Source organism: Triticum urartu, chromosome 5 (assembly GCF_003073215.2).
Source record: "Triticum urartu cultivar G1812 chromosome 5, Tu2.1, whole genome shotgun sequence".
Classification (NCBI taxonomy): domain Eukaryota; kingdom Viridiplantae; phylum Streptophyta; class Magnoliopsida; order Poales; family Poaceae; genus Triticum; species Triticum urartu.
This window is the reverse complement of record NC_053026.1, coordinates 55046119-55118207: the sequence shown is the minus strand read 5'-3', so window position 1 is coordinate 55118207 and position 72089 is coordinate 55046119. Positions and strand designations below refer to the sequence as shown.

Below are 72089 nucleotides of genomic sequence, written 5' to 3'. Positions count from 1 at the left end.
GGTATTGAGATACCGACGATCGAATCTCGGGCAAGTAACATACCGATGACAAAGGGAACAAAGTATGTTGTTATGCGGTCTGACCGATAAAGATCTTCGTAGAATATGTAGGAGCCAATATGAGCATCTAGGTTTCGCTATTGGTTATTGACCGGAGACGTGTCTCGGTCATGTCTACATTGTTCTCGAACCCGTAGGGTCCGCACGCTTAAGGTTTCGATGACAGTTATATTATGAGTTTATGCTTTTTGATGTACCAAAGTTTGTTCGGAGTCCCGGATGTGATCACGGACATGACGAGGAGTCTCGAAATGGTCGAGACATAAAGATTGATATATTGGAAGCCTATATTTGGATATCGGAAGTGTTCCGAGTGAAATCAGGATTTTACCGGAGTACCGGGAGGTTACCGGAACCCCCCGGGAGGTATATGGGCCTTAGTGGGCTTTAGTGGAAGAGAGGAGAGGTGGCCAGGGCTGGGCCGCGCGCCCCTCCCCCCCCCTAGTCCGAATAGGACAAGGAGAGGGGGGGGCGCCCCCCCCCTTCCTTCTCTCTCTCCTCTTTCCCCCTTCCCGAATCCTATTCCAACTAGGAAAAGGGGGGAATCCTACTCCCGGTGGGAGTAGGACTCCTCCTGGCGCGCCCTCCTCCTGGCCGGCCGCACCCCCCCTTGATCCTTTATATACGGGGGCAGGGGGCACCCCTAGACACACAAGTTGATCCACATGATCATATTCTTAGTCGTGTGCGGTGCCCCCTTCCACCATAATCCTCGATAATATTGTAGCGGTGCTTAGGCGAAGCCCTGCGACGGTAGTACATCAAGATCGTCACCACGCCGTCATGCTGACGGAACTCTTCCCCGACACTTTGCTGGATCGGAGTCCAGGGATCGTCATCGAGCTGAACGTGTGCTAGAACTCGGAGGTGTCGTAGTTTCGGTGCTTGATCGGTCGGGCCGTGAAGACGTACGACTACATCAACCGCGTTGTGCTAACGCTTCCGCTGTCGGTCTACAAGGGTATGTAGATCATGCTCTCCCCTCGTTGCTATGCATCACCATGATCATGCGTGTGCGTAGGAATTTTTTTGAAATTACTACGTTCCCCAATAGTAGGGGGCTATTTATAGCCTAGGGAGCAGCCCGACATGATAAGACATAAATGCCCTTCAACGATATGACCGTTAGGTGGGTAGATATTTTGGGACCGCTGGCGCATAGCACAGCAACGGTCGGAAATTTGAGCTCTCAAATTCCTCAGGGCTAGCATGTTCCTCACTTGTAGGCAATCCACACTGGCGAATTCCTAACTCCTCAGTTAGAACAAATTCCTCAGAGACCAGAAGATCTTCATCTCTGTCACTGAAGAAAATCGACTGAACTGTATGAGATTTCCAATGGCTTCACTCGAAAGGATTGGTAGGAGTAGGATTTTGAGATGAGCATCACTTGGAAACTTTTCCTTAGTTTTACCTCGACCCCCTTTAACAGTACGGTATTTCCTATGACCCAAGAAAGAGAAAACGAAACTACTAAAACAAAAGTCTTCACGCTTCATATTCCTCGCATGAATATCAATTCTTCAGGATCACACCAATTTCTTCACTATCAAAGTCTTCAGAGGGCCAAAGTCTTCAGTTGAAGACATTCAGTTTTAGGGGTCGACTTTCTGTGTAAATATCAAACTCCTCATAGACTTATAGACCTGTGTACACTCACAAACGCATTAGTCCCTTAACCTGTAGGTCTTCAATACACCCAAATCACTAAGGGGCACTAGATGCACTTACAATGACAATATAACTTCTATGTGAATATAAACAAACATAAAACATTAAGTTGTCTTCCTTGTCCAACGTCAACAATTTTGGCATATAATATTTTGATGAGGGCTCACAATCACAAAAGATTTCTAGGATAGTATATTTATATGTGAATCTTCTCTTCCCTTATTAGTTCTTTCATGAGTTGCATCATTGACTAATGCTATGTTTGTCAATCTCTAATAAAAATTTCTACTTATACTTTTCCTTATGTGGTTTCATCACCTACCATAAGATTAGTATATGATATTTTTCATAATTTCTTTCCTTTTATTTATTTCCTTTCTCTTTTTCTTCCTTATTTCTTTTCTTTTATTTGCAACATGAAAGCAAAGAAAGCAAAACCTCAAACTAAACTTTATTATATATCTTGCACACGATTACAAGGATACATCACTAAGCAAACTCTCGAAAAGAAAGGATCGAACTAAACTTTTATTCATCTAAAGCAAAAGATCAAACTAAAATAATTAAAGGCAAAATATAATTGGATGATACGATACCGGGGCACCTCCCCCAAGCTTGGCGGTAGCCAAGGGGAGTGCACATACCCGATACTCAGTTTTCCTTTGGTGATGAAGAAGAATGTGGTGGTGCAGTGGTAGTTTCCAGTATAACCATGAGTAGATCCTTCAAGCCTTGGATCTCCCAAAGGGCTTGATGAATTAGCTCACTGTTTTTCTTCACTTCAGTCATTATGTGTTTATTTTCTGGGCCCCAAGGGTTTATTCCTACACTGCTTTCCCTTGGGCAAGATATGTTCCAATTGGACGGTATGTGCCTACGAGGAGTATTCTCGAACCCATAGTTATGAATGAAATTGTGAAAATTGTTACGATGTAACCTATGTAAAGGCCTCCTTGGGGGTTTCTTCTTGCACTTCGAGGCTCTCTTGATTATTTGGTGACCTCATAGCTTGATGAGGATTCGGGTGAGTGGAGATGCTGGCCAAGGTGCCTCTCTCGGAAGCCGGAGAGTGAACCCCAAAAGTATTTTCCGCCTCTTCCTCCATAGCCACCTCTTCAGCTTCCTCTCTTCTTAGATCCTCCTGAACCGCCCATGCGTCTTCTTCTCCACTGTTGGAGGGTGAGGAAGACATGAGGCTAGCCTGGCTGAATCTGACAGGAAACAATAAGAAAAGAGAATGGAGGATTTCTCCGTGATATGGTGATCTACATGTTAGGGGAGTATATAAAGATTTTTTATCTTGGGGAACAAGCACACTATAGAAAAACGGAGTCCGGAAGGTACCCCAGGTGGGCACAACCCACCTGGGCGCACCTGGCTGCCCACCAAGGTACGCTTCCTAGAAGTTTCTTATTTTCCTATTTTTCTAAATATTCCAAAACTGACAAAAAATATTTTTGTGGATTTTTCGGAGTTCGTTTACTTACCGTATCATGTACCTCCTTATTTTCACAATTCTGGAGTGTTCTAGAAGGACTCTTTTATGTGTTCTTCCGGTATCAAAGTTTGTATAATATTGCTTTCAACATTAATGGGCGTACCTGAGATATAATGTTTTATTCGTTGCTCGTTAACAACCTTCGGGTTAGTACCTTCGGCATTATTTATTTTGATGGATCCAGATCGATAAACCTCCTTGATGACATAGGGGCCTTCCCATTTTGAGAGGAGTTTTCCTGCAAAGAATCTGAAACGAGAGTTGTACAAAAGAACATATTCTCCTACTTTAAACTCACGCTTTTGGATTCTCTTATCATGCCATCTTTTAACTTTTTTAAAACAACTTAGCATTTTCATAAGCTTGGGTTCTCCATTCATCTAAAGAGCTAATATCAAATAACCTCTTTTCACCAGCAAGTTTGAAATCATAATTGAGTTATTTGATGGCCCAATATGCTTTATGTTCTAACTCAAGAGGTAAATGACAAGCTTTTGCATAAACCATTTTATAAGGAGACATACCCATAGGATTTTTATATGTTGTTCTATAGGCCCAAAGTGCATCATCTAATTTCTTAGACCAATTCTTCCTGGACCTATTTATAGTCTTTTGCAAAATTAATTATATTTCTCTATTGCTAAGTTCAACTTGACCACTGGACTAAGGATGATAATGTGATGCAATTATATGGTTAACATCATACTTGGCAAGCATTTTACGGAAAGCACCATGAATAAAGTGTGAACCACCATCGGTCATTAAATATCCAGGGACTCCAAACCTTGGGAAAATAACTTCCTTAAGCATTTTAATAGAGGTGTTGTGATCAACACTACTGGTTGGAATAGCTTCTACCCATTTAGTAACATAATCAACAGCAACCAAATATGTGTATACCCATTAGAGGAAGAAAAAGGTCCCATGTAATCAAATCCCCAAACATCAAATGGTTCAACAGCAAGTGAATAGTTCATAGGAATTTATTGATGCTTACCGATATTACCTATTCTTTGGCATTCATCACAACATAAGATGAACTTACGGGCATCCTTGAAGAGATTAGGCCAATAAAATCCAGCTTGCAATACCTTGTGAGTAGTTCTATCTCTAGCATGATACCATCCACAAGCTTCGGAGTGACATTTCCGTAGGATTTGTCCCTTTCATGCTCAAGTACACTACGTCTAATAATACTATCTACTCCTTCTTTATAAAGATGTGGGTCATCCCAAAAGTAATGTCTTAAATCATAGAAGATTTTTTTCTTTTGTTGATATGTAAAGCTAGGTGGTAAATATTTAGCAACAATGTAATTAGCATAGTCAGCATACCAAGGAGTGTTGTGAGCAACATTTATTGGAGCTAACTGCTCATTAGGGAAACTATCATCAATAGGTAGTGGGTCATCAGACACATTTTCAAGCCTAGACATGTTATCAGCTGCGGGATTCTCAGCTCCTTTTCTATCAGTGATATGTAAGTCAAATTCTTGTAACAAGATAACCCATCGAATAAGTCTAGATTTAGCATATTTCTTTTCCATAAGATATTTAATAGCAGCATGGTCTATGTGAACAATTACTTTTGACTCAACAATATAAGGTCTAAATTTGTCACAAGCAAACATCACTGCTAAGAATTCTTTTTTAGTAGTTGCATAGTTTCTTTGAGCACTGTCTAGAGTTTTACTAGCATAATGAATAACATTCAGTTTCTTATCAACTCTTTGTCCTAGAACAACACCAACAACATAATCACTAGCATCACACATAATTTCAAAAGGCAAGTTCAAATCAGGTGGTTGAATAATAGGTGCCGAAATTAAGGCTTTCTTGAGTGTTTCAAAGGCTTCTAAACAATCATCATCAAAAACAAAAGGAATATCCTTTTGCAAAATATTCGTAAGAGGCCTAGAAATTTTAGAGAAGTCTTTGATAAATCTCCTATAGAAACCAGCATGACCTAAGAAACTACGGATACCTTTTATATCTTTAGGACATGCAATTTTCTCAATTGCACCAACCTTAGCTTTGTCCACTTCAATACCTCTTTCAGAAATTTTATGACCCAAGACAATGCCTTCATTAACCATAAAGTGGCACTTCTCCCAATTCAAGACAAGATTTGTTTGTTCACATCTCTGCAAAACTCGATCAAGATTGCTTAAACAATCATCAAAAGACTTCCCATAAACAGAGAAGTCGTCCATGAAAACCTCAACAATCTTTTCACAAGAAGTCAGAGAATCAGTCATGCATCTTTGAAAGGTAGCATGTGCATTACATAAACCGAAAGGCATACGTCTATAAGCATAGGTTCCAAAGGGACAAGTAAAAGTGGTCTTTTCTTGATCAAGTTGAGAGACAGGTATTTGTGAAAAACTAGAATATCCATCAAGGAAGCAAAAATGTGTGTGCTTAGATAATCTTTCAAGCATTTGATCAATAAAAGGTAGAGGGTAATGATCTTTTCTAGTTGCTTTGTTTAATTTTCTAAAATCAATTACCATTCTATAGCTTGTAACAATTCTTTGTGGAATAAGTTCCTTCTTATCATTAGGAACAACAGTTATACCTCCTTTCCTAGGGACACAATGAACAGGACTTACACATCTACTATCAGCTATTGGATAGATTATACCCGCTTCCAGAAGTTTTAAGATTTCCGTTCTTACCACTTCCTTCATCTTTGGATTTAACCGACGTTGGTGGTCAATAACGGGTTTAGCATCAGGTTCCATATTAATTTTGTACTGACGTGGAGTGGGACTAATGCCCTTTAAATCATCAAGAGTATATCCAATAGCAGCTTGGTGCTTCCTTAGAACTTTTAATAATCTTTCTTCTTCATGTTCTGAAAGGTTAGCACTAATAATAACAGAATATATCTTCTTTTCATCAAGATAAGCATAGTTCAAAGTGTCTCGCAATTGTTTTAATTCAAACATGGGATCAACTTTAGGTGGAGGAGGACCTCCTAGAGTTTCAATAGGCAAGTTGTGTTTAAGCAGAGGACGTTGTTCAAAGAAAATCTTATCTATTTCATTGCTTTCATGCATATGGAAATCATTTTCATGGTCTAGCAAATATTTTTCTAGTGGATCAGTAGGTGGTACAACAATAGAAGCAAGACAAATTATTTTCTCCTTACTAGGCAATTCTTTTTGATGAAGCTTTCTACTAAACTTGGAAAAATTAAACTCATGAGACTCATCATCAAAACTAACACCGACAGTTTGTTTCTCATAGTCTATTCTGGCATTAACAGTATTCAAGAAAGGTCTGCGAAAGATAATGGGACAAAAGTCATCTTGTGGGGAACCAAGAACAAGAAAATCAGTAGGGTATTTTATTTTCCCACACAAGACTTCAACATATCTAAGAATCTCAATTGGTGATATAGTGTCTCTATTAGCAAGTTTAATAGTAACATCTATGTCTTCTATCTCTGCAGGTGCAATGTCATTCATAATTTGTTGATATAAGGTGTAAGGAATAGCACTCACGCTAGCACCTATGTCACATAAACCATGATGACAGTGATCTCCTATTTTAACTGAGACAACAGGCATGCCAACAACAGGTCTATGATTATCCTTTTTATCAGGTTTGGCAATTCTAGCAGCTTCTTCACAGAAGTAAATAACATGCCCATCCATATCTTCTTCCAAGAGATCTTTAACCATAGCAATACTAGGTTCTACTTTGATTTGTTCATCAGGTTTAGGTGTTCTAATATAGCTTTTGTTAACCGCAGTTGAAACTTTAACATGTTCCTTTATCCTAATAGGGAAATGTGGTTTCTCAATATAAGCAAAAGGAAAACTGGCTAAACATTATAAATTATGGTTTCTTCCTTAATTGGTATCAGTTCTTTAATTTCTTCTTTAATAGGTGGGTGATATTTAAACCACTTCTCTTTAGGGAGATCAACATGAGTAGCAAATGATTCATAAAAGGAGACTACTATCTCAGAGTCAAGTCCATATTTAGTGCTAAACTTTTGAAAAGCATCGGTATTCATAAAAGATTTAACACAATCATACTTAAGTTTAATACCTGACTCTTTACCTTCGTCGAGTTCCCAATCTTCAGAGTTGCGTTTAATTCTTTCCAAAATATCCCACCGGAATTCAACAGTCTTCTTCATAAAAGAACCAGCACAAGAAGTATCAAGCATGGTTTGATTATTACGAGAAAGTCGAGCATAAAAATTCTCGATAATAATTTCTCTTGATTATTGTCTTGAATTTATTATCCATGCCCCAATGTTATACTCATGATTGGGGCATGAGTATAACACTGACTTAACCTCCCCCAAGCTAGAGTGGTACTTTCTCCTTCACGAGGCCAAAAGTTATATATATAATTCCGATCACAATGAACTAGATGCGTAGGATAATTTTTTTGGTGGAACTCCAATTTCAAACGATTCCAATTCCAAGATCCAATATCATCGCATAGCCTATACCATGTCAATGCTTTTCCCTTCAAAGATAAAGGGAAAACCTTTTTCATGACTTCATACCCTGGTAAACATGCAAGCTTGAACAATCCACAAATTTGTTCTACATATATCAAGTGCATATCAAAATGTTCGGTTCCATCTCCTGCATAAGGATTAGCTAGCAGTTGTTCTATCATACCCAAAGGAATTTCATATTCAATATTTTCAGTAGGCGTCGTAGGTTCAGTGGTAGCTAATTGTGGTTCCGGTCGAGGTGAAGATACCCCGAACAAACCCCTTAAAGGATTGTTTTCCATAGTAACAAGTGACAATAAATTTCAGCACACTATACAAATGTTTCCTTACCAAATTCCACTTACCAAAGGCGCTTCATTCCCCAGCAACGGAGCCAGAAAATAGCCTTGATGACCCACAAGTATAGGGGATCAATTATAGCTATTTTAGATAAGTAAGAGTGTCGAACCCAATGAGGAGCAGAAGGAAATGACAAGTAGTTTTCAGTAAGGTAATGCCTGCAAGTGCTGAAATTGTAAGTAAATGAGTAGTTTGATAGCAAGATAATTTGTAACGGGCAAGTAATGATAGTAGTAACAAAAGTGCAGCAAGATAGCCCAGTCCTTTTGAGGCAAAGGACAGGCCAAAACGGTCTCTTATGATAAGCAAAGCGTCCTTGAGGGTACATGAGATTTTCATCTAGTCACTTTCATCATGTTGGTTTAATTCGTGTTCGGTACTTTGATAATTTTATATGGGGGTGGACTAGTGCTTAGGTGTTATTCTTACTTGAACAAACCTCCCACTTATGATTAACCCTCCCGCAAGCATCGGCAACCACGAGAAAAGTATTAAGAATAAATTCTAACCATAGCATTAAACTTTTGGATCCAGTCGGTCCCTTATGGAATAGCGCATAAACTGGGGTTTAAGCTTCTGTCACTCTCGCAACCCATCATCTAATTGCTACTCCATAATGCATTCCCTTAGGCCCAAATATGGTGAAGTGTCATGTAGTCGACATTCACATGACACCACGAAGGGAATCACAACATACATACTATCAAAATATCGAACACATATCAAGTTCACATGATTACTTGCAACATGATTTCTCCCGTGACCTCAAGAACAAAAGTAACTACTCACAAATGATAATCATGCTCAAGACCAGAGGGGTATTAAATAGCATATTGAATATGAACATATAATCTTCCACCAAATAAACCATATAGTAATCAACTACAAGATGTAATCAACACTACTAGACACCCACAAGCACCAATCTATAGTTTCGGTAACAAGATTGAACACAAGAGGTGAACTAGGGTTTGATATGAGATGGTGCTGTTGAATATGTTGATGGAGATTTCCCTCCCCAAGATGGGAAAGTTGTTGGTGATGATGATGACGATGATTTCTTCCTCCGGGAGGGAAGTTCCCCTGGCGGAATCGCTTCGCCGGAGGGAAAAAGTGCTCCTGCCCAAGTTCCGCCTCGAGATGGTGGCGCTCCATCCCGAAAGTACTCTCCTTATTTTTTCTAGGTCAAAATGACTTATATACCAGAAGATGGGCACCGAAGGTGGGCCTGGGTGAGCACAACCCACCAGTGCACGCCTGGGCTCCCTGGCACGCCTAGGTGGGTTGTCCCCACTTGGTGGGCCCCCTCTGGTAGTTATTTGCTCCAATATTCATCATATATTTGATAAAAAATCGCTGTGAAATTTTAGCTTGTTTGAGGTTGTGCAACATAGGTGGACTGACATAGCTTTTCTAGATACAGATTTCCAGCTGTCAGAATTTTCCCTCTTTGTGTATACCTTATATATTATGAAAGAAAAGGCATTAGAATTACTCCAAAAAGCATTATTATGGATAAAAATATCATAAATAACAGTAGGGAAACATGATGCAAAATTGACGTATCAAATAGAATATGATGGTTATGGAGAAGACAAAAGAAGGAGATAGTCTCACATCAACTAGGCGTATCAACGGGCTATGGAGATGCCCATCAATAGATATCAATGTGAGTGAGTAGGGATTGCCATCTAACGGATGCACTAGAGCTATAAGTTTATGAAAGCTCAAAAAGAAACTAAGTGGGTGTGCATCCAACTCGCTTGCTCACGAAGATCTATGGCAATTTGAGAAAGCCCATCATTGGAATATACAAGCCAAGTTCTGTAATGAAAATTTTTCACTAGTATATGAAAGTGACAACATAGGAGACTCTCTATCATGAAGATCATGGTGCTATAAGTTTGTGTCCAATGACCAGACCAAGACCGCTTTTGAATCCCCACTTTTATAAATACTTCATATATATTCGCAATATTCAGATTACATTATCATATTCTTGCTTGTTATTCGATTGCATGCAGGAATAGACCTTTGTGGTCAGGCTGATTGTGCTTCCGGCGTCGTCGATAACCTCAGGAGTTTAGCGATTGCTAAGGTACAACGTCGTGCGCGTTTGTAGTCGGATCGTCAAAGTCGACTCCATCAAATCGATAGTTATCATCTCATCGAAAGATTGGGACACCCTCGCCTTTACCATCTAGTTTTCCCGCGCCGTGGTGCAGGTATTTGGAGTAGAGTATCTGAGAGAACCAAATGCGCAAGACATAGAGAAGTTGTTGGTGATTGGAGAGGCTAGAGGATTTCCAGGAATGCTCAGATCAATTGATTGCATGCATTGGCAATAGAAGAACTGCCATAAAAATTTGCGGGGAATATATCATGTTAGAATAAATTCGAGGCATACTGTCGATCATCCGAGGACCAAGCAATCACACGAGGCATGGCACCGAGATTTGTTAATGAGGTTCACCGATATGGCTACATCCCTAGGGCCTGACTATGGGCGCTCCTCCCCATGACACCGCTGCAATACCGCACCCGGTCGCCCTGGACACCGGCACATGCCGCCGGCTTCCCCTGCGTTTCGGTGCTATTATGTTGGCATAGGTTACATCATGTGTCTACCCCCGCTATATATGAGAGGCCTAAAATACAAGTGCCCTACTTAGACACGACTCCGTATCCTATCTAAACACAATACAACTACAAGTCAACTGTAACCTACCTTGTACACTATATTCGACACAACTCCAACAAACTCCACCTTGGCGAATATTATCCACCACCCTGAATTTGTCAATGCGTCAAACTTCCATGTACATTGGACTTGAGCTTATCCCATGAGTACCGCTACTACTCCAAAGACTTTATGTGACTCCGCCTGTAACTTGTAGTCACTTCTTTTCTTGACCACAGTCAACACTCGAGCAAAATTAAGTTCTAAATTACTCTAGTTTGCGCTCCCAACTTCCAGAGCATCAGTCCAACGCCATCACACACTGATCACTGACCTGCGTGAAAGTGAACAATTCACATATTGGGTGTCACACATAAGAGTTACCTGAACTCAACATCACCGCTCCTTTCTTGACCGCTTGTCTGAAACTTGAAGGAATTTCACCATTGCTTGTAGTCACCCCGAATCAAATCCGCAGTTGTCTCATCACATGTATGACCACCAGAGCCCTGGCCTGTCTCCATGCCTCGTGCATACCGCACGCCTCGCCGCTATTACCGCGTCGAGCCTCCGCTGTCTCGGTCGAGTCTCAAGGGTCGCGAACCCACACCACTCAACCCCCACTGCAGAGTACCACCGACCATCACCGACCGATGACGAGTTTCACGCTTCCATCAGACCACTGGGCTCCAGTCCGAACTACGTGTCTCTCGCTTTTCCCCCTTGCTGAATAGGCTTCGATTCCCTGGATCCTTACACCGTAGCCCCTGAATCCAGCTCCACCTTCAACATGACTCCATGGTAGATGATCAGTCCACCCTTGCGCCCCGTCGACTTCAAGCTCCATGTGTACATCACCTTGAATCAACCCCGCGTCATAGCCTTGTCGAAACTACACAAGCCCTCGGGCCTGCGCCACGTGTTTCCACGCCCCAAAAGTCGGTCACTATCAGCATCACACACCTATGTTGACGTTGCCGATTCCGCACCGTCTTCTGTACCAACCGACTTGCGTCGATCCGTCAGACCATCTAGTCCAACCCAGCCAAACTTATTCGATTGCAGACACATTCCAGACTCCTCAAGCCGTCACCGTGATCATCGCCATCCGAACACAAATGTGTACCAACAAAGAAAAACAAAGTGAAGTCCACATAGCCTTCCCGTGTGAACACCAAATCAGATCAACAAAGCTAACTAGGTCGTACGCCTCGCTACGTGAGACCCGTTCCGATTCATGACACTTGTCCGTACCTATCTCAAAGCACTAGTCCCCGATTAGACCCAGCCGAGCCTTAATTCTGTTTTTCAACCGGCCATTATAAATCCCACAGTAAGTCTAGGGTTCTGCACGACCTCTGGTCGCCGCCGCCGGCCGCCGTGCGGCAAGACGGCGCGTTCTCCTTGCCGCCGCCGGCCGCCAGCCGCCGTGCGGCAAGATCGACGGTGTGTCCTCCTCGCGGCATGTGCGCGGGCTGCCCGTCCATATACTCCGTCACGCAGCGTAGTTAGTCATGACGAGGAACAGCACCAGCTCTTATCGACGGCGGCCGCGCGTCATCCTCGCAGCAGGCATGTCGGCTACCCGTCCAGCCTCTCCACGACGCCGCAAAGTTGTTCATGGCTACAAATTCCAGATCGTTCATCGGACTGTGTGAGGATTGATCTATTTTGTATCGAGGGATATGGATGTGAAGATGGATGTGTCTGATGTATAATTGCCGCAGTGATTTTGGTGGCAGTGCTGGTCACTGTAAACTCGATTGTGGTGTAAGAAGTTGTAATTTGTCACCATGTAATTAGTCAAGTTTACTTATGCTTTGTTGTTGTTTTCTGAAGTTTATTCTCCTGGAGAATGTGGAGCTTTTTGTTGTATAAATGAATTTTCTGTACACTTACTGAATAAAATCTGTGGTATTTACGGTATTATTCTCCCACTTGTGCCATTTCTAAGCAACAACTTACATGAACATAACATCTTGTGTTTGCCAACAAGAAAATTGTAAGATTTGAGAATATCACAATAATCCGCTTCAGTTTTAAGTTGGAGAAGAAATACATATCAACATTAGCTGACATGCCGAGCTAACTAGCATTATGGAACCAACTTGCTGGAACCTTCATGTACTGGCACCTTATCTAAAATCCAATTGACAAGAAATTATTGGTGAAACCTGACTACTTATTCGCACATAAGAAATTATAACATGGGAAATCTTTTGCTGCAGTACCTTTTTCTTGTCTCTCTTTGCTTCCTGTAGCGCATATTTTGATCTCTTTTCAATTGGACCTTTTGTTTGCTTAGGAGCTCTAAATCGCTCTGTTCTAATATCTTCAGTGGTTTATTGTTCAAATGATGAGTTCGAAAGTTGAAACTCCCAAAGATTGAAAGCACATTCCTCTCTGGAACAATTTTATCACATACTATACTAGTTATGAATTCAGATTATCAGCCTGCAATCATATGTTAACTTATTGTTCAGTCGTTGATGTATATACTGCAAGGACAGAAAATTGTAAAACTGACAACACTAAAGAGATCAATCCCCACATAGTGTGACCGATGTGCCTGCTGCGAGGATGAAGCGCCATCATGCCGCGCGGCCGCCGTCGACAAGAGTTCCTGATGCTCCTCGCAGTGACTAACTGCACCGCGTGTCGGATCATCTGAACAGGCAGCTCGCAAGGAGAACGCATCGTCGTGCCGCACGGCCGTCGGCCGTCGCCGCCGCCGTCCTCGCCGCCGCACGGCCGCCGCTGCTGTCGCAGCCGCTGCCGCCGTCTCCACCGCCGCCTCGCCGCTCCGTCGCAGCCACCGCTGCCGTCGCCGCTGCCGCAGAGGTCGTGCAGAACCTAGACAGCTTCGGGTGGGAGTGGGAATAAGGATTAAGGCTTGGCTCAGTCGTAATCGAGGACTGGTGCTTTGAGATCTGTATTAACACGTGTCGTGAATCGGAATGGGTCTCACGTAGCGAGGCGTACGACCTGGTCGTATAAGATTTTTTTCCTCAAACACCTGATTCATCATACGTGTGTAGCTGGCCTCTTCTTTTCTTTTCTTTTTCCACGACAGTATCACGATCTGACTAAGCCCTTGTGTCGTAAATTTTTTTCGCCAAACAAATCTCTAATCCCGACACAGTGCCAACTCTTCTGAAATTCAGCTCCGTGCACATGGCTTTCCTTGGGCCTTGCACAACCAGCTGCTGCTCCTGGGCCACTGCACACGTGTACCTCGTGGCTACACAAGGGCCTTGCCCACCAAGCACGCACACAACCAGCCCCACCCGGGCCAGCCAGCTACGCCATGCCCCACGAGCCGCCTCGGCTTTGCGCCTGCGTCCAACCCTTTGCCTGCAGCCCTGCACACGCACTTGGTGGCCACCGCCTGTACGTGTTCCGCTCGGATCAAGCCGCCACGAACCCAGCAAACGCGGATGCCGATCTCGTCGAGTTCCCGAACAAAACGCTGCTTCCGATTGCTCTTTCCATCAAACACGATGCCGTCTTCCACGGATCTTATCTCAGCAAACTCGATCCACCGACACGAAAACTACCGCTACCATGCCTCCAATCGTACACATTGCATCTTCCAAGATCTCGCTGACAACTTTCACGTGTTCTCCTCTAGATCAACGATCAACAGCCCGAACAACCTAGCTCTGATACCACTTGTTAGAATAAATTCGAGGCATACCGTCGATCATCCGAGGACCAAGCAATCACACGAGGCACGACACCGAGATTTGTTAACGAGGTTCACCGATATGGCTACATCCCCGGGGCCTGACTATGGGCGTTCCTCCCCATGACACCGCTGCAATACCGCACCCGGTCGCCCTGGACACCGGCACATGCCGTCGGCTTCCCCTGCGTTCCGGTGCTATTATGTTGGCATAGGTTACATCATGTGTCTACCCCCTCTATATATGAGAGGCCTAGAATACAAGTGCCCTACTTGGACATAACTCCATATCCTATCCAAACACAATACAACTACAAGTCCAACTGTAACCTACCTTGTACACTATATTCGACACAACTCCAACATATCAAGGTCACACCAAAGAGGGCACCATCATACTAAAGTGGTGGCATCACATGACTTATGGATTTCGCATGCTTTCGGAATGCCGGGATCTCACAACGACATCAATGTACTTGAACGATCTCCGGTGTTCAGGAGGCTTTGCAACGGGGAATCGCCACCGGGCAAGTACATTGTCAACAACCCAGAGTACAACATGAGATACTATATTGCTGACGACATCTATCCTCAGTGGGAGGCATGTTGGAAATATGCCCTAGAGGCAATAATAAAAGCATTATTATTATATTTCCTTGTTCATGATAATTGTCTTTATTCATGCTATAATTGTATTATCCGGAAATCGTAATACATGTGTGAATAATAGACACCAACATGTCCCTAGTAAGCCTCTAGTTGACTAGCTCATTGATCAACAGATAGTCATGGTTTCCTGACTATGCACATTGGATGTCATTGATAACGAGATCACATCATTAGGAGAATGATGTGATGAACAAGACCCAATCCTAAACATAGCATGAGATCGTATAGTTCGTTTGCTAGAGTTTTCCAATGTCAAGTATCTTTTCCTTAGACCATGAGATCGTGTAACTCCCGGATACCGTAGGAGTGCTTTGGGTATACCAAACGTCACAACGTAACTGGGTGACTATAAAGGTATACTACGGGTATCTCTGAAAGTGTCTGTTGGGTTGACATGGATCAAGACTGGGATTTGTCACTCCGCATGACGGAGAGGTATCACTGGGCCCACTCGGTAATGCATCATCATAATGAGCTCAGAGTGACCAAGTGTCTGGTCACGGGATCATGCATTACGGTACGAGTAAAGTGACTTGCCGGTAACGAGGTTGAACGAGGTATTGGGATACCGACGATCGGATCTCGGGCAAGTAACATACCGATTGACAAAGGGAATTGTATACGGGGTTGCTTGAATCCTCGACATCGTGGTTCATCCGATGAGATCATCGTGGAGCATGTGGGAGCCAACATGGGTATCCAGATCCCGCTGTTGGTTATTGACCGGAGAGCGATCTCGGTCATGTCTACATGTCTCCCGAACCCGTAGGGTCTACACACTTAAGGTTCGGTGACGCTAGGGTTGTAGGGATATGTATATGAAGTAACCCGAATGTTGTTTGGAGTCCCGGATGAGATCCCGGACGTCACGAGGAGTTCCGGAATGGTCCGGAGGTAAAGATTTATATATGGGAAGTCCTGTTTCGGGCATCGGGACAAGTTTCAGGGTTATCGGTATTGTACCGGGACCACCGGAAGGGTCCCGGGGGTCCACCGGGTGGGGCCACCTGTCCGGGGGGCCACATGGGCTGTAGGGGGTGCGCCTTGGCCTACATGGGCCAAGGGCACCAGCCCCAAGAGGCCCATGCGCCTAGGGTTTCAAGGGAGGAAGAGTCCTAGGAGGGGAAGGCACCTCCTAGGTGCCTTGGGGAGGAGGGATTCCTCCCCCTTGGCCGCACCCCCCTAGGAGATTGGATCTCCTAGGGCCGGCGCCCCCCCTTGGCCCTCCTATATATAATGGGGGAAGGAGGGCTTTTCATCCACGCCTTTGGTTGCCTCCTTCTCCCTCTCCAACACCTCCTCCTCCTCCATAGCGCTTGGTGAAGCCCTGCCGGAGTACTGCAGCTCCATCAACACCACGCCGTCGTGTTGCTGCTGGTGCCATCTCCTTCAACCTCTCCTCTCCCCTTGCTGGATCAAGAAGGAGGAGACGTGGCTGTTCCGTACGTGTGTTGAACGCGGAGGTGCCGTCCGTTCGGTGCTAGGATCTCCGGTGATTTGGATCACGTCGTGTACGACTACCTCATCCCCGTTCTTTGAACGCTTCCGCTCGCGATCTACAAAGGTATGTAGATGCATCCGATTACTCGTTGCTAGATGAACTCATAGATGGATCTTGGTGAAACCGTAGGAAAATTTTGTTTTCTGCAACGTTCCCCAACAGAGGCATCATGAACTAGGTCTATGCGTAGTTCTTCTTGCGCGAGTAGAACACAATTTGTTGTGGGCGTAGATGTTGTCAACTTTCTTGCCGTTACTAGTCTTATATTGCTTCAATGGTATTGTGGGATGAAGCGGCCCGGACCAACCTTACACGTACGCTTACGTGAGACCGGTTCCACCGACTAACATGCACTAGTTGCATAAGGTGGCTGGCGGGTGTCTGTCTCTCCTACTTTAGTTGGAGCGGATTCGATGAAAAGGGTCCTTATGAAGGGTAAATAGAAGTTGACAAATCACGTTGTGGCTTTCACGTAGGTAAGAAAACGTTCTTGCTAGAACCCTACTTCAGCCACGTAAAACATGCAACAACAATTAGAGGACGTCTAACTTGTTTTTGCAGCAAGTGCTTTGTGATATGATATGGCCAAAGTTGTGATGAATGATGAATGATCTATATGTGATGTATGAGATGTTCATGCTATTGTAATAGGAATCACGACTTGCATGTCGATGAGTATGACAACTGGCAGGAGCCATAGGAGTTGTCTTTATTTTTGTATGACCTGCGTGTCATTGAGAAACGCCATGTAAATTACTTTACTTTATTGCTAAACGCGTTAGCCATAGTAGTAGAAGTAATAGTTGGCGAGCAACTTCATGGAGACACAATGATGGAGATCATGATGATGGAGATCATGGTGTCATACCGGTGACAAGATGATCATGGAGCCCCAAGATGGAGATCAAAGGAGCTGTGTGATATTGGCCATATCATGTCACTATTATTATTTGATTGCATGTGATGTTTATCATTTTTTCATCTTGTTTGCTTAGAACGACGGTAGTAAATAAGATGATCCCTCACAACAATTTCAAGAAGTGTTCTCCCCTAACTGTGCACCGTTGCTAAAGTTCGTCGTTTCGAAGCACCACGTGATGATCGGGTGTGATAGATCCTTACGTTCACATACAACGGGTGTAAGATAGTTTTACACATGCAAAACACTTAGGGTTAACTTGACGAGCCTAGCATGTGTATAGACATGGCCTCAGAACACAGAAGACCAAAAGGTCGAGCATGAGTCGTATAGAAGATACGATCAACATGAAGATGTTCACCGACGTTGACTGGTCCGTCTCACGTGATGATCGGACACGGCCTAGTTGACTCGGATCATGTTATACTTAGATGACTAGAAGAGGGATGTCTATCTAAGTGGGAGTTCATTGAATAATTTGATTAGATGAACTTAATTATCATGAACTTAGTCTAAAATCTTTACAATATGTCTTGTAGATCAAATGGCCAACGTAGTCCTCAACTTCAACGCGTTCCTAGAGAAAACCAAGCTGAAAGACGATGGCAGCAACTATACGGACTGGGTCCGGAACCTGAGGATCATCCTCATAGCTGCCAAGAAAGATTATGTCCTACAAGCACCGCTGGGTGACGCACCTGTTCTCCCTGCAGAACAAGACGTTATGAACGCTTGGCAGGCACGTACCGATTACTACTCCCTCGTTCAGTGCGGCATGCTTTACAGCCTAGAGCCGGGGCTCCAAAAGCGTTTTGAGAGACATGGAGCATATGAGATGTTCGAAGAGCTGAAAATGGTTTTCCAAGCTCATGCCCGGGTCGAGAGATATGAAGTCTCCGACAAATTCTTCAGCTGTAAGATGGAGGAAAATAGTTCTGTCAGTGAGCACATACTCACTATGTCTGGGTTACATAACCGCTTGACTCAGCTGGGAGTTAATCTCCCGGATGATGCGGTCATTGACAGAATCCTCCAGTCGCTTCCACCGAGCTACAAGAGCTTTGTGATGAACTTCAATATGCAGGGGATGGAGAAGACCATTCCTGAAGTATTTGCTATGCTGAAATCAGCAGAGGTAGAAGTCAAGAAGGAACATCAAGTGTTGATGATCAATAAAACCACTAAGTTCAAGAAGGGCAAGGGTAAAAAGAACTCCAAGAAGGACGGCAAGGGAGTTGCCGCGCCCGGCAAGCAAGCTGCTGGGAAGAAGCCAAAGAATGGACCCAAGCCCGAGACTGAGTGCTTTTATTGCAAGGAAAGTGGTCACTAGAAGCGGAACTGCCCCAAATACTTAGCAGACAAGAAGGCCGGCAAAACAAAAGGCATATGTGATATACATGTAATTGATGTGTACCTTACCAGCACTCGTAGTAGCTCCTGGGTATTTGATACCGGTGCAGTTGCTCACATTTGTAACTCAAAGCAGGAGCTGCGGAATAAGCGGAGACTGGCGAAGGACGAGGTGACAATGCGCGTCGGGAATGGTTCCAAGGTCGATGTGATCGCCGTCGGCACGCTGCCTCTACATTTACCTACGGGATTAGTTTTAAACCTCAATAATTGTTATTTAGTGCCAGCTTTGAGCATGAACATTGTATCGGGATCTCGTTTAATTCGAGATGGCTACTCATTTAAATCTGAGAATAATGGTTGTTCCATTTATATGAGAGATATGTTTTATGGTCATGCTCCTATGGTAAATGGTTTATTCTTAATGAATCTCGAGCGTATTGCTACACATATTCATAGTGTGAGTACCAAAAGATGTAAGGTTGACAATGATAGTCCCACATACTTGTGGCACTGCCGCCTTGGTCACATAGGTGTCAAACGCATGAAGAAGCTCCATGCAGATGGACTTTTAGAGTCTCTTGATTATGAATCATTTGACACGTGCGAACCATGCCTCATGGGTAAAATGACCAAGACTCCGTTCTCAGGAACAATGGAGCGAGCAACCAACTTATTGGAAATCATACATACTGATGTGTGCGGTCCAATGAGTGTTGAGGCTCGCGGTGGCTATCGTTATGTTCTCACCCTCACTGATGACTTGAGTAGATATGGGTATGTCTACTTAATGAAACACAAGTCTGAAACCTTTGAAAAGTTCAAGGAATTTCAGAGTGAGGTTGAGAATCAACGTGACAGGAAAATCAAGTTCCTACGATCAGATCGAGGAGGAGAATACTTGAGTCACGAGTTTGGCACACACTTAAGAAAATGTGGAATAGTTTCACAACTCACGCCGCCTGGAACACCTCAGCGTAATGGTGTGTCCGAACGTCGTAATCGCACTCTATTAGATATGGTGCGATCTATGATGTCTCTTGCCGATTTACCGCTATCCTTTTGGGGGTATGCTTTAGAGACTGCCGCATTCACTTTAAATAGGGCTCCGTCGAAATCCGTTGAGACGACACCGTTTGAATTATGCTTTGGTAAGAAACCTAAGTTGTCGTTTCTAAAAGTTTGGGGATGCGATGCTTATGTCAGGAAACTTCAACCTGAAAAGCTTGAACCCAAGTCGGAAAAATGCGTCTTCATAGGATACCCTAAAGAAACTACTGGGTATACCTTCTACCTCAGATCCGAAGGCAAGATCTTTGTTGCCAAGAATGGGTCCTTTCTAGAGAAAGAGTTTCTCTCGAAAGAAGTAAGTGGAAGGAAAGTAGAACTTGATGAAGTATTACCTCTTGAACCGGAAAATGGCGCAACTCAAGAAAATGTCCCTGAGGTGCCTGCACCGACTAGAGAGGAGATTAATGATGATGATCAAGATACTTCTGATCAAGCTCCTACTGAAATTCGAAGGTCCACAAGGACACGTTCCGCACCAGAGTGGTACGGCAACCCTGTCTTGGAAATCATGTTGTTAGACAACGGTGAACCTTCGAACTATGAAGAAGCGATGGCGGGCCCGGATTCCGAAAAATGGCTAGAAGCCATGAAATCCGAGATAGGATCCATGTATGAAAACGAAGTATGGACTTTGACTGACTTGCCCGTTGAGCGGCGAGCCATACAAAATAAATGGATCTTTAAGAAGAAGACAGACGCGGATGGTAATGTGACCATCTATAAAGCTCGGCTTGTCGCTAAGGGTTATCGACAAGTTCAAGGGGTTGACTACGATGAGACTTTCTCACCGGTAGCGAAGCTGAAGTCCGTCCGAATCATGTTAGCGATTGCCGCATTCTATGATTATAAAATATGGCAAATGGACGTCAAAACGACATTCCTTAATGGTTTCCTTAAGGAAGAATTGTATATGATGCAACCGGAAGGTTTTGTCGATCCTAAGAATGCTAACAAGGTGTGCAAGCTCCAACGCTCGATTTATGGGCTGGTGCAAGCATCTCGGAGTTGGAACATTCGCTTTGATGAGATGATCAAAGCGTTTGGGTTTACGCAGACTTATGGAGAAGTCTGCATTTACAAGAAAGTGAGTGGGAGCTCTGTAGCATTTCTCATATTATATGTAGATGACATACTTTTGATGGGAAATGATATAGAACTCTTGGACAGCATTAAGGCCTACTTGAATAAAAGTTTTTCAATGAAGGACCTTGGAGAAGCTGCTTATATATTAGGCATCAAGATCTATAGAGATAGATCGAGACGCCTCATAGGTCTTTCACAAAGCACATACCTTGATAAGATATTGAAGAAGTTCAATATGGATCATTCTAAGAAGGGGTTCTTACCTGTGTTACAAGGTGTGAAATTGAGCTCAGCTCAATGTCCGACCACGACAGAAGATATAGAGGAGATGAGTGTCATCCCCTATGCCTCGGCCATAGGGTCTATTATGTATGCCATGCTGTGTACCAGACCTGATGTAAACCTTGCCGTAAGTTTGGTAGGAAGGTACCAAAGTAATCCCGGCAAGGAACACTGGACAGCGGTCAAGAATATCCTGAAGTACCTGAAAAGGACTAAGGAAATGTTTCTCGTTTATGGAGGTGACGAAGAGCTCGTCGTAAAGGGTTACGTCGACGCTAGCTTCGACACAGATCTGGATGACTCTAAGTCACAAACCGGATACGTGTATATTTTGAATGGTGGGGCAGTAAGCTGGTGCAGTTGCAAGCAGAGCGTCGTGGCGGGATCTACATGTGAAGCGGAGTACATGGCAGCCTCGGAGGCAGCACATGAAGCAATATGGGTGAAGGAGTTCATCACCGACCTAGGAGTCATACCCAATGCGTCGGGGCCGATCAAGCTCTTCTGTGACAACACTGGAGCTATTGCTCTTGCCAAGGAGCCCAGGTTTCACAAGAAGACAAGGCACATCAAGCGTCGCTTCAACTCCATTCGTGAAAATGTTCAAGATGGAGACATAGAGATTTGTAAAGTACATACGGACCTGAATGTAGCGGATCCGTTGACTAAACCTCTCCCTAGAGCAAAACATGATCAACACCAGAATTCCATGGGTGTTCGATTCATCACAATGTAACTAGATTATTGACTCTAGTGCAAGTGGGAGACTGTTGGAAATATGCCCTAGAGGCAATAATAAAAGCATTATTATTATATTTCCTTGTTCATGATAATTGTCTTTATTCATGCTATAATTGTATTATCCGGAAATCGTAATACATGTGTGAATAATAGACACCAACATGTCCCTAGTAAGCCTCTAGTTGACTAGCTCGTTGATCAACAGATAGTCATGGTTTCCTGACTATGGACATTGGATGTCATTGATAACGAGATCACATCATTAGGAGAATGATGTGATGGACAAGACCCAATCCTAAACATAGCATGAGATCGTATAGTTCGTTTGCTAGAGTTTTCCAATGTCAAGTATCTTTTCCTTAGACCATGAAGATCGTGTAACTCCCGGATACCGTAGGAGTGCTTTGGGTATACCAAACGTCACAACGTAACTGGGTGACTATAAAGGTATACTACGGGTATCTCCGAAAGTGTCTGTTGGGTTGACACATGGATCAAGACTGGGATTTGTCACTCGTATGACGGAGAGGTATCACTGGGCCCACTCGGTAATGCATCATCATAATGAGCTCAGAGTGACCAAGTGTCTGGTCACGGGATCATGCATTACGGTACGAGTAAAGTGACTTGCCGGTAACGAGGTTGAACGAGGTATTGGGATACCGACGATCGGATCTCGGGCAAGTAACATACCGATTGACAAAGGGAATTGTATACGGGGTTGCTTGAATCCTCGACATCGTGGTTCATCCGATGAGATCATCGTGGAGCATGTGAGAGCCAACATGGGTATCCAGATCCTGCTGTTGGTTATTGACCGGAGAGCAATCTCGGTCATGTCTACATGTCTCCCGAACCCGTAGGGTCTACACACTTAAGGTTCGGTGACGCTAGGGTTGTAGGGATATGTATATGAAGTAACCCGAATGTTGTTCGGAGTCCCGGATGAGATCCCGGACGTCACGAGGAGTTCCGGAATGGTCCGGAGGTAAAGATTTATATATGGGAAGTCCTGTTTCGGGCATCGGGACAAGTTTCGGGGTTATCGGTATTATACCGGGACCACCGGAAGGGTTCCGGGGGTCCACCGGGTGGGGCCACCTGTCCCAGGGGGCCACATGGGCTGTAGGGGGTGCGCCTTGGCCTACATGGGCCAAGGGCACCAGCCCCAAGAGGCCCATGCGCCTAGGGTTTCAAGGGAGGAAGAGTCCTAGGAGGGGAAGGCACCTCCTAGGTGCCTTGGGGAGGAGGGATTCCTCCCCCTTGGCCGCACCCCCCTAGGAGATTGGATCTCCTAGGCCCGGCGCCCCCCCCCTTGGCCCTCCTATATATAGTGGGGGAAGGAGGGCTTTTCATCCACGCCTTTGGTTGCCTCCTTCTCCCTCTCCAACACCTCCTCCTCCTCCATAGCGCTTGGCGAAGCCCTGCCGGAGTACTGCAGCTCCATCAACACCACGCCGTCGTGTTGCTGCTGGTGCCATCTCCCTCAACCTCTCCTCTCCCCTTGCTGGATCAAGAAGGAGGAGACGTGGCTGTTCCGTACGTGTGTTGAACGCGGAGGTGCCGTCCGTTCGGTGCTAGGATCTCCGGTGATTTGGATCACGTCGTGTACGACTACCTCATCCCCGTTCTTTGAACGCTTCCGCTCGCGATCTACAAAGGTATGTAGATGCATCCGATTACTCGTTGCTAGATGAACTCATAGATGGATCTTGGTGAAACCATAGGAAAATTTTGTTTTCTGCAACGTTCCCCAACAAGGCATTTGTGAAGATCATATCTGAACTGCAGAGCAGCAAACAAAGTCACTTTGCAACAATGGAGGAAGCGCCTAAGAAGGATGTGGAGAGGGCATCCGAAGTGCTTCAATCTCGTTGGGGGGGGGGGAATTGTCTACGGAGCTGCAATGATGTGGGAATCAAAAACTTTGTGATAGCTCATGACATGTTGTGTTATTTTGCATAATATGATTGTCGAGGATGAGAGTGATGGTGTAGCCCAAATCAATAATTTTGAAGCACCCGGAGAACAAGTTCAAATCCCGGAAGATCAAGATGCAGTTTAGCTTATGAACTTTCTATAGATGCATCAGAATCTTCGAGATCACCAGATGCACGCACAACTACTCAATGATTTTGTGGAGCATATGTGAAATCGTAATGGAAACCAAAGAGCTAATGTTTGAGTTGTGCATTTAAATAAATTTTATGTAAGACCCATGCATTTTTGGTACCAACATTTGTTATTACGTGCAATATTTGCGTGTATGATGTGCATGCATTTGCATGGATTTAAAAGTTCGGATTTAAGATATATGGATGCCGGACACAAGATATAAGAGACCGACAAGCGCTGTTCGCGGACGCGCCCGTGGATGTTACTGGATTTGTCCAAGTCTGGCTGTAGATGCTCTAACAACACTTGTATCGTCGTTTGGTAGAAGTCTCCTTCTCAAGAAATTCCACTAGTATTGTATGAGAACGATATAATCCCCATGATTAAGCAATAACTTTTTTCCAAGAAAAAATCATATCGTTGACTTTTTTCTTCTTCAAAAGATCCTCGTTAGGCATATTTTGAAGTGCCAATTCACTTATTTTGTTCCGTACCTCATGTAGTCCATATTAATATCTCTGTAAAGAGACTTGTACTATTTAGGACAGACGAAATACAATATAAAATATGATACTCCCTCTGTTTCTAAATACAATCTTTTATATAGATTTTATTAATATAAATTACATACGAAGCAAAATAAGTGAATGCACACTCTAAAATCTGTCTTTACATATCCATATGTAACCCATATTAAAATCTCTGAAAAGACTTATTATTTAGAAATAGAGAGAGTAGTACTGAAATACTATACGTTAGCCATTCGAATCCGATCCTATTTCACCGATACTTAGATCACACCGTTACTTTTTCGACTTTTTTTTTTTAAAGATCCTCGTTAGCACGAGCAAAAGCGTCGGAGTCCGGGGAAGCAGGCTCACCGCGCAAGCCGTCCGTCCACCTGTACGTACGTGTAACGAAGAGTCGAAGATTCCGAGTAAAAAAAAAAACCCGAAGATTGTCGTATGTATAAATGTCTCCAAATCCGCGAGCAAATCTTCCCGACGAAGTTTTTACGCTTAATTAAGTTGCGGGGTAATACTAATAGCCGCGGCAACCTCCCGATTTCCCCCCAAGCCCAAAACCCAAACCCCAAATTTCCCTCTCCGCACAACGTCCCAATCCGCATTTCCTCCCCGCCGATCGGCGGCGCCGGCGCCGGCGCCGCGGATGACGATGGGGGCGTCGTCGTCGAATAGGATCCATATCGACTGGGTACAGATGTTCAGCCCCGCCTCCCCCGGCCGCGACGATGACGTCTGCTTCGACTCCCCTCCCTCGGCGGCCGGGAAGGGGAGGGCCAAGGGGAATGCGTCCGCCCGTTCCTCCCCCGGCGAGGGATTCGTCTCCCCTCCCCCGGCGCCGGCCAAGGGGAAGGGGAGGAGGGATGCGGAGGCGGAGGGGGAGTTCTCGGGGAGATCGGATGACGGGCTGCGGCGGGACATCGCGGATTTGTCGGGCGAGGAGCTGCGGCTTCAGATCACGTGCGTCCGCAGCACGCACCCCGCGTTCGGAGGCCTAATCGAGCAGGAGAAGAGGGAAGGCCGCAAACGCCTCCTCCGGCTGCTCGAGGAGGAGGCGCGGCGCCGGGGGATGGGTACGAACAGCGCCAAGGTTCGATCCTGCACTCGTGTCTGATTGGGCCCCCTCTCCCTCTCGCAACCTGTTTACATGGTCATGGTGTGTTTATTCGCAGGATGGCGGTGCTTCCTACCGGGATCCTCGTTCTGATGCTTACTTACTTGGTAAGGCTTTTTTTGCTTACTGCATGTTCAGTTATGAGCTTATACCTTAGCAATGTCCAGAGATCGGTTGGCAAAGTATGGGTACATGGGAGCTGTGAATGGAGTTGGTACAGGAAATGCATTGTATGCAGTTTGGTTTGAACATCTAATGAAAATATGACGACTGCCGAATCTGTTCCACCTAATTTGCTCACAACCATGCTATGCCCAACTTTAAGTGTAGTGTGCCCTTTTTGCAGATGTCGATGATTCGGAGGCGGAGCGTGCTCACAGATACCATCTGAAGTTATCTCCCATCCGCTCGACAAAGAAAAACTACGGAGGGGTATATACTCTATAGTATGATGTGCACGTCTTCTTGTTGTTGATAATCTGTAAAAATCTCTTCTAAATTAGGATGAGATCGTGGTGAATGCAGCTAGGTGTGGTTGCACGGAGAAGTTTGAAGCAACCTGGACGAATGAGACCTATACCAGAGGATAAGATGTACTCAAGCAAAACATCTCCATCTACTTTATCTGGGCATAAACAGAGAGTCCGTGCCGTTGATCCAAAGGAACATGATAGAGAAAAGCGTCGGCAGATTCAAAGCAACTTTTTCAGCAATCCTGCAAATAGGTATGTGTCAGATTTTCAGAAAATCAGGGCAACAACCTTTATGCATTTCTAACAGAAATGAAACATGCCATCCTGTGTTAAGCTTATTAGCACACCACATGAGTGCCCATTTTTAGTTTTGACTGTCCCTGTTCCCGGCATCCCTGCACAACCTGTTTTAGGATCTCCGTGTTACTAATTTACAATGTTTCTGTCAATGTGTATTGCACCTTACTAGTATTATTACTACTTGTGTTTGGCAATTACAAGAGACTCCATTTACAGCTCTTTTATGATTTAGTTTCAAATTCCAACGAATTTTTAAGCTGCACTTTTAATAGGAAGTCACTGTTTTGTAAGAAAGTATATTGACGGAATTATGTATGTATATGGCTACTTGGTTCTGCTGTGTTCTGGAATTGTGCAGACTTGGTAGTCGCAATGGAGTTCTGAGACAGGAATCTTGATCATTTTTAACAAATGATAATAGTATCACTTTACTTGATTCAGATTTCAAGCATATGCTGTTTTGCTTTCTGCAAAGCCATGATTGTGCCATTCTTTTAGGAAGAAAATGCCTTCTCTCTTGTTTTTTAGGTGCACTGTGCACTTATACATCAGCAGTATTAATATCAGTACTCCACTTTGTTAAGACCTGCTTGACATAAGTTATTGAAAATGTGTGGACTACATATTCTGGTGAAATGTTATATATCCAATTCTGTTATACTCCTCTGTTCCTAAATATAAGTCTTTTTAGGGATTTCAATATGGACTACATACGGATGTACATAGACGTAGTTTAGAGTGTAGATTCACTCATTTTGCTCTGTATGTAGTCCATATTGGAATATCTAAAAAGACTTATATTTAGGAACGGAGGGAGTAATAAGCATTGCGGATATTGTTCACATACGTCATACAGTCTCTCTCAGTACTTCATACAATACATCTCAGTATACTATTACATTTAATCAAAATATTAAGCTGAGATTCCTTTTCAATTCTTCGACACAGGTGGAATGTACAGCATGGAGATTCATCTGTTTCATATTCTCGAAAGGTGGGTACGCTGACAACGTGACAATCATCTAGATCAATGAAATTACTATTCTACTCCCTCCGTTCCAAATAAGTGTAATGGTTTTAGTTCAAAAGTTCAAATTTGAACTAAAACCAAACTAAAACTATGACACTTATTTTGGAACGGAGGGAGTAAAAGTTTCCTTACTTTTTGCCCCTGTACAAATGATCCTTATTTCCTATTGCTTGAGTGGTCAAGCTACAAAGCTGTCCTATTGCATGCAGTGTGAGTGCATTTGAGCTGTTTACGATTAATGACATTTCACTTGTTACATGATGCTGGCTTCTGCAGAAAACTGGCCTCCTCCATTTATGTACACTGCCACACTTCCCATTAATAGTTTGGCCGTGCTAATTAATTCTAGCACTGGGTCTGTCCTTTAAGTTAGGTCATCATCATGAAATAAAACCAGGATGTTTTTGGACAGTGTACTTGCAGTAGTAGATTGATCATCATGCCACTTTTAGATACAAATTTGACCTTACACAGCTACATTATTATATTGTGTACCTATACTAGGTTAATGATGTGGTTCTCGTGGATGACGAAGATGCGCAATCTGATGAACCAGTAGACTGTCGGGTGCCAGAGGAATGGTAAGTAAGGAGCTTCACCACCAACGTGTTTTCTGTTATGCATACTGAGCTAAAGTTTCAACTTACTATCTGATAAAACAATGGGTTTTTCAGGAACTACTCAAAAATTTACTATCCATCAAGGTGAACACTGCATTTTTTTTTGAAGACCTTCAGTTCATGGCAGTGAATTTTTCTTTAGTTCTGTCATTAACACTAAACATTTGAACAGAGATGATCCAGAAGCTGTAGAGCTCACCAGTTCGGATATCAAATGCCTTGATCCTGGAGTATATTTGTCGTCCCCTGTAATAAACTACTACATTCAGTAAGAATATATGTCCCTATCTTTCAAGTTTTGCTTTGTATCATTCTATGATCTTCTCCTTTTAGAGACTGCTTGAGCACATCATGTGTCTTTGAATAATACTCCCTCCATTCACCATTATAAGATGTTCTAACTTTTTTCTAAATCTGATGTATATAGACGCCTTTTATTGTGTTTGTTCACTCATTTCAGTCTGAATCTAGTCTATACTGAATTATCTAAAATGTCTTGTAATAGTGAACGGAGGGAGTAGGAAGCAATCAATTCTTTATGATTTGAGAACATTTAGGTGTTAATGCACCTAGTTGTGCTGCCTGTTGGTATTGAAATGTCCGGACATCATCAAGCTATCTATTTGAGCTGTTGAGCTTGACGAATTAGTAAAAATAGCATCATGTGAATTTTTAGTCATCCACTTACTCAGAGATGTTAGAATTGTTTAAAGTTAGGACTTGTGAATTCTGTTCATAACAACTTTGCTTCTAAATGGATGTTTCTGTTTAACTCTTTGTATGATATTCTTCTGGCAGATACATCAAAAGAGACAAATTTCAACGTGAAGCTGCCAGAAACAATTTCCACATGTTTAACACATATTTTTACAGCAAGCTTCAAGAAGCATTATTTGGGAAGGTAAGATTGTCTTTCTATTGAATGACTTGAATACTGCTGCAAAAAATATATGTTAGTCTTCTCCAAGTTCTATTATTCATGGTACATGAGAGTACTTTGGAGATGAGCTTTTTGTTGTTTGCTTGGTAAAATGTGATAGTGTAAGCTATTACTCCCTCCATACGGAATTACTTGACGCTCAAACGGATGTATCTAGCAATAAAATAGGTCTAGATACATCCGTTTGAGCGTCAAGTAATTCGGGACGAAGGAAATACTATACTGTGTTGTAGTTGTCCTTTCTTAGTATCTTGAGTTCTTGACTCTTGTATATCTAATAGCCTTTTTATGATTTATCTTTCTTTTTTATGTAGTGTTGTACTATTTTCATATGGTGTTTTCTCTGAATCTTATTCTTAGTGATACATGAGTACTCTGGACATCTGCTTTTATTGCTTCCATGTTAAGATGCGATAGTAACAGGCATATGTCCAGAGTACTCTGAATTTTTGGACAATGTGTTGTACTTGTCCTGTCTTAGTACTTCACTACTTGTTTCTTATAAAGTACTGTTTTTATAATTTTAGATTGTAATGCTCCACTTTTTCTAGGGCGAGTTCGTGAAGTTGAGAAGATGGTGGAAAGGTGTCAATATATTTCAGAGAGGATACATTATACTGCCAATCCATGGAACGTAAGTTAGTTACTGGAATAGGAATTCTAACATGTTTGTTATTTATATGCTTGCAAATATAATTGACGGCTCATGTTATTGATTATTTTATCCAAATGCACTCTTGGATAAGTTTTATAACTCCATGCTCCATCTGGATCTGCAGTTTCAGATGCCTAAGTATCAATCCTTTAGTAATCTGATGAATTATTTTACAAGCATTGGGTTGTGGCCTATGAGGTTTATAACATTATGTGTACTTCTTTTGGTATTTCTGCTAAATGCATTTTTGTCTTTGTTAATTAGGGCACACTGGAGCCTGGTGATTATCTGCATTCCTGCAAAAGAGAGTAATTCAGGACCAATCGTACTTCATCTGGACTCCTTAGGGATGCATCCTACTGATGACATTTATCGTACAGTTAGGAGGTAAGTGACATGACGACTATTATCTAACTTTGGGTGCTAGCTGGGAAATTTCTTGGAACTATTATGACTGATGCTTGATGGCTGGTTCACTTGTTGATGAGTTCTATGATTTTGATAGCGAATAAACTCTTCATAACGCTGATGTCGTCAACTGTATGTAGATTCCTTGAAGAGGAATGGAAGCATTTAAGGAAGAACCCTCCTTCTGACATTTCTATTTCAGACACAATATGGGAGGATCTTCCAAGGAATATACACAAGGAAAATGTTGAGGTAAGTGTTATGATGGGTGGATACTTTATAGAAGCAGACGATGCAGGTGTGTCTTAAAAGCAATGAGAGTTGATTATGGAGAAATACACCATAGTTCATAAGCAAGGAGGCATTTGATAACGAAAAGCGAGTTGTTTCTTCTTGCTTGACTTATCACCTAGGAGTCTAGTACTCAAAACTCTTTAGATCGCTAACTATCCAGGTCATTGAATCTTTTTTTTTTTGGTTTGGAATTGGTTCCTGGATTTCTACACTCAAAGTTGTTTAGATTGTGGTCTGCAATTAAATTACATTTTTATCTTGGTACATTCTTATAAATTGTTACAATGACCAGGTTCCAGGGCAGAACAACGCATATGATTGTGGCATCTTCATGCTTTACTATATTCAACGGTTTATAATTGAAGCACCAGAAAATTTCACAAGAGATAGACTTGTCATGGTTGGTGGTGCCAACTCCTTTCTGTATTTCTCAGTTCTTATAATGCTTTGTCTGTTTAGCTTAGCGAGTTTCTTTCTCAAGGGTTTAACACTGAGCTTGTATTGGCTTTACAGTTTAGTCGCAGTTGGTTTAGATCTGAAGAGGCTTCTAATTTAAGAAACAAGATAAGGAAACTACTGCTGAAAGAGTTTGAAAGTGCGAGGGTTGATGATGTTATGTCTGAGGCAGCTACAGCTGATGGCTCTGATGATGACTGTTTCATGAAGGAAGGAGAATCAGAGGCACCTACAGCTGATGGCTCTCATGAAGACTGTGTGATGATGGAGGGAGAATCAGAGGCGGTTATACCTGAGGCAGCTACAGCTGATGGCTCTGATGATGTTAAGACAGGGGCAGCAACATCTGATGGCTCTGATGAAATCTTATGGAAAGGAAAATCAGAAGCAGTTGCATCTCGTGACAGTGATTTAATGGTGGTAGGAGGTGGAGACACATTTGAGGGAACACCTTGGAGCACCCGCAAAAGTGATGGAAGGAACAGAGTATGTGTTCTTTCTGAAGAGGCTACATTGCCTGGTAGCGCGGTGAAGGACGATGAATATACCATGAAATCAGATCCTGACAGCTCAGAAAGTGAAGAAGTTGTTGAGTTCTTACCTTCTGACAATGACAATGACAATGACAATGAAGAGGTCATGCATAGAGGAACACGGCCGGATTTATTTTATTGTGATGACAGCTGTGACAGTGAAGCAGAAGAGGTCACAGGTGCTTGGAAGCGAAGATCAAGAACAATGAAGAGGCCAGACAGAGCCGGTGATGTGCAGATCATAGAAGATAGAAAGCCAAGAGCTAGATTGGAACTCTGCCGCATGACGTGACATGAAGGGCTCATCCACCCATTTCCAGGATGACCGAAAACCAATCCGTATGATAGTAGGTGATGAAAGGCATAATGTATTGCCGGACAATGCATGATCGATCAATCTTCCCCTAGCTCTTCTTGCCCTTGGTAAAGTTTTGGTAGTAAGGCCATGGGCGTGGGTTGGGAGGGGGATTTATAGTGTACAGGTTAAGCATATAGGGCATATCCAGACTGCAAGACTATTAAGTGGCGCACTCTTTTGCAAATATAGGCTATCGAAATGATTGTGTTATTATTACATACTATCTCTGTTCCAAAATATTTGTTTTTTTAGAGATTTCAAATGGACTATCACATATGGATGTATATATATATATATTTTAGAGTGTAGATTCACTTATTTTGCTACGTATGTGGTCACTTATTGAAATCTCTAGAAAGACAAATACTTCCTCCGTAAACTAATATAAAAGCGTTTAGATCACTAAAATAGTGATCTAAACGCTTTTATATTAATTTACAGAGGGAGTATTTAGGAACGGAGGGAGTAGTTAGTGGTATTATCATTTCACAACCAATCTTGTTTGGCACCAAGAACCGTGTTGGATACCATTCTTGCACTTCATTTCTTAGCCATCATGTTGCTGCAAGTCTTTTTGTTTGTTACTCCCTCCATCCGAAAATACTTGTCATCAAAATGGATAAAAGGAGATGTATCTAGATGTATTTAGTTCTAGACACATGTTCCTTTATCCATTTTGATGACAAGTATTTTTGGACGAAGGGAGTATTAGTTAAGTGCATCTAGTGCCACCCCTAGTTGGTTTTGGAGTATTGACGACAAATCTGGTTGACGGATTAATGTGTTTGTGAGAATTGCAGGATAACACAGGTAGTAGTCCATCATTGATTCGGTTTTTCTACCGGAGATGACCCCTAAAAATGTATGAAGACATTGAAGACAAAGATGGTATATGAAGATATTCACACTGAAGACTATGACAAGAGAAGACATTGAGTGACTATGGAGCGTGAAGACTTAGTTGTTTCGTTGTTTCCTTTTTTTCTTTGTTGAGTCATAGGAACCACTGTACTGTTAAGTGGGGTCCCAGTGAACCAGTCAGAATGACTGAAGTGATGCTTAACCAAAATCCTATGTCTTCGAGAGAAGACAATGAGAGCAAATCTTATCCAGAGTTGGATAAGTCAGCTTTGCTTGTAGCCCAAATAAAGTTATTGTGTGTGTTTGAAATTTGACCATTGGAACACGTGTCAGTTTTTTAGTGACCCAGAGTCATTTCGGACAAATCAGGTCGGGTTGCCTAATGGCTATAAATAGCCCACCCCTACACCATAAATTGGTTGGCTGCTCAGAGTTAGTGCACGACTTTTGTCGTTTGAGAGCAACCCACCTCGAAGCATTTAAGAGAGAAATCCTTGCGAGGACAAAGCCCTAAACACCCAAAGCCAAAGAGTGTTAGGCATCACTGAAATCTTCCTGTCTGTGTGATCTGAAGACTTATTACACTTGAGGACTGTGAATCCTCCAGCCGGTTAGGCGTCGCGTTCTGAGCATCCAAGAGTCATTGTGGATCGCTGGTGAACGAAGTCTGTGAAGGTTTGGAAGTCTACCTTGAAGACTTAACAGAGTGATTGAGCGAGGACCGGGTGTCCTTAGCTCAAGGGAAATAAGGTGAAGACACGGTCTTCTGAGTTAAATCTCAGCCTTCCTAACCAGACGTACAGTTGTCACATCAACTGGAACTGGTCTTCAACGAGTTACTGGTGCTGTCCTTCCCATCTCTTTATTACAGTTGGTCCTTGTGAAGTCATTGCCTGTTTGCATTATCTTTTTGTCTTCACTGTGTGATTGCTTGTTCTAATTGGCTTCATACTATTTTCCATCCTGATCCATACTGCCTAGCTGCTATTAGTCTTTGTGCTTTCACTTCATTCAATACTTGACTATGGCTTGCCTAGTGTAGTTTACCTTTCGCTGCATGGTAATAGGTTTATTTCTATCATTTGTCTTCGAAACTTCCATATTTTGAAGACTTCCATAAAAATCGCCTATTCACCCCCCTCTAGTCGACCACTAGCACTTTAAATTGGTATCAGAGCAAGGTACTCCCTTGTTCTGTATGATTCGGTTTAATCATCTGGAGTTTTTGCTATGTAGACTGCAGGGATAATCAAAGTCTCCGCTGCGTGCCCCGTCTTCGATGGAACTGAATATCCCTACTAGAAGAATAAGATGCGCATGCATCTTGAAGCCATTGATGTCGACCTCTGGTATGTCGTCAAGAATGGCGTCCTCAAGGCTGGTGAAGGTGTCACCGCTGCTGATGTCAAGAAGTTTGTTTAACTGGATTCCACTGTCAAGAATATCATCTGTGGTCATCTGACCAAAGGGCAATATGGCCGTGTGAGTGCTCTGGAAACATCTAAGCTAGTCTGGGACTGGCTCTCTAAGGTCAACGAAAGCGTCTCAACTCAGAGAGATTAAAGGATCAGTGTCCTTCGCAACCTCTTCAATCGCTTCAAGAGAAACGACAATGAGAATGTTCAGCTCACGTTTGATCGACTCACTGACATCACAAATGAGCTTCAAGCTCTCGGTGCTACTGAGATCACCAAGCATGAAATCGTCAAGACACTCCTGAGATCACTTGACAGCTCGTTTGACACCCTAGCCCTGATGATTCAAGAACGCCCTGACTTCAAGAGACTCGATCCGTCTGACATACTTGAAAGGCTCAACACACATGAGTTTCAGCTTTCTGAGAAAAGAGACATCTATGGTCCCAATTATGGCCGAACTCGTGCCTTGAAGGCAAAAGCTGTTTCCTCATCTGAAGAAGAATCTGACTGCAGTTCTGATGACCCTGAAGACATTGGAAAGGAGCTTGCTATGCTTGTGAAGAAGTTTCAGAAATTCACCAAGAAGAAAGGCTTCAAAAAGTCCTCACAATCCAGCTCAAGGAATGATGAGGTTTCTGCTCATGACTACAAGAAGAGAACATGCCACAAGTGCAAGAAACCTGGTCACTACATCTCTGAATGTCCGCAGTGGGATAATGAGAACAACAACAAGAAGAAGAGCAAGGAATATGATTCCGACGACAAGAAGAAGAAGAAGAAATACTCAAAGTCTTCTTCCAAGTCTCCCTCAAAGTCTTCATCACACAAGAAGAGCTCATCTGGCAAGACTCGTGCGTTTGTTGGCAAGGAAATGGATTCAGAGGAGGAGTCTGCTTCTGAGGAGGCAGAGGTGGAGTCTGAGGAGGAGTACGATTTTGGCGTTGCAAGTCTGGCTATAGCCTACGTTGCCAAGTCCATCTTCAACACTAAAGACAATGACTTCATCACCGACGCCGATGCTAATAACAAGGACAAGTCCGCTCCCACCTACTGCTTCATGGTACGTGGTGCCAAGGTAAACTCACACACTACTCACTATCAAACATCCAGTGAACATGACTCTGATTGTGGTTCCAAACCCAGCTACAAAGCACTTGCTTAAATTTCAACTGAACAACAGAAAGCTATGGAACATATTCAAAAACTGTTAGACAAAAGCGATGACCTGTTAGACGCTGAAATGACTCGATCTCAGTCCTTAATTGAAGACATAAAAAATCTTCATGTTAAGTATGAGGAACTTGAAAGTCGTCATGAAACGCTCTCAACAACTCATGAAAAGCTTTCTTATGATTATCTTCAAAGGAAGCAAGATCTTGAGAAATTGAGAGCGGCTCATGAAGATTTTCAAAAGGAAAACGAGTCACTTCGCGCCAAACAGATCAGTCCCGCTCAGGAAGGATTTGAACCACCATGTCTTAAATGCATTGAGCTTGACAACGCTACTTCTGTTGCTGGATGTTCCACTACTGCTACTGTTGCAATATCTTCAACTGTTGATGTGGTAACTAACCCCTCTGCTGAGGATGCCACTGCTATTGCTGATGAAAATGCTAGGTTGAAGACATTGCTTGAAATAGGGATGTACAAAAGTCTCAAAGGGCACCAGACACTATGTGATGTCCTCAAAAGGCAGATCCTGAACCGAAACCCTAGGAAAGAGGGTGTTGGGTTCGAAAGGAAAATGAATGCTGATGGCTCTTACTGGAAACCTGAGCAGTACCCCAAAACCACATGGGTTGCTGCAAAGGAACCTTCAGTGGATCCATCCACCCTATCTGGCTTCACTTGTGCTAATCCCATCATCATTGATGAATCCTTTGATGCAAACTATAAACTGTTTAAGAATCAGAATGGTGAAGTGTTTGCCAGGTATATTGGTACTAACTGTAGGAATGGGCCACCTATGAAGAAAGTCTGGGTGCCGAAAAAGTGTCTGGAGAATCTTCCTGTGAATGTCATCATGATACCACACGTGAAGAAGACAAACCTCAGACCACAGGCTTCATATGGTCCAAAGGCTTCATACAGGCAGAGGACTCACCCGAGTCGCACTAACGCAAATATTTTGCAGGGAAACCATACTCAGGCCTATGAATATGAGCGCGTTTCATCAAACCGCCATGTTCATAAGACCCAGAACTACTCTGCTTATTCTTATGAGTACTATTGTCCACCTGCAAGACTATTTGTTAGGGCTCCAAAGCCAAAGTTCTCAGATGATGCACTTAGACTCATTGCTTCGAAGCCACCCTTGAAGATGTGGGTGGCTAAGAAAGCTTAACTCTCTTTTGCAGGGAAAGGTCTCCAGCCGAAAATCAAATGCGTCTGAAGCTATTGCTGGGGACCTTAAACATCTTGTAGGGCGCAAGATCAAATGCCCAAATGGTCTTATTATGTATTTTGTTCCTGAGTCGCTTGCTACTTGCCCTATCAGTCCTAACCTCGATCTAAGCTTTAATAATCCTCTTGCTCGTCAAATGTTTATGCTTCACAATGCTCTTCATGAAGCCTATCCCCCTAACTGCACTGTAGGGTATGACACCAGTTGCTTCAGAATGGATTATTGATAGTGGATGTACTAATCACATGACTGGCAAGCGAAGTCTTCTCATGGACTCAACCTTACGTCCATCTGACAAAAGTCACATCACATTTGCTGATACTGGTAAAAGCAAGGTATTGGGTCTAGGTAGAGTTGCAATCTCAAAGGATCAGCACATGGATAAAGTGATGCTTGTTGAATCCCTTGGTTTCAACTTAATGTCTGTCTCAGTGCTTTGCGATTTGAACATGGTTGTGATATTTGGAAAATATCGTTGCCTAGTTCTAATGGAATCTAACAAGTCTCTAGTCTTTGAAGGGTATCGAAAAGATGATTTGTACATGGTAGATTTCTTAGCAGGACCACAGCTTGCCGTATATCTTCTTGCAAAAGCTTCAGAATGCTGGCTCTGGCATCGGAGGCTAGGGCATGCTGGCATGAGGAACTTGCACACTCTTGCAAAGAAGAAGCACGTCATAGGCATCGAGGGCGCCAAGTTCAAGAAGGATCACTTATGCGGTGCCTGTGAAGCTGGAAAGATGACGAGGGCCAAGCATCCCTCGAAGACAATCATGACAACGACTCAACCCTTCGAACTGCTACACATGGACCTCTTCGGCCCTACTCACTACTCAACCCTTACTACTACTGCTTGTCTCTATGGCTTTGTCATTGTTGATGATTATTCAAGATATACATGGGTGCATATAATTCTCTACAAGACTGAAGTGCAGGATGTCTTCAGACGCTTTGCCAATCGAGCCATGAACAACTATGGCGTCAAGATCAAGCACATCCGAAGTGACAATGGCACTGCATTCAAGAACACCGGCCTCGTACACTTATCTTGATACATTGGGCATCACTCATGAGTTCTCAGCTCCGTACACGCCGCAGCAGAATTGCATCGTGGAATGCAAGAACAGAACACTCATTGAGATGGCTCGGACGATGCTCGATGAATACAAGACTCCAAGGAAGTTCTGGCCTGAAGCTATTGATACTGCATGCCATGTCATCAACCGTGTCTATCTTCACAAGCTTCTGAAGAAAACATCATATGAATTCCTCATTGGTAAGAAGCCAAACGTGAGTTACTTTAGAGTATTTGGTGCCAGGTGCTGGATCAAGGATCCACATCACACTTCAAAATTTGCACCGAAAGCACATGAAGGTTTTATGCTTGGTTACAGAAAGGATTCGCACTCCTATAGAGTCTTCAACCTATTTCATTATAAAGTGGTTGAAACTATGGATGTGCGGTTCGATGAGACTAACGGCTCGCAAAGAGAGCACCTGCCAAAGGTGCTAGATGAAATTCCACCCAGTGAATCCATCAAGCTTATGGGAACTGGAGAAATCATACCGTCTGAAGAACAACCTGAAGAGGAACTTATCATCTCTGCACTTGATCAACCTGAAGACAATGCTCAGCCTGAAGACAATCCTTCAAACGATGACAATGATCAGCAAGAGCAAAATCTTCGTCCAGTTCATCCTCATGTTGCAAATGAAGTACAGATCGAGAAGATAATCGACAGCATCAATGCACCTGGTCCACTCACTCGTTCAAGGGCAACACAACTAGCAAATTTCTGTGGGCACTTTGCATTCGTCTCAATATCTGAACCCAAGAAAGTTGATGAAGCCTTCATGAAACCTGAATGGATTCAAGCTATGCAAGAAGAGCTTCAACAGTTTGAGCTGAATAATGTATGGGAACTGGTCAAGCGTCCTAACCCTCGTAAACACAATATCATAGGCACTAAATGGATATATCGTAATAAGCAATATGAGCATGGTCAAGTTGTCATAAACAAGGCTCGTCTCGTTGCTCAAGGATACACTCAAGTTGAAGGAATTGACTTCAATGAAACATTTGCTCCTGTGGCTAGGCTTGAAGCTATACGCATACTGCTATCCTATGCAAATCATCATAACATCCTTCTGTATCAAATGGATGTGAAGAGTGCTTTTCTCAATGGCAAGATTGAAGAAGAAGTGTATGTTGCACAACCGCCTGGCTTTGAAGATCCAAAACATCCTGACATGGTTTACAAGCTCAACAAGGCACTGTATGGCCTCAAACAAGCCCCTCGTGCTTGGTATGACACACTCAAAGACTTCCTAAAGAGCAAAGGCTTCAAACCTGGTTCCCTGGATCCCACTCTCTTCACGAAGACATATGATGGTGAACTATTTGTGTGTCAAATATGTGGATGACATTATCTTTGGCTGCACTAACTAGAAATATAGTGATGAGTTTGGATACATGATGCAAGAGCAATATCAGATGTCCATGATGGGTGAGCTGAAGTTCTTCCTTGGTCTTCAAATACGACAGCAACGCAACGACATTTTCATATCTCAAGAGAAATACCTCAAAGATTGCCTGAAGAAGTTTGGAATGCAAGACTGCAAGGGTTATACGACACCAATGCCTACCAAGAGCCATCTGGATTCTGACGCCAATGGTAAAGAGTTCGATCAAAAGGTATACCGCTCCATGATTGGTTCCTTGCTTTATTTATGTGCATCTAGGCCAGATATCATGTAACGCCCTCGATGCGGCTATATCTCCCACGTGTCGAAGCACGACTTAGAGGCATAACCGCATTGAAAGCAATGTCGCAAGTGAGGTAATCTTCACACAACCCATGTAATGTTGGAAATATGCCCTAGAGGCAATAATAAATTAGTTATTATTATATTTCCTTGTTCATGATAATCGTTTATTATCCATGCTAGAATTGTATTGATAGGAAACTCAGATACATGTGTGGATACATAGACAACACCATGTCCCTAGTAAGCCTCTAGTTGACTAGCTCGTCGATCAATAGATGGTTATGGTTTCCTGACCATGGACATTGGATGTCGTTGATAATGGGATCACATCATTAGGAGAATGATGTGATGGACAAGACCCAATCCTAAGCCTAGCACAAGATCGTGTAGTTCGTATGCTAAAGCTTTTCTAATGTCAAGTATCATTTCCTTAGACCATGAGATTGTGCAACTCCCGGATACCGTAGGAATGCTTTGGGTGTACCAAACGTCACAAAGTAACTGGGTGGCTATAAAGGTGCACTGCGGGTATCTCCGAAAGTGTCTGTTGGGTGGGCACGAAGACTGGGATTTGTCACTCCGTGTAACGGAGATGTATCTCTGGGCCCACTCGGTAGGACATCATCATAATGTGCACAATGTGACCAAGGAGTTGATCACGGGATGATGTGTTACGGAACGAGTAAAGAGACTTGCCGGTAACGAGATTGAACAAGGTATCGGGATACCGACGATCGAATCTCGGGCAAGTATCATACCGATAGACAAAGGGAATTGTATACGGGATTGATTGAATCCTTGACATCGTGGTTCATCCGATGAGATCATCGTGGAGCATGTGGGAGCCAACATGGGTATCCATATCCCGCTGTTGGTTATTGACCAGAGAGTTGTCTCGGCCATGTCTGCATGACTCCCGAACCCGTAGGGTCTACACACTTAAGGTTCGATGACGCTAGGGTTATAGGGAAAGTATGTACGCGGTTACCGAATGTTGTTCGGAGTCCCGGATGAGATCCTGGACGTCACGAGGAGTTCCGGAATGGTCCAGAGGTAAAGATTGATATATAGGAAGTATGGTTTTGGCCACCGGAAGTGTTTCGGGCATCACCGGTAGTGTACCGGGACCACCGGAGGGGTCCGGGGGTCCACCGGGAGGGGCCACGGGCCCCGGAGGCCTACATGGGCCAATAGTGGGAAGGGACCAGCCCCTAGGTGGGCTGGGGCGCCTCCCACCAAGGCCCAAGGCGCCTCCTAGAGGGGAGGGGGGCAAACCCTAGGGCAGATGGGCCCTAAGGCCCACCCCATGTGCGCCTCCCCCTCTCCCCCTTGTGGCAGCCACCCTAGATGGGATCTAGGGCTGCCGCACCCCTTGGGGTGGGAACCCTAGGTGGGGGCGCAGCCCTCCCTCTCCCCCTATATATAGTGGAGGCAAAGGGGCAGCCCAACACACGAAGTTCTTCCCCTGTTGGCGCAGCCCTACCCCTCTCCCTCCTCGTCTCTCGTAGTGCTTGGCGAAGCCCTACTGGAGTTCCATGCTCCTCCACCACCACCACGCCGTCGTGCTGCTGCTGGATGGAGTCTTCCCAACCTCTCCTTCTCCCCTTGCTGTATCAAGGCGTAGGAGACGTCACCGGGCTGCACGTGTGTTGAACGCGGAGGCGCCGTTGTTCGGCGCTTAGATCGGAATCGACCGCGATCTGAATCGCTGCGTGTACGACTCCACCAACCGCGTTCTTACAACGCTTCCGCTTAGTGATCTACAAGGGTATGTAGATGCACTCCCCTTCCCCTCGTTGCTAGATTACTCCATAGATTGATCTTGGTGATGCGTAGAAAATTTTAAATTTCTACTACGATCCCCTACAGTGGCATCATGAGCTAGGTCTATGCGTAGTTTCTATGCACGAGTAGAACACAAGTTGTTGTGGGCGTCGATTTTGTCAATTTACTTGCCGTTACTAGTCTTATCTTGATTCAGCGGCATCGTGGGATGAAGCGGCCCGAACCGACCTTACACGTATTCTTATGTGAGACTGGTTCCACCGACTGACATGCACTAGTTGCATAAGGTGGCTAGCGGGTGTCTGTCTCTCCCACTTTAGTCGGATCGGATTCGATGAAAAGGGTCCTTATGAAGGGTAAATAGAAATTGGCATATCACGTTGTGGTTTTGGCGTAGGTAAGAAACGTTCTTGCTAGAAACCTTTAACAACCACGTAAAAACTTGCAACAACAATTAGAGGACGTCTAACTTGTTTTTGTAGCATGTGCCGTGTGATGTGATATGGCCAAAAGGATGTGATGAATGATATATGTGATGTATGAGATTGATCATGTTCTTGTAATAGGAATCACGACTTGCATGTCGATGAGTATGACAACCGGCAGGAGCCATAGGAGTTGTCTTAATTTATTTATGACCTGCGTGTCAACATAAACGTCATGTAATTACTTTACTTTATTGCTAAAGAGTTAGCCATAGTAGTAGAAGTAATAGATGACAAGACAACTTCAAGAAGACACGATGATGGAGATCATGGTGTCATGCCGGTGACAACGATGATCATGGAGCCCCAAAGATGGAGATCATAAGGAGCAAAATTATATTGGCCATATCATGTCACTATTTGATTGCATGTGATGTTTATCATGTTTTACATCTTATTTGCTTAGAATGACGGTAGCTTAAATAAGATGATCCCTCATAATAATTTCAAGAAAGTGTTCCCCCTAACTGTGCACCATTGCGAAGGTTCGTTGTTTCGAAGCACCATGTGATGATCGGGTGTGATAGATTCTAACGTTCGAATACAACGGGTGTAAGCCAGATTTACACATGCAATACACTTAGGTTAGCTTGACGAGCCTAGCATGTACAGACATGGCCTCGGAACACGGAAGACCGAAAGGTCGAGTATGAGTCGTATAGAAGATACGATCAACATGAAGATGTTCACCGATGTTGACTAGTCCGTCTCACGTGATGATCGGACACGGCCTAGTTGACTCGGATCATGTTCACTTAGATGACTAGAGGGATGTCTATCTGAGTGGGAGTTCATTAAATAATTTGATTAGATGAACTTAATTATCATGAACATAGTCTAAATTGTCTTTGCAAATATGTTGTAGATAAACAGCTCACGTTGTAGCTCCCTGTTTCAATACGTTCCTAGAGAAAGACCAAGTTGAAAGATATTGTAAGCAATGATGCGGACTGGGTCCGTAGTCCGAGGAGTGTCCTCACTACTACACAGAAGGCTTACGTCTTTGAAGCACCGCTCGATGTGCAAACCCCTACAACGTCGTCTGTGGATGTTGTGAACACCTAACAGACACATCCTGATGACTACTTGATAGTTTAGTGCACCATACTTTACGGCTTAGAATCGGGATTCCAATGAGATTTTGAACGCCTAAGACATATGAGATGTTCCAAGAGCTGAAATTGGGATTTCAGGCTCATGCCCGTGTTGAGAGGTATGAGACCTCTGACAAGTTCTTTTGCCAACAAGATGGAGGAGAATGGCTCAGCTGGTGTGTCTGGGTACTACAATCACTTAAATCAAGTGGGAGTTAAACTTCCAGATAAGATAGTGATTGATAGAGTTCTCTAGCCACTATCATTAAGCTACTAGATCTTCGTGATGAACTATGACATGCAAGGGATGGAGTTGATCCCGGAGCTGTTCGCGGTGCTTAAGACCGCAAAAGGTAGAAATCAAGAAGGAGCATCAAGTGTTGATGGTTTAACAAGACCACTGGTTTCAAGAAGGTCAAGGGCTAGAAGGGAAACTTCATGGATGGAAAACCAGTTGCCGCTCCAGTGAAGGAACCCAAGGTTGAACCCAAACCCGAGACTAAGTGCTTCTATTGTAAGGGGAACGGTCACTGGTAGCGGAATTACCCCAAATGCATGGTAGATAAGAAGGCTGGCAACTTCAACAAAGTATATACGTGTTATTAATGTGTACCTCACTAGTACTCCTGGTAGCACCTGGGTATTGGATACCGGTTCAGTTGCTATTATTGGTGACTTGAAGCAGAAGCTACGGACTAAACAGAGACTGGCTAAGGGCGAGGTTACAATGTGTGTTGGAAGTGTTTCCAAAGTTGATGAGATCACCATTGCACGCTCCATCTGCCTTCGGGATTAGCATTGAACCTAGATAAATGTTATCAGGTGTCTGCGTTGAGCATGAATATGATTAGATCATGTTCATTGCAATACGGTTATTCATTTAAGTTAGAGAATAATGGTTATTATGTTTACATGAATAATACCTTTCATGGTCATGCACCCTATGTGAATGGTTCAGTGAATCTCGGTCGTGGTAATACACATGTTCACGCCAAAAGATGTAGATAGTACCACTTTCTTGTGGCATTGCCGCTTAGGTCATATTGGCGTAAGATGCATGAAGAAACTCCGTGTCGATGGATGTTTGGAGTCACTTGATTTTGAATCGCTTGACACATGCGAGCCATGCCTCATGGGCAGGATGACTAAGATCCCGTTTTTAGGTACAATGAAACGGGCAAGTGACTTGTTGGAAATCATACATGCTGATGCGTGTGATCCAATGAGAATTGAAGCGTGCGGTGGATATCGCTATCTTCACTGACGATTTGAGTAGATATAGGTATATTTACTTAATGAATCACAAGTCTGAAACATTTGAAAAGTTCAAGCGGTTTCAGAGTGAAGTTAAGAACCATCATAACAAGAAGATCAAATTCCTACGATCTGATCGATGAGAATTTCTGAGTTATGAGTTTGGCAATCACTTAAGACATTGTGGAATTGTTTCATAGTTGAAGCCACCTGGAACACCACAGGGTAATGGTGTGTCCGGACGTCATAATCGAACCTTGTGAGATATGGTGCGATCTATGATGTCTCTTACCGATCTACCATTTTCATTTTGAGGATATGCGTTAGAGACAGCTGCATTCACTTTAGATAGGACACCATCTAAGTCCGTTGAGACGACGTCGTATGAATATGGTTTGGTAAGAAACCAAAAATTGTAGTTTCTTAATGTTTGGGGCTGCGATGCTTAAGGCTTCAGCCGAAGAAGCTCGAACCCAAAAGCGGACAAACACATCTTCATAGGATACCCAAAGGTGACAGTTGGGTTTACCTTCTATCTCAGATCTGAGGCAAATTGTTTGTCGCTAAGAACGGGTCCTTTCTCGAGAAGGAGTTTCTCTCGAAAGGATTGAGTGAGAGGAAAATAGAACTTGATGAGGTTGTCGAACATTTACTTCAACCAGAGAGTGATGCAACACAGAAAGATGTTTTCTGTGGCGCCTACGTATGTTGAATAGGAAGTTAATGATAGTGATCATGAAGCTTCGGATCAAGTTGCTATCGAACCTTGTAGGTCGACAAGGATATGTACTACTCCTGAGTGGTACGGTAATCCTGTCTTAAATATCATGTTATTAGACAACAATGAACCTACGAGCTATGGAGAAGCGATGGTGGGCCCGTATTCCGACAAATGGTTAGAAGCCATGAAATCCGAGATAGGATCCATGTATCAGAACAAAGTATGGACTTTGGTGGACTTGCCCGTTGATCGGCGAGCCATTGAGATAAATGGATCTTTAAGAAGAAGACGAACATGGGCGGTAATGTTACGGTCTATGAAGCTCGACTTGTGGGAAAGAGTCTTTTCACAAGTTCAAGGAGTTGACTACGATGAGAATTTCTCACCCGTAGCGATGCTTAAGTCCGTCGGAATCATGTTAGCATTAGCTGTATTTTTCAATTATGAAATCTGACAGATGGATGTCAAAACAAGTTTTCTTACCAGTTTTCGTAAGAAAAAGTTGTATGTGATACAATAAAAGGTTTTGTCGATCCTAAGGATGCTAAAAGGCATGCTGGCTCCAGCAATCCTTCTATGGACTAGAGCAAGCATCTCGGAGTCGGAATATATGCTTTGATGGAGTGATCAAAGCTTTTAGGTTTATACAATGTTTGCTAGAAACTCGTATTTACAAGAAAGTGAGTGGGAGCACTACAACATTTCTGATAAGTATATGTGGATGACATATTGTTGATCCGAAATGATGTAGAATTTCTGGAAAGCATGCAGGGTTATTTGAAAAGTGTTTTTCGATGGAAAACCTGAATTAAGCTACTTGAACATTGAGCATCAAGATCTATAAGGATAGATCAAAAACGCTTAATAGTACTTTCAAATGAATACATACCATGACAAGATTTTGAAGGAGTTCGAAAATAGATCAGCAAAGAAGGAGTTCTTGGCTGTGTTACAAGGTGTGAGCATTGAGTAAGACTCAAGACCTGACCACGGCAGAAGAGAGAGAAAGGACGAAGGTTGTCCCCTATGCTTTAGACGTAGGCTCTGTAGTATGCTGTGCTGTGTACCGCACCTGAAGTGTGCCTTGCCATGAGTCAGTCAAGGGGTACAAGAGTGATCCAGGAATGGATCGCATGACAGCGGTCGAACTCATCCTTAGTAACTAGTGGACTAAGGAATTTTCTCGATTATGGAGGTGGTAAAAGAGTTCGTCGTAAAGGGTTACGCCGGTGCAATCTTTGACACTAATCTGGATGATTCTGAGTAGTAAACCGGATTCGTATAGTAGAACAGTTATTTGGAATAGCTCCAAGTAGCGCGTGGTAGCTGCATCTACAAGATGACATAGAGATTTGTAAAGCACACATGGATCTGAAAGGTTCAGACCCATTGACTAATAAACCTCTTTCACAAGCGAGATATGAACAAACCCCATGGGTGTTGGATTCATTACAATCACATAGTGATGTGAACTAGATTATTGACTCTAGTGCAAGTGGGAGACTGTTGGAAATATGCCCTAGAGGCAATAATAAATTAGTTATTATTATATTTCCTTGTTCATGATAATCGTTTATTATCCATGCTAGAATTGTATTGATAGGAAACTCAGATACATGTGCGGATACATAGACAACACCATGTCCCTAGTAAGCCTCAGATGGTTACGGTTTCCTGACCATGGACATTAGATGTCGTTGATAATGGGATCACATCATTAGGAGAATGATGTGATGGACAAGACCCAATCCTAAGCCTAGCACAAGATCGTGTAGTTCGTATGCTAAAGCTTTTCTAATGTCAAGTATCATTGTTGGGGAACGTAGCAGAATTTTAAAATTTTCTACGCATCACCAAGATCTATCTATGGAGTCATCTAGCAATGAGGGAGAGAGGAGTGCATCTACATACCCTTGTAGATCACGAGCGGAAGAGTTCAAGAGAACGAGGTTGATGGAGTCGTACTCGTCGTGATCCAAATCACCGAAGATCCTAGCGCCGAACGGACGATACCTCCGCGTTCAACACACGTACGGAGCGAGGACGTCTCCCGCGCCTTGATCCACCAAGGAGGAGGGACAGGTTGAGGAAGAGGGCTCCAACAGCAGCACGACGGCGTGGTGGTGGTGAAGCTGTAGTACTCCGGCAGGGCTTCGCCAAGCTCTTACGGAGGAGGAGAGCTGTTGGGGAGGGGAGGGGCTGCGCCTTGGATGTTGTGTGCAGCCCTCCCCTTGCCCCTCTATTTATAGGGGAAGGAGGAAGGGGGCCGGCCCCCTCTAGATGAGATCTAGAGGGGGGGAGGGGGCGACCAAGGGAAGGGGGCTTGCCCCCCAAGCAAGGGGGCGCCCCCTTTAGGGTTTCCCCCCAACCCTAGGCGCATGGGCCCAAGGGGGGGATGCGGCCAGCCCATGTAGGGCTGGTTCCCTTTCCTCTACAGCCCATTAGGCACTCCGAGAGAGGTGGCCCCTCTCGGTGGACCCCCGGAACCCCTCCGGTGGCCCCGGTACAATACCGATATGCCCCCGAACCTTTCCGGTGACCGTATGACAACTTCCTACATATAAATCTTCACCTCCGGACCATTCCGGAACTCCTCGTGACATCCGGGATCTCATCCGGGACTCCGAACAACATTCGGTAATCACATACAAGTCTTCCTAACAACCCTAGCGTCACCGAACCTTAAGTGTGTAGACCCTACGGGTTCGGGAGACATGCAGACATGACCGAGATGACTCTCCGATCAATAACCAACAGCGGTATCTGGATACCCATGTTGGCTCCCACATGCTCCTCGATGATCTCATCGGATGAACCACGATGTCAAGGATTCAATCAATCCGTATACAATTCCCTTTGTCAATCAGTACGTTACTTGCCCGAGACTCGATCGTCGGTATCCCAATACCTTGTTCAGTCTTGTTACCGGCAAGTCACTTTACTCGTACCGTAATGCATGATCCCGTGATCAACCACTTGATCACATTGAGCTCATTATGATGATGCATTACCGAGTGGGCCCAGAGATACCTCTCCGTCATACGGAGTGACAAATCCCAGTCTCGATTCGTGCCAACCCAACAGACACTTTCGGAGATACCTGTAATGTACCTTTATAGTCACCCAGTTACGTTGTGACATTTGGCACACCCAAGGCACTCCTACGGTGTCCGGGAGTTGCACAATCTCATGGTCTAAGGAAATGATACTTGACATTCAGAAAAGCTACATCAAACGAACTACACGATCTTTGAGCTATGCTTAGGATTGGGTCTTGTCCATCACATCATTCTCCTAATGATGTGATCCCGTTATCAATGACATCCAATGTCCATAGTCAGGAAACCATGACTATCTTTTGATCAACGAGCTAGTCAACTAGAGGCTCACTAGGGACGTGTTGTGGTCTATGTATTCAGACATGTATTACGATTTCCGGATAACACAATTATAGCATGAACAATAGACAATCATCATGAACAAAGAAATATAATAATAACCATTTTATTATTGCCTCTAGGGCATATTTCCAACAGTCTCCCACTTGCACTAGAGTCAATATTCTAGTTACATTGTGATGAATCGAACACCCATGCAGTTCTGGTGTTGATCATGCTTTGCTCTAGGGAGAGGTTTAGTCAAGGATCTGCTACATTCAGGTCCGTATTTACTTTACAAATCTCTATGTCTCCATTTTGAACACTTTCACGAATGGAGTTGAAGCGACACTTGATATGCCTGGTCTTCCTGTGAAACCTGGGCTCCTTGGCAAGGGCAATAGCTCCAGTGTTGTCACAGAAGAGAGTCATCGGGCCCGATGCATTGGGTATGACTCCTAGGTCGGTAATGAACTCCTTCACCCAGACTGCTTCTTGTGCTGCCTCCGAGGCTGCCATGTACTCCGCTTCACATGTAGATCCCGCCACAACGCTTTGCTTGAAACTGCACCAGCTTACTGCCCCACCATTCAAAATATACACGTATCCGGTTTGTGACTTAGAGTCATCCAGATCTGTGTCGAAGCTAGCATCGACGTAACCCTTTACGACGAGCTCTTCGTCACCTCCATAAACGAGAAACATTTCCTTAGTCCTTTTCAGGTACTTCAGGATATTCTTGACCGCTGTCCAGTGTTCCATGCCGGGATTACTTTGGTACCTTCCTACCAAACTTACGGCAAGGTTTACATCAGGTCTGGTACACAACATAGCATACATGATAGACCCTATGGCCAAGGCATAGGGGACGACACTCATCTTTTCTCTATCTTCTGCCGTGGTCAGGCATTGAGCCGTGCTCAATCTCGTACCTTGCAATACAGGCAAGAACCCCTTCTTTGACTGATCCATTTTGAACTTCTTCAATATCTTGTCAAGGTACGTACTCTGTGAAAGACCAATGCGGCATCTCGATCTATCTCTATAGATCTTGATGCCTAATATATAAGCAGCTTCTCCAAGGTCCTTCATTGAAAAACACTTGTTCAAGTAGGCCTTTATGCTTTCCAAGAATTCTATATCATTTCCCATCAACAGTATGTCATCCACATACAATATGAGAAATGCTACAGAGCTCCCACTCACTTTCTTGTAAATGCAGGCTTCTCCATAAGTCTGCATAAACCCAAACGCTTTGATCATCTCATCAAAACGAATGTTCCAACTCCGAGATGCTTGCGCCAGCCCATAAATCGAGCGTTGGAGCTTGCACACCTTGTCAACATTCTTAGGATCGACAAAACCTTCTAGCTGCATTATATACAATTCTTCCTTAAGGAAACCATTAAGGAATGCCGTTTTGACGTCCATTTGCCATATCTCATAATCATAGAATGCGGCAATTGCTAACATGATTCGGACGGACTTCAGCTTCGCTACGGGTGAGAAAGTCTCATCGTAGTCAACCCCTTGAACTTGTCGATAACCCTTAGCGACAAGCCGAGCTTTATAGATGGTCACATTACCATCCGCGTCTGTCTTCTTCTTAAAGATCCATTTATTTTCTATGGCTTGCCGATCAACGGGCTAGTCAGTCAAAGTCCATACTTTGTTTTCATACATGGATCCTATCTCGGATTTCATGGCTTCCAGCCATTTGTCGGAATCCGGGCCCGCCATCGCTTCTTCATAGTTCGAAGGTTCACCGTTGTCTAACAACATGATTTCCAACACAGGGTTGCCGTACCACTCTGGTGCGGAACGTGTCCTTGTGGACCTACGAAGTTCAGTAGCAATTTGATCTGAAGTTTCATGATCATCATCATCAACTTCTTCTCTAGTCGGTGCAGGCACCTCAGGAACATTTTCTTGAGCTGCGCCACTTTCCGGTTCAAGAGGTAATACTTCATCAAGTTCTACCTTCCTCCCACTTATTTCTTTCGAGAGAAACTCTTTCTCTAGAAAGGACCCATTCTTGGCAACAAAGATCTTGCCTTCGGATCTGAGGTAGAAGGTATACCCAACAGTTTCTTTAGGGTATCCTATGAAGACGCATTTTTCCGACTTGGGTTCGAGCTTTTCAGGTTGAAGTTTCTTGACATAAGCATCGCATCCCCAAACTTTTAGAAACGACAGCTTAGGTTTCTTCCCAAACCATAATTCATACGGTGTCATCTCAACGGATTTTGATGGAGCCCTATTTAAAGTGAATGCGGCAGTCTCTAAAGCATAGCCCCAAAATGACAACGGTAAATCGGTAAGAGACATCATAGATCGCACCATATCTAATAGAGTGCGATTACGACGTTCGGACACACCATTACGCTGAGGTGTTCCAGGCGGCGTGAGTTGTGAAACTATTCCACATTTTCTTAAGTGTGTGCCAAATTCGTGACTCAAGTATTCTCCCCCACGATCTGATCGCAAGAACTTGATTTTCCTGTCACGTTGATTCTCAACCTCACTCTGAAATTCCTTGAACTTTTCAAAGGTCTCAGACTTGTGTTTCATTAAGTAGACATACCCATATCTACTCAAGTCATTAGTGAGGGTGAGAACATAACAATAGCCACCGCGAGCGTCAACACTCATTGGACCGCACACATCAGTATGTATGATTTCCAATAAGTTGGTTGCTCGCTCCATTGTTCCTGAGAACGGAGTCTTGGTCATTTTACCCATGAGGCATGGTTCGCACGTGTCAAATGACTCGTAATCAAGAGACTCTAAAAGTCCATCTGCATGGAGCTTCTTCATGCGTTTGACACCTATGTGACCAAGGCGGCAGTGCCACAAGTATGTGTGACTATCATTATCAACCTTACATCTTTTGGTATTCACACTATGAATATGTGTAGCATTACGCTCGAGATTCATTAAGAATAAACCATTCACCATCGGAGCATGACCATAAAACATATCTCTCATATAAATAGAACAACCATTATTCTCGGATTTAAATGAGTAGCCATCTCGAATTAAACGAGATCCTGATACAATGTTCATGCTCAAAGCTGGCACTAAATAACAATTATTGAGGTTTAAAACTAATCCCGTAGGTAAATGTAGAGGTAGCGTGCCGACGGTGATCACATCGACCTTGGAACCATTCCCGACGCGCATCGTCACCTCGTCCTTCGCCAGTCTCCGCTTATTCCGCAGCTCCTGCTTTGAGTTACAAATGTGAGCAACCGCACCGGTATCAAATACCCAGGAGCTACTACGAGTACTGGTAAGGTACACATCAATTACATGTATATCACATATACCTTTCGTGTTGCCGACCTTCTTGTCCGCTAAGTATTTGGGACAGTTCCGCTTCCAGTGACCACTTCCCTTGCAATAAAAACACTCAGTCTCGGGCTTGGGTCCATTCTTTGGCTTCTTCCCGGTAGCTTGCTTACCGGGCGCGGCAACTCCCTTACCGTCCTTCTTTTCTTCTTACCCTTGCCTTTCTTGAACTTAGTGGTTTTATTCACCATCAACACTTGATGTTCCTTTTTGACTTCTACCTCTGCTGATTTCAGCATTGAATATACCTCAGGAATGGTCTTTTCCATCCCCTGCATATTGAAGTTCATCACAAAGCTCTTGTAGCTCGGTGGAAGCGACTGAAGGATTCTGTCAATGACCGCGTCATCCGGGAGATTAACTCCCAGTTAAGTCAAGTGGTTATGCAACCCAGACATTTTGAGTATGTGCTCACTGACAGAACTATTTTCCTCCATCTTACAGCCGAAGAACTTGTCAGAGACTTCATATCTCTCAACCCGGGCATGAGCTTGAAAAACCATTTTCAGCTCTTCGAACATCTCATATGCTACGTGTCTCTCAAAATGCTTTTGGAGCCCCGGTTCTAAGTTGTAAAGCATGCCGCACTGAACGAGGGAGTAATCATCAGCACGTGACTACCAAGCGTTCATAACGTCTTGGTTCTGTGGGACGGGTGCGTCACCTAGCGGTGCTTCTAGGACATAATCTTTCTTGGCAGCTATGAGGATGATCCTTAGGTTCCGGACCCAGTCCGTATAGTTGCTGCCATCGTCTTTCATCTTGGTTTTCTCTAGGAACGCGTTGAAGTTGAGGACAACGCGGGCCATTTGATCTACAAGACATATTGTAAAGATTTTAGACTAAGTTCATGATAATTAAGTTCATCTAATCAAATTATTCAATGAACTCCCACTCAGATAGACATCCCTCCAGTCATCTAAGTATAACATGATCCGAGTTAACTAGGTCGTGTACGATCATCATGTGAGACGGACTAGTCAAAATCGGTGAACATCTTCATGTTGATCGTATCTTCTATACGACTCATGCTCGACCTTTCGGTCTTCTGTGTTCCGAGACCATGTCTGTACATGCTAGGCTCGTCAAGTCAACCTAAGTATATTGTGTGTGTAAATCTGGCTTACACCCATTGCATTCGAACGTTAGAATCTATCACACCCGATCATCACGTGGTGCTTCGAAACAACGAACCTTCGCAACGGTGCACAATTAGGGGGAACACTTTCTTGAAATTATTACGAGAGATCATCTTATTTAAGCTACCGTCGTTCTAAGCAAATAAGATGTAAAACATGATAAACATCACATGCAATCAAACAGTGACATGATATGGCCAATATCATTTGCTCCTTTTGATCTCCATCTTCGGGGCTCCATGATCATCGTTGTTACCGGCATGACACCATGATATCCATCATCATGATCTCCATCATCGTGTCTTCTTGAAGTTGTCTCGTCATCTATTACTTCTACTACTATGGCTAACGCTTTAGCAATAAAGTAAAGTAATTACATGACGTTTATGTTGACACGAAGGTCATAAATAAATAAAGACAACTCCTATGGCTCCTGCCGGTTGTCATACTCATCGACATGCAAGTCGTGATTCCTATTACAAGAACATGATCATCTCATACATCACATATATCATTCATCACATCCTTTGGCCATATCACATCACAAAACACTTGCTGCAAAAACAAGTTAGACGTCCTCTAATTGTTGTTGCAAGTTTTTACGTGGCTGCTATAGGACTCTAGCAAGAACATTTCTTACCTACGCCAAAACCACAACGTGAATTGCCAATTTCTATTTACCCTTCATAAGGACCCTGTTCATCGAACCCGGTCCGACTAAAGTGGGAGAGACAGACACCCGCCAGCCAGCTTATGCAACTAGTGCATGTCAGTCAGTGAAACCAGTCTCACGTAAGCGTACGTGTAAGGTCGGTCTGGGCTGCTTCATCCCACGATGCCGCCGAATCAAGATAAGACTAGTAACGGCAAGAAAACTGACAATATCAACGCCCACAACTACTTTGTGTTCTACTCGTGCATAGAAACTACGCATAGACCTAGCTCTGATACCACTATTGGGGAACGTAGCAGAATTTTAAAATTTTCTACGCATCACCAAGATCTATCTATGGAGTCATCTAGCAACGAGGGAGAGAGGAGTGCATCTACATACCCTTGTAGATCACGAGCGGAAGCATTCAAGAGAACGAGGTTGATGGAGTCGTACTCGTCGTGATCCAAATCACCGAAGATCCTAGCACCGAACGGACGGCACCTCCGCGTTCAACACACGTATGGAGCGAGGACGTCTCCCGCGCCTTGATCCAGCAAGGAGGAGGGAGAGTTTGAGGAAGAGGGCTCCAACAGCAGCACGACGACGTGGTGGTGGTGAAGCTGCAGTACTCCGGCAGGGCTTCGCCAAGCTCTTACGGAGGAGGAGAGGTGTTGGGGAGGGGAGGGGCTGCGCCTTGGATGTTGTGTGCAGCCCTCCCCTTGCCCCTCTATTTATAGGGGAAGGAGGAAGGGGGCCGACCCCCTCTAGATGAGATCTAGAGGGGGGGGCAAGGGGAGGGGGCTTGCCCCCCAAGCAAGGGGGGCGCCCCCTTTAGGGTTCCCCCAACCCTAGGCGCATGGGCCCAAGGGGGGGGGGTGCGGCCAGCCCATGTAGGGCTGGTTCCCTTTCCTCTACAGCCCATTAGGCCCTCCGAGAGAGGTGGCCCCTCCCGATGGACCCCCAGAACCCCTCCGGTGGCCCCGGTACAATACCGATATGTCCCCAAACCTTTCCGGTGACCGTATGACAACTTCCTACATATAAATCTTCACCTCCGGACCATTTCGGAACTCCTCGTGATGTCCGGGATCTCATCCGGGACTCCGAACAACATTCAGTAATCACATACAAGTCTTCCTAACAACCCTAGCGTCACCGAACCTTAGAGCCGACCCTCACCGAAAGAGTTACATAGGTTGTGTGAAGATTACCTCACTTGCGACATTGCTTTCAATGCAGTTATGCCTCTAAGTCGTGCTTCAACACGTGGGAGATATAGCCTCATCGAGGGCATTACAAGTTGGTATCAGAGCCGACCCTCGCGGTTACACGGATGGTTGCGGACAGGTGCGTGGTCATGTTGTTCATGACGTTTGTGACCCGTCGTGGCACACGGCATGGCACATGTACTGGACTGGAAGCACGGACGTATGTGCCAAGAGGGAACGTTCCTGTGGCCCGACGAGGACATCGGTTCCTCTGAGTGGGGGTGTATGTGATGGCCTGGCTTATTAGGGATGATAGACTACTCATATCAATAAGGAATTCCTTCTTTTCCAGTAGCCCATTCGGACAGAACTCCAAAGTTAAGCGTGCTCAGCTTGGAGTAGTGTCAGGATGGGTGACCGATCGGGAAGTTGCTCCCGGGTGCGCATGAGTGAGGACAAAGTGCGTAGAAAATACTAGTATTGATCTGTGGGGCCAGTCTAGATCCCGCCAGGAGTAACGACCACCAACGGGTGTGTCCGGGGCGTTACATATCATGCTTAGTGTTTGCATGTGTGCCTGATTCCAAGCGGCACCAAAGGAATCGCATCACTTAGCTGTGAAGCGAATTCTTCGATATTTGGTTTACACCCCAACACTAGGATTATGGTATCCAAAGGGCTCAGAGTTTGATCTAGTTGGATTCTCGGATGCTGATTATGCGGGTGACAAGGTGGATCGCAAGTCTACATCAGGCACATGTCACTTTCTGGGACGATCACTTGTGTGTTGGTCTTCAAAGAAGCAGAACTGTGTATCTCTCTCCACTGCTGAATCTGAATACATTGCTGTTGGATCTTGCTGCGCTCAGCTCCTATGGATGAAGCAAACACTCATAGGCTATGGCATTCATCTGAAGCAAGTGCCACTCTACCGCGACAATGAAAGCGCCATCAAGATCGCCAACAACCCAGTTTAGCACTCGAAGGCAAAGCACATTCAGATCCGTCACCACTTTCTCAGAGATCATGTCATGAAGGAAGATATTGATATCATTCACGTCAGCACTGAAGAGCAACTGGCAGATACCTTCACAAAGCCCTTGGATGAGAAAAGGTTTTGCAAGTTACGATGTGAGCTAAATATCTTGGAATCCTCAAATGTCCTGTGATCATGCACACATCCTAACACTTATGCATGTTGATGACTTAGATGTGCAAACACACGAAGTAACGTATATCTTCAACTAATAAAGACTTACACTCTAAGTGTGAATACATTAACGCAGAATTTGACTTCGGAGCGCCATGATAATTGTGCGCCGTGTCTGGGTCTAATACTTCCTATACGGCGGGTAACTCCACCACCAATTTTTTGTTTAGAATACTTTCTGTTGGCGTTACATTTGCAAAGTCTTTGCATTTGGTTTGTCTTCAATGTTAACATGGCTTCATGTTTATCTTCAACATATTGATTTGGTTTCTGTCCTCTACAGCATTCACTTATAGCTATGTCTTCTAGTTGAATCTTTTGAACTAAGTGAATGTGATCGGACCCTAACCTTTCTATGCTCCCGTCTCAAATCTATCTATCTAAATCATATGCATTCTATTGAAACTGTCGAATGTCTTCTCTGCGTCCTTGTCAGCAGAAGATACAGAGACAAACATTAATTTGTTTTCAATGCTCAATCCTTTTTACCTGAAACCCGGAGAAGAGGGAACGACCACCCGACAATCCAGGCATACGTGGGAACATGGAACAACCTCCAATGTGTTGCATGATCGCCACGTGTCCTTCAGATGTGAACCGCCAGGGGCACCTGCGTAATAACGCTGTGCCGTCCATGTCCCTATAAATACACGCCTCACCCCAGTCATTATCTCTTCTTCCACTTCTATCTCTCGCACAAACCCTAGCGCCACCGCTAGCCCTCGATGACGCCGGCGACGAAGCGCTTAGTTGCCGCAACCTCACCGACGCCGTCCTCACGCCGGCCGCAGACATCGTCTTCTCCGTCGTCGCCGTAGGTGTCCTCCGTCGACAAGTTAGGGCATGGAAGATTGAACTGCTCGGCCTCATCTCCTACTCCGTCTAGCAGTTCATCGAGTGGTAAATAAACACTCTTTTTACAGTCTTTTTGATCCGATAGATTCATCCTTTTCAACCACAAGTGGTTTCTGTTGCTACGAAGTTGGATCTATCCTGTTCTGCATCTCATAGCATGCCTAGTATGTTCACTTATGCTTCACAAAGTAGTTAGATTCCTCACTTGTACTTATTCATGGATTCGTACAAATCTGGAACCAAGTCTCTACATATGAGTGAATGTCTTCGCACTATGAGGTCAATGTCTTCTAAACTGATTTATCTTCAAAATCTTCTAAGAATGCATATGACCTCTTCCCCTTCCCTCACATCTCTAATGTTGTCACAGGTACATGTCCGTGGGAGAATCCCTTGGTTCTCATAGTCTGCATTCATTTGCAGAGTTCTTACAACATCACACAAATTCTCCTGAAGCCAGTTCCTGTCTGGCCAGTAGACGGAAGACTTTGACAATATTGAAGCCTTTCAATCTAAACTTCATGGCAAAAGAGAAATCAGCAAGGAAGGGTGGCAGACAACGCCGTGGGGGTACATCAATGGACCTGCCCGAAGATCTCTATGAACTATACAAAACTGACCTCGAAGAAAGCTATGGTCAGCGCAAGACACGAATCCAATGGATTCGAAGATACTGGGCCGAGAAATGGTTCAAGTACAGATTCGTCACCAAGGAGTATGCTGAAAAGAATGCTCTCTCGCGTCCTTGGGGAGATATTCTCTATAAAAGTCTTCAACCCAAGACCAGAACTGAAGCCATTGCTCAAGGATTTTATCCTTGCATGGTCCTAGGGCCACAGCCTACTGATGCCGACCCATCGTCATTGCTATGGTGTCGAGATGACAATCTGTTCAAGCGCAACTATCAGTCTGCAAAGAACTCAGCCAAGGAAAACAGGAAGTCTTTGGGATTAGACTTCAACCCAGGCCCCTCTGTGCCACGTGCTGATGGCACACACGAAGCTGAACCCAATCTTGTTGGGCCCTTCTACAACCTAGAAGGTCTCATCACTCACATTCAGGTTCAAGGGGCAGCCGTGGACCACTCTGCAGATGACGCTGATTCTGACGAAGCGCCTGCACCACCGAAGCCTGTGAAGCAAAATGAACCAAAGGCTTCAAAGCCCTCCTCAGCACCAAAGGTCTCACGGGCGAAGCCTCTGGCCACTGCACCTCCTGAAGCCAGTGTGCAATCTGAAGATCTCTCTCGCATCTCCAAGTCTGACAAGTTGAAAAAGCCCATGCAACCAACTGGTCAAGCATTGACCCCTGCTGCTGTCTTGAGAAACGAGAATGACGCCATTGATCTGTCTAGCGATGACGATCTTGGCGATGACGCTCTTGAGCAATTGATAAAGAGCAAGCAAGAGGCGGAAATCTTCAATGATCTTCCCCTCTTTGATGTGGAGATTCTGTACAAGTTTATTGATGAGTGGTTTGACAACCCAGACCTCAGTTTTGATGATCTTCAGCTCCCAATTGGCCTCAACGTCTCCTTCCATGGAGCCATTGCTCTTGAGCTGACTCTTGCCCAGAAGATTGTTGAACTGAAGCACAAGATTGACTATGAAAAGGCTCAGTTCAAGAAGCACATGGCCACGCTCAATGTTGAAGACATTCAAAACTTCAAGGTCATGATGCATGAGCTCAAGGAGGCATTCCACAAGAAACGAGAAGAAGCAAAAGGTTCTCGTGAGCGCATGAAGAATCTTGCTGCCAAATGTGTTCAAGGATATGCTACCTCTTGAGCACTGCGTTGGATTTTCCCGAAGAGGAAGGGATGATGCAGCAAAGTAGCGTAAGTATTTCCCTCAGTTTTTGAGAACCAAGGTATCAATCCAGTAGGAGGCTACGCTCGAGTCCCTCGTACCTACATAAAAATAATAGCTCAACGCAACCAACGCGCTTAGGGGTTGTCAATACCTTCACGGTCACTTACGAAAGTGAGATCTGATAGAGATAATAAATAATATTTTTGGTATTTTTGGCATAGAGATGCAAAGTAAATAAAGTAAAAGTAAAGTAAAAGCAAAGCAATAATAAAGTGATGGAGATTGATATGATGAGAAGGAGACCCGGGGGCCATAGGTTTCACTAGTGGCTTCTCTCAAGAGCATAAGTATTCTACGGTGGGTGAACAAATTACTATTGAGCAATTGACAGAATTGAGCATAGTTTGGAGATATCTAGGTATGATCATGTATATAGGCATCACGTCCGAGACAAGTAGACCGAAACGATTCTACATCTACTACTATTACTCCACTCATCGACCGCTATCCAGCATGCATCTAGAGTATTAACTTAAAAACAGAGTAATGCCTTAAGCAAGATGACATGATGTAGAGGGATAGTTTCATGCAATATGATAAAAACCCCATCTTGTTATCCTTGATGGCAACGATACAATACGTGCCTTGCTGCCCCTTCTGTCACTAGGAAAGGACACCGCAAGATCGAACCCAAAGCTAAGCACTTCTCCCATGGCAAGAACAACCAATCTAGTAGGCCAAACCAAACTGATAATTCGAAGAGACTTGCAAAGATAACCAATCATACATAAAAGAATTCAGAGAAGATTCAAATATTATTCATAGATAGACTTGATCATAAACCCACAATTCATCGGTCTCAACAAACACACCACAAAAAGAAGATTACATCGAATAGATCTCCACGAGAGAGGGGGAGAACATTGTATTGAGATCCAAAAAGAGAGAAGAAGCCATCTAGCTACTAGCTATGGACCCGTAGGTCTAAAGTAAACTACTCACACTTCATCGGAGAGGCTTGGATGATGATGTAGAAGCCCTCCGTGATCAATGCCCCCTCCGGTGGAGCTCCGGAACAGGCCCCAAGATGGGATCTCGTGGATACAGAAAGTTGCGGCGGTGGAATTAGGTTTTTGGCTCCGTATCTGATCGTTTGGGGGTACGTGGGTATATATAGGAGGAAGAAGTACGTCGGTGGAGCTTCGAGGGGCCCACGAGGCAGGGGGGCGCGCCCTAGGGGGGGGCGCCCTCCACCCTCGTGACCACCTCGTGGCTTTCTTGACGGAGGGTCCAAGTCTCTGGATCTTATCTGATGAGAAAATCACGTTTCCGAAGGTTTCATTCCATTTGGACTCCGTTTGATATTCCTTTTCTTCGAAACCCTAAAATAGGCAAAAAACAGCAATTCTGGGCTGGGCCTCCGGTGAATAGGTTAGTCCCAAAAATATTATAAAAGTGGATAATAAAGCCCAATATAGTCCAAAACAGTAGATAATATAGCATGGAGAAATCAAAAATTATAGATACGTTGGAGACGTATCAAGCATCCCCAAGCTTAATTCCAGCTCGTCCTCGAGTAGGTAAATGATAAAAACAGAATTTTTGATGCGGAGTGCTACTTGGCATAATTTCAATGTAAATCATCTTAATTGTGGTACGAATATTCAGATTCAAAAGATTCAAGACAAGAGTTCATGTTGACATAAAAATAATAATACTTCAAGCATACTAACAAAGCAATTATGTCTTCTCAAAATATCATGGCCAAAGAAAGCTATCCCTACAAAATCATATAGTCTGGCTATGCTCTATCTTCACCACACAAAGTATTTAAATCATGCACAACCCCGATGACAAGCCAAGCAATTGTTTCATACTTTTGACATTTTCAAAACTTTTTCGATCTTCACACAATAAACGAGCGTGAGCCATGGATATAGCACTATAGGTGGAATAGAATGGTGGTTGTGGAGAAGACAAAAAGGGAGAAGATAGTCTCACATCAACTAGGCGTATCAACGGGCTATGGAGATGCCCATCAATATATATCAATGTGAGTGAGTAGGGATTGCCATGCAACGGATGCACTAGAGCTATAAGTATATGTGAAAGCTCAAAATAAACTAAGTGGGTGTGCATCCAACTCGCTTGATCACGAAGACCTAGGGCATTTTGAGGAAGCCCATTATTGGAATATACAAGCCGAGTTCTATAATGAAAAATTCCCACTAGTATATGAAAGTGACATAATGAGAGACTCTCTATCATGAAGATCATGGTGCTACTTTGAAGCACAAGTGTGGTAAAAGGATAGTAACATTGTACCTTCTCTCTTTTTCTCTCATTTTTTTATTTGGGCCTTTCTCTTTTTTTATGGCCTCTTTTTATATTTTTTTTCGTCCAGAGTCTCATCCCGACTTGTGGGGGAATCATAGTCTCCATCATCCTTTCCTCACTTGGGAAAATGCTCTAAAAATGATGATCATCACACTTTTATTTTTCTTACAACTCAACAATTACAACTCGATACTTAGAACAAAATATGAATCTATATGAATGCCTCCGGCGGTGTACCGGGATATGCAATGAATCAAGAGTGACATGTATGAAAGAATTATGAATGGTGGCTTTGCCACAAATACAGTGTCAACTACATGATCATGCTAGCAATATGACAATGATGGAGCATGTCATAATGAACGGAACGGTGGAAAGTTGCATGGTAATATATCTCGGAATGGCTATGGAAATGCCATGATAGGTAGGTATGGTGGCTGTTTTGAGGAAGGTATTTGGTGGGTGTATGATACCGGCGAAAAGTGCGCGGTATTAGAGAGGCTAGCAATGGTGGAAGGAAGGAAAGTGCGTATAATCCATGGACTCAACATTAGTCATAAAGAACTCATATACTTATTGCAAAAATCTAGAAGTTATCAAAGCAAAGTATTACGCGCATGCTCCTAGGGGGATAGATTGGTAGGAAAAGACCATCGCTCATCCCCGACCGCCACTCATAAGGAAGACAATCAATAAATAAATCATTCTCCGACTTCATCACATAACGGTTCACCATACGTGCATGCTACGGGAATCACAAACTTTAACACAAGCATTTCTCAAATTCACAACTACTCAACTAGCATGACTCTAATATCACCATCCTCATATCTCAAAACAATTATCAAGCATCAATTTCTTCTTAGTATTCAACGCACTCAAAAGAAAGTTTTACAAATCTTGAATACCAAGCATATTATTATTAAGAAAATTACCATGTTATTAAGACTCTCAAAATAATCTAAGTGAATTATGAGAGATCAATATTTTCTATAAAACAAATCCACCACCGTGCTCTAAAAGATATAAGTGAAGCACTAGAGCAAAATTATATAACTCAAAAGATAGAAGTGAAGCACAAAGAGTATTCTATCAAATTCCAAATTATGTGTGGCTCTCTGAAAAGGTTTGTACAGCAAGGATGATTGTGGTAAACTAAAAAGCAAAGACTCAAATCATAAAAGACGCTCCAAGCAAAACACATATCATGTGGTGAATAAAAATATAGCTCCAAGTAAAGTTACCGATAGAAGTAGACGAAAGAGGGGATGCCTTCCGGGGCATTCCCAAGCTTTGGCTTTTAGGTGTCCTTAGATTATCTTGGGGGTTCCATGGGCATCCCCAATCTTAGGCTCTTGCCACTCCTTGTTCCATAATCCATCAAATCTTTACCCAAAACATGAAAACTTCACAACACAAAACTTAAAGAAGAAAATCTCGTGAGCTCCGTTAGCGAAAGAAAACAAAAGAACACTTCAAGGTACTGTAATTAACTCATTATTTATTTATATTGGTTTTAAACCTACTGTATTCCAACTTCTCTATGGTTTATAAACTATTTTACTAGCCATAGATTCATCAAAATAAGCAAACAACACACGAAAAACAGAATCTGTCAAAAACAGAACAGTCTGTAGTAATCTGTAGCTAGCGCAAGATCTGGAACCCCAAAAATTCTAAAATAAATTGCTGGACATGAGGAATTTATCTATTAGTCATCTTCAAAAATAATTAACTAAATATCACTCTCCAAATAAAAATGACAGTAGTTCTCGTGAGTGCTAAAGTTTCTGTTTTTTACAGCAAGTTCAACAAGACTTTCCCCAAGTCTTCCCAACGGTTCTACTTGGCACAAACACTAACTAAACACAAAAAACACAACCAAAACAGAGGCTAAATAATTTATTTATTACTAAACAGGAGAAAAAAATTAATGAATAAAAATAAAATTGGGTTGCATCCCAACAAGCGCTATCGTTTAACGCCCCTAGCTAGGCATAACAAGCAAAAATAGATCTAGGTATTGCCATCTTTGGTAGGCAATCCATAAGTGGTTCTCATGATAGATTCATATGGTAATTTTATTTTCTTTCTAGGAAAGTGTTCCATGCCCTTTTTAATGGAAATTGGAATCTAATATTCCCTTCCTTCATATCAATAATTGCACCAACCGTTCTAAGGAAAGGTCTACCAAGAATAATAGGGCAAGAAGGATTGCAATCTATATCAAGAACGATAAAATCTACTGGCACATAATTCCTATTTGCAACAATAAGAACATCATTAATTCTTCCCATAGGTTTCTTAATAGTGTAATCCGCAAGATGCAAGTTTAGAGAGCAATCATCAAAATCACGGAAATCTAGTAAATCACACAAAGTTTTGGGAATAGTAGAGACACTAGCACCCAAATCACACAAAGCATAAAACTCATAATTTTTTAATTTTAATTTTAGTAGTTGGTTACCACTCATCATAAAGTTTTCTAGGGATAGAAACTTCAAATTCAAGTTTTTCTTCATAAGATTGCATCAAGGCATCAACGATATGTTTAGTAAACGCTTTATTTTTACTATAAGCGTGAGGAGATTTTAGCACGGATTGCAACAAGGAAATACAATAAACCAAAGAGCAATTTTCATAGTTAAATTCCTTGAAATCCATAATAGTGGGTTTAGCAACATCTAGGGTTTTAATTTCTTCAATCCCACTTTTATCAAATTTAGCATCAAGATCAACAAATTCCGAATTCTTAGAACGCCTTCTAGGTAAAGGTGGATCATATTCAGTCCCATCATTATCAAGATTAATATTGCAAAACAAAGATTTAATAGGGGACACATCAATAACTTTTAGATCTTCATCATTATTTTCATAGGAACTAGAAGAACACGCTTTAATAAAGGCACTTTCTTAGCACGCATCCTAGCGGTTATTTCTTTGCACTCGTCAGTGGAAATTCTCATGGCTTTGAGAGACTCATTGATATCATGCTTAGGTGGAATAAATCTAAGTTTCAAAGAATCAACATCAAGAGCAATTCTATCAACGTTCCTAGCCAAATCATCAATCTTAAGCAATTTTTCTTCAATCCTAGCATTAAAATTCTTTTGTGAAGAAATAAATTCTTTAATATTAGATTCAAATCAGAGGACATCTTATTATAATTTCCATAAGAATTGTTGTAGGAATTACCATAATTATTAGAGGGATTACTAGGATAAGGCCTAGGATTGAAATTTCCTCTATACGCGTTGTTACCAAAATTGTTCCTACCAACAAAATTCACATCCATAGATTCATTATTATTCTCAATCAAAGTAGACAAGGGCACATCATTAGGATCAGAAGAAACACTCTTATTAGCAAATAATTTCATAAGTTCATCCATCTTTCCACTCAAAACATTAATTTCTTCTATCGCATCCACCTTTTTAGTAGATCTTTCAGTATGCCATTGAGAATAATTAATCATAATATTATCTAGGAGTTTAATAGCTTATCCTAAAGTGATTTCCATAAAAGTGCCTCCCGCGGCCGAATCTAAAATATTTCTAGAAGCAAAATTCAATCCGGCATAAAAATTCTGAACAATCATCCACAAATTTAAACCATGAGTAGGGCAATTACGTATCATTAATTTCATTATCTCCCAAGCTTGTGCAACATGTTCATGATCAAGTTGTTTAAAATTCATAATATCGTTTCTAAGAGAGATGATCTTAGCAGGAGGAAAATACTTAGAGATAAAAGCATCTTTGCACTTGTTCCATGAATCAATACTATTTTTAGGCAAAGACGAAAACCAAGCTTTAGCACGATCTCTAAGCGAAAAAGGAAATAGCTTCAATTTAACAATATCATTATCGACATCTTTATTCTTTTGCATGTCACACAAATCAACGAAGCTATTAAGATGGGTAGCGGCATCTTCACTGGGAAGGCCGGAGAACGGATCTTTCATGACAAGATTCAACAAAGCAGCATTAATTTACAAGATTCAGCATCGGTAAGAGGAGCAATCGGAGTGCTAAGGAAATCATTGTTGTTGGTATTGGTGAAGTCACACAATTTAGTATTATCTTGAGCCATCGCGACAAACAAGCAAACTAACACACAAGCAAACAAAAAGCAAACGGGCAACGAGAGGCAAATAGAGAGAGAGGGGGAGGATAGAGAGAGAGAGGGCGAATAAAACGGCAAGGGTGAAGTGGGGGAGAGGAAAACGAGAGGCAAATGGAAAATAATGTAATGCGGGAGATAGGGATTGTGATGGGTACTTGGTATGTTGACTTTTGCGCAGACTCCCCAGGAATGGCGCCAGAAATTCTTCTTGCTACCTCTTGAGCACTGCGTTGGATTTCCCCGAAGAGGAAGGGATGATGCATCAAAGTAGCGTAAGTATTTCCCTCAGTTTTTGAGAACCAAGGTATCAATCCAGTAGGAGGCTACGCTCAAGTCCCTCGTACCTACACAAAAACAATAGCTCAACGCAACCAACGCGCTTAGGGGTTGTCAATCCCTTCACGGTCACTTACGAAAGTGAGATATGATAGAGATAATAAATAATATTTTTGGTATTTTTGGTATAGAGATGCAAAGTAAATAAAGTAAAAGTAAAGTAAAAGCAAAGCAATAATAAAGTGATGGAGATTGATATGATGAGAAAGAGACCCGGGGGCCATAGGTTTCACTAGTGGCTTCTCTCAAGAGCATAAGTATTCTACGGTGGGTGAACAAATTACTGTTGAGCAATTGACAGAATTGAGCATAGTTATGAGAATATCTAGGTATGATCATGTATATAGGCATCACGTCCGAGACAAGTAGACTGAAATGATTCTACATCTACTACTATTACTCCACTCATCGACCGCTATCCAGCATGCATCTAGAGTATTAAGTTAAAAATAGAGTAACGCCTTAAGCAAGATGACATGATGTAGAGGGATAGTTTCATGCAATATGATAAAAACCCCATCTTGTTATCCTCGATGGCAACGATACAATACGTGCCTTGCTGCCCCTTCTGTCACTGGGAAAGGACACCGCAAGATCGAACCCAAAGCTAAGCACTTCTCCCATGGCAAGAACAACCAATCTAGTAGGCCAAATCAAACTGATAATTCGAAGAGACTTGCAAAGATAACCAATCATACATAAAAGAATTCAGAGAAGATTCAAATATTATTCATAGATAGACTTGATCATAAGCCCACAATTCATCGGTCTCAACAAACACACCGCAAAAAGAAGATTACATCGAATAGATCTCCACCAGAGAGGGGGAGAACATTGTATTGAGATCCAAAAAGAGAGAAGAAGCCATCTAGCTACTAGCTATGGACCCGTAGGTCTAAAGTAAACTACTCACACTTCATCGGAGAGGCTTGGATGATGATGTAGAAGCCCTCCGTGATCGATGCCCCCTCCGGCGGAGCTCCGGAACAGGCCCCAAGATGGGATCTCGTGGATACAGAAAGTTGCGGCGGTGGAATTAGGTTTTTGGCTCCGTATCTGATCATTTGGGGGTACGTGGGTATATATAGGAGGAAGAAGTACGTCGGTGGAGCTTCGAGGGGCCCACGAGGCAGGGGGGCGCGCCCTAGGGGGGGCGCCCTCCACCCTCGTGACCACCTCATGGCTTTCTTGACGGAGGGTCCAAGTCTCCTGGATCTTATTTGATGAGAAAATCACGTTTCCGAAGGTTTCGTTCCGTTTGGACTCCGTTTGATATTCCTTTTCTTCGAAACCCTAAAACAGGCAAAAAACAACAATTCTGGGCTGGGCCTCCGGTTAATAGGTTAGTCCCAAAAATATTATAAAAGTGGATAGTAAAGCCCAATATAGTCCAAAACAGTAGATAATATAGCATGGAGCAATCAAAAATTATAGATACGTTGGAGACGTATCAGGCTACAATGAAGCTGAAAAGCGCAAGGCTTTGGGGCGACCAAGCATCGACCCCAGAATGGCTGCCAAGAAGAAGAAGAAGCCAGCTGTGGCCGAACCAGAAGCATCCAGGCAGGAAGAACCTCGCATTGTCTTCCCGACCAGTATGACAGGCTCGAAGCCTAAGGTCCCCACAGTGGCTTCGGAGTTCAAGAAAACTAGAGCAGCTGAAGCCAAAGCCAGAAAGTGCAAGACCAAAGCCACCACTGATGATGCTCCACCAACCAAGAAAAGAAAAACAAAGAAGAGAGACTGGGCTGCTTCCACAGAGCCCCTTGTTGTCAAGCCAATTTCTGTTGCTCGTCCTTCCTCTGCACATCAAGAACGTCGCTTGGTAGTTCATGAGCCTGCTTCCACAGAGGCTCCTAAATCTGAAGAGAATCCAGCTGTTGACCCCACCGCAGCTGAAGACATTGGTCATCAAGACAATGTTGAAGATGATGAAGTCCTTCCTCAGTTCGAGCACAATTTGGTATCAACGCCTGTTCTCACGAACAACGAACTCATCAGCATTGGTCGCCCATTGACGCCAATTGCTCAAGATGACTCATGGGCTGATCACCCTCAAGAATCCCCTCATGATGAAGAAACACCAGTTACTCCCCCACCACAGGTCACCACTCCGGTGATTGAAAATGAGGACTTTGAGGCCCAACCAACTCCATCTCCACAGGCGTTGCCAGTGTTTCACAGGCTTCGCAAAGGACCAACGCCACATGTCACATTGTCAAGTGTTCCAGAAGGAGAAGAGCGCCAATCTGTTTCACGCGAAGTCTTTTCTGAAGCCTCTCCTACTGCGAACATCCTTGAATTTGAAGCCAAAACGGCTGAAGATATTCCGGCTGCATCAGCCGATGACCAAGAAGAACCAAGAGATGAAGAAAGAGTTGCTACACCCCCGTCCAACCCTGAAGTTGTTCTCGAGGAGAACATGTCTGACCCTCTAGCTCCTAAAGTGGAGGTTACCAATACTGAGGCTGCCACCAACACTGAAGACAATGACGTTGTCATGGCTGAAGCTAATGTGGCGCCTGAAGCTAATGTGGTGCCAGATGTCGCTGCACCTGATGCAAATCTGCAGCTTGAAGCCAATGCCTCTGCTCCTGTACCACCTCCCAGGACACACACCATCGAGCAAGCATATGATCGTGGTCAGCTTGTTACCGTCCGCTGGCCAATTCTGGTTTCTCCGCCTGCTCTCGGACCTCAATTTGCCTATCATGTGGAGCACATGCCTCAGGTCCAGAAGCCAAAGCCAAGGCTACCACGGTTCCCAGGTACTGCAATGTCACCAGGATCGTTTAATCTGAATGGGTTCAAGGCACACAACACATTCTTTGACAGTGACAAGAACCCCTACACAAGGCCAAGAATCTCCTCAGATCGATTCTGGAGTTATCAACAGCGAAGCTACTATTCTTGCATCTTGTACAATCAGGGGCGCATCTTCCCCCATATGCGTCTCAATTGTGAAGCCATTACTGGACTGCCATGCCTTAAAGAAGCCCTTGACTGCTTCCGTGATGCGGGTCTGCTCAACTTTGTGACTTCCAAGGAACACTGGAATGAAGAACTTCTGCTTCAATTCTATGCTACCCTCCACATTCGTGGATACAACAGGGATCCGAAGACCTGGATCCTTGAGTGGATGACGGGCGATGTCCATCATGAAGCTAAAGCCCAAGACATCATTGAGCTTACAACCCTGCCCACTCCTGGCGAATATTATTGAAAGTGCGTTATATCGACTAGAGGGGGGGTGAATAGGCGATTTTTATGAAAGTCTTCAAAACGTGGAAGTTATGAAGACAAACGATAGAAATAAACCTATTACCCTGCAGCGGAAGGTAGACTACACTAGGCAAGCCATAGTCAAGTATTCAATAGAGTGAAAGCACAATGACTAATAGCAGCAATGTAGTAAGGATCAGGTAGGAAGATATTATGAAGCCAAACAGAACAGGCAGTCACTCAGTGAAGATAAAAGATAGTGCAATCATACAATGACTTCACAAGGAGTAACAGTACGTAAAGAGAAGGGGAGGATGAAACCAGTGACTCGTTGAAGACAATGATGTGTTGGACCAGTTCCAGTTGCTGTGACAATTGTACGTCTAGTTAGGGCGGCTAGGTATTTAAACCTAAGGACACACAGTCCCGGACACCCAGTCCTGAACACGCAGCTCAGGACACCAAGTCCTCACCGTATTCCCCTTGAGCTAAGGTCACACAGACCTTGCCCAATCACTCTGGTAAGTCTTCAAGGTAGACTCCCAAACCTTCACAGACTTCGTTCACCGGCAATCCACAATGTCTCTTGGATGCTCAGAACGCGACGCCTAACCGGCTGGAGGATTCACAGTCCTCAAGTGTAATAAGTCTTCAGATCACACAGACAAGAAGATTTAAGTGATGCCTAATTCTCTTTGGCTCTGGGTGGTTAGGGCTTTATCCTCGCAAGGAATTCTCTCTCAAGGGCTTCGAGGTGGGTTGCTCTCAAACGGCAAAAGCCGTACACTAACTCTGAGCAGCCAACCATTTATGGTTGTAGGGGGTGGGCTATTTATAGCCACTAGGCAACCCGACCTGATTTGTCCGAAATGACCCTGGGTCACTAAGGAACTGACACGTGTTCCAACGGTCAGATTTCAAACTCACACGGCAACTTTACTTGGGCTACAAGCAAAGCTGACTTGTCCGACTCTAGACAAGATTCGCTCTCATAGTCTTCACTCAAAGACATAGGTTTTGGTTAAGCATCACTTCAGTCATTCTGACTGGTTCTCTTGGACCCCACTTAACAGTACAGTGGTTCCTATGACTCAACGAAGAAGAAGAAAAAGAACTATGAAAGATCTAAGTCTTCGAGCTCCATAGGCTTCATGCGATGTCTTCTCTTATCATAGTCTTCAATGTGAATATCTTCATATACCACCTTTGACATCAATGTCTTCATACATTCTTAGGGGTCATCTCTGGTAGGAAAACCGAATCAATGAGGGACTTCTACCTGTGTTATCTTGCAATTCTCACAAACACATTAGTCCCTCAACTAGGTTTGTCGTCAATACTCCAAAACCAACTAGGGGTGGCACTAGATGCACTTACAATTATGAACCAGGCTGTCAACAACACCAGAATGCTTTGGAGAGCATTTTCCAGAAGCCTAAGCCTAACATGAGCCAAATGTTGAGCATGATGAAGCCTCTGCCATGCGACGCTGAATACCCAATGGAATTCTTTGTGGAAGACCTAGAGTATTTGCCCTGCACCATTTACCATATCATCAGAAAAACTCTATGGCCTGTCAAAGGACATTCATCTGTAGTGAAGCTTGAAGGAGCAATGAAGACTTTGGTTTTCTATATCTTCAATGGCATCAGCTTCAATGCTCAAGACTTCTTCATTAGGCAGTTGGCTGCATCTGGCTCCGACATCTTCGGTCTGAAGTCCTATGCTCCATGGGTAATGCGCCTTATCAAGCTTCACTCTGCCTTCAACTATCAGCCGTCTGCGCGCAATCATCTCGTATTCTTGCTAGAGGTTGATCTGTCTGTTGAAGCCATTTACCCAAAGCCTGCAAATGATCCAATTTATCTTCACAATGTTGATCGTCAAAGCTTCACCCAGCCCATTGAAGGAGTTCATGCCGTCTCTTGTGTTTATCCCTTGGCTGGCAACACCCGTGCCCCTCGCGCCCAAACTGAAGCCACTGGAAGGACCATTGCCCAAAGGCCTCGGAAGCAATCTCGTGTTCTCAATGACTGAGAGCTTCTCGTCGCTCTACATCATAAACAGGATAAGCATCATGACTGGCTTAAGCGTCAGATGCAAAGCCTCTTGGTGGACGTCAATCGTATTCACAATCTTGCCACCAAGAATGCCTTGTTACACATGAAACCTGTCGGAGGTCCTGGAAGAGTTTGACATTACTCACTGCTGAAGCAGATCTTCAAGACAATGGCTTCACAGAAAGATTCAAGTTTGACTCCACTCCTCCAAGGAATGCTCACTTGTGTCGAACTCCCTCACTTGAAGACTCTGACTACTCTTCCTCAGCTGCAACGGTGAATGCCAGAGTCATAGATGATCAAGATGATGCCACCTCACCACCTCCAACTTCAGCGCGTGTCGACACTGCACCAAGTTCTTCTGCACCACCGGACCTCAACGACGACCCTGCTGCTTCGCCTACTCCTCATGGGAACGAGTAGATGCTCTATGTCTTCAAACCTTTTTGGTCATTACTGACAAAAGGGGGAGAAGCATATGAGTTGATAGTCTTCAAGTGGGTCCATATGGGTGGTTCCTATACTTTTGCTACATTTGCCAAGTGCTTACAACTCTCGCTTTTGATACATTTGGTTCGTTTTTGAGTTGTAACACTTAAACTTGATGGTCGTTTGCTACCTTTTCGACACTATGTGATGCGATGATAAATTCCGCATGTGTGACGATGAACTCCGCACGAAGTCATTTTGCAGACGTCCATTCTTCATTATGCATGTCATTATCTTCGATATTCCCTTTCATGCATGATGAATTGTCTTCATAAGTAGAAGAGGAGCTCCGCAAGTACAACCTGCCATGTGCATTTGCATTCAAAAGCAAAATACGTATATGCACATCTTCAGGGGGAGCCTTCCTGCTACTTACGAAGACAATACTTAAATCCTTTACAATTTCACATACTTTTATCCCCGTTGAAAACTTCAACCAGTTTGTCATCAATCACCAAAAAGGGGGAGATTGTAAGTGCATCTAGTGCCACCCCTAGTTGGTTTTGGAGTATTGACGACAAACCTGATTGAGGGACTAATGTGTTTGTGAGAATTGTAGGATAACATAGGTAGTAGTCCCTCATTGATTCGGTTTTCCTACCGGAGATGACCCCTAAAAATGTATGAAGACATTGAAGACAAAGATGGTATGTGAAGATATTCACATTGAAGACTATGACAAGAGAAGACATTGAGTGAAGACTATGGAGCGCGAAGACTTAGTTGTTTCGTTGTTTCCTTTTCTTCTTTGTTGAGTCATAGGAACCACCGTACTGTTAAGTGGTGTCCCAGTGAACCAGTCAGAATGACTGAAGTGATGCTTAACCAAAATCCCATGTCTTCGAGAGAAGACAATGAGAGCAAATCTTATCCAGAGTTGGATAAGTCAGCTTTGCTTGTAGCCCAAGTAAAGTTGCCGTGTGTGTTTGAAATCTGACCATTGTAACACGTGTCAGTTCCTTAGTGACCCAGGGTCATTTCGGACAAATCGGGTCGGGTTGCCTAGTGGCTATAAATAGCCCACCCCTACACCATAAATTGGTTGGCTGCTCAGAGTTAGTGCATGGCTTTTCTCGTTTGAGAGCAACCCACCTCGAAGCCTTTGAGAGAGAAATCCTTGCGAGGACAAAGCCCTAAACACCCAGAGCCAAAGAGTGTTAGGCATCACTGAAGTTTTCCTGTCTGTGTGATCTGAAGACTTATTACACTTGAGGACTGTGAATCCTCCAGCTGGTTAGGCGTCGCGTTCTGAGCATCCAAGAGTCATTG

General features: G+C 43.6%; 1 protein-coding gene across 1 annotated transcript; it reads left to right on the top strand.

Moving 5' to 3' along the window:
* Window positions 1–25131: 25131 nt before the first annotated feature.
* Window positions 25132–32168, top strand: LOC125507863. Its single transcript, XM_048672384.1, has 14 exons — window positions 25132–25763; window positions 25846–25894; window positions 26134–26219; window positions 26313–26512; window positions 27509–27554; window positions 28095–28171; window positions 28265–28294; window positions 28383–28478; window positions 29009–29111; window positions 29702–29784; window positions 30070–30192; window positions 30354–30465; window positions 30800–30907; window positions 31021–32168. Exons 1-14 carry the CDS (start codon window positions 25320–25322, stop codon window positions 31786–31788), a joined length of 2325 nt encoding a protein of 774 aa, XP_048528341.1. The 5' UTR covers window positions 25132–25319; the 3' UTR covers window positions 31789–32168.
* Window positions 32169–72089: the final 39921 nt, after the last annotated feature.

Bases quoted from the DNA above. Each gene is read 5' to 3' on its own strand.
- LOC125507863 (XM_048672384.1), top strand. From the start codon at position 25,320: ATGACGATGGGGGCGTCGTCGTCGAATAGGATCCATATCGACTGGGTA. The intron at 28,172-28,264 runs GTAAGTAAGGAG...TGGGTTTTTCAG, and splicing joins TGTCGGGTGCCAGAGGAATG to GAACTACTCAAAAATTTACT. The intron at 29,112-29,701 runs GTAAGATTGTCT...CACTTTTTCTAG, and splicing joins AAGAAGCATTATTTGGGAAG to GGCGAGTTCGTGAAGTTGAG.